Genomic DNA, 72,089 nt, shown 5'->3' with positions numbered 1-72,089 from the left:
CTGAATATTTTTATCTTTCACATTAAATTTCTTGCCATAATACACCTTTGTCTTAGACTGAGATTCGACAACAGTTTTCCTAAACTCAGAAATGTTCTTAACAATACTTTTTTGTGAATCCATCCATGGAGGAAATGTTTTCGAAAAACCAATTCTCTCACGTAACAACTCAAAAGGTGTTTTCCTGGTCATAGAGTGAGGTGTATTATGATAGCTGTAAATTTTACACACTCAAATACTCATTTACATTTAAATTAGAGAGATAGCAGTTTGAACTCCCTCTTTGATTATCCCAATAGCCCTTTCCACCAAACCATTAGAATGTGGAGAATACAGAGCTAATTTCTTATGATTGATGTAATTTTCTTTAAGACAAGTACACCCTTTTGTTGACACCAATTGTGTGCCATTGACCGACACCAAAATATTGGGTTACACCTTCTAAAGAAAACACATCTTTCAAGAATTCAATTGTCAAATCAGTTGTGATTTCTGCTACAGCCTTAAAATGAATCCACCTGGAAAAGTAATCAATTAGGACTATGAAATAACTCTGATCAAAAGGAAGACCATTGAATGGTCCTAAAACATCAATCACTACCTTATCTCAAGGTTGCTCCGGCATCTCCACGTGAATCAATGGGATTTTATTCAAATGACAATGCTTGTCTGACAAAAGTCACTCCTGAAAAACCTGTATGTAGTTATCCACCATTTTGCCCATTCCTTTCCATTGTTTTCTTAACAATACTTTTTTGTGAATCCATCCATGGAGGAAATGTTTTCGAAAAACCAATTCTCTCACGTAACAACTCAAAAGGTGTTGTCCTGGTCATAGAGTGAGGTGTATTATGATAGCTGTAAATTTTACACACTCAAATACTCATTTACATTTAAACTAGAGAGATAGCAGTTTGAACGCCCTCTTTGATTATCCCAATACCCCTTTCCACCAAACCATTAGAATGTGGAGAATACAGAGCTAATTTCTTATGATTGATGTAATTTTCATTAAGACAAGTACACCCTTTTGTTGACACCAATTGTGTGCCATTGTCCGACACCAAAATATTGGGTTACACCTTCTCAAGAAAACACATCTTTCAAGAATTCAATTGTCAAATCAGTTGTGATTTCTGCTACAGCCTTAAAATGAATTCACCTGGAAAAGTAATCAATTAGGACTATGAAATAACTCTGATCAAAAGGAAGACAATTGAATGGTCCTAAAACATCAATCACTACCTTATCTCAAGGTTGCTTCGGCATCTCCACGTGAATCAATGGGATTTTATTCAAATGACAATGCTCGTCTGACAAAAGTCACTCCTGAAAAACCTGTATGTAGTTATCCACCATTTTGCCCATTTCTTTCCACCAATAGTGATTGCGTACAATCTTCTTTGTAGAGGTTATACCAAGATGACCTTCATGAGCCATTATGATAAGCCTTCTTTTCAGTGTTTCAGGTGGCACAAACAAATGCTCTCTCAGAACAATACCAGACTCAACACTTAATTCAGGCAACACATGGCAAAAACTTTTGATGTTACCCAAGATGTTTCTGGACATTGTAGCATCCCCACTATTGCTCTGTCTAATAATATCTTAATATTGCGCATCGGTCATGCACTCATTGTGCCACTCCTCTGGAGAATTAGCTGAGTTGCAACACTCAACAGCATCAATTGCAGCAACAACACATCCAACATCAATTCATCACCTCTGTCACCACACTGTACAGGAAAATGCGATAAAGAATCAGCCCGCGCATTCAAACTCCCCGGTACCTAGAAAATTTCAAAGTCAAATTCTTGCAATGACATTATCAATCTGACCAGTCTGCATGAAGATGAGTTGCCAACTGCTTTGTCACCCATAAGATACACCAACTGCTTATGATCTGTAAATATCTTAAACCTCTGACCCCACATACGTCTTAAATTTGTTTATAGCCCAAACACAGGCCAGATTTCTCTGTCTGTTAGACCTGCCATCTTTTGGCGTGTTTCCCCCGTCTTTTTGCTTTCTGACCTCCTGTTTTTGATGGTTTGCTGGACTTCGTATTTGCTGGTCTGGTGTCTCGGCACACCTTTTCACTGCCATTCAGTACTACGGTACTAGCACTCCTACTCTAAATTGTGTTATGATTGGTTTTCCTTAATTGGCATATTTGATTTTCTGGTAAGTGCCTCGTAAAGTGCACTGCATGTGCCCAGGGCCTGTAAATCAAATACTACTAATGGACCTGCAGCATTGGTTTTGCCACCCATACATGCAGCCTATCAAATATGTCTCAGACCTTCCACTGCAGTGTCTGTGAGTGCAGTTTTAAACTGCCATGTCGACCTGGCAAGTGCACCCACTTGCCAGGCCTAACCCTTCCCTTTTATTACATGTAAGTCACCCCTAAAGAAGGCCCAAGGTAGACCCGTGGGCAGGGTGCAGTTCATTTCAAAAGTAGGACATGTAGTGGTGTATTTTTAAATGTCCTAATAGTGAAATACTGTGCATTTCGTTTGTCACCATTGAAAGGCTGTATGTCCCAGAGGTGATCATTGGAACTGCGTTGCAACATTTTACAAGAGGAACTTTCAATTGATACAAGATGGAAACATCGAATTTAGGTTCCCTGAGCTCAGAATTTAAAAACACAGTTTTTTAGTGAGAATGTTTTTAAAATCTTTGTGTTTAAAAACGCCACTTTTAGAAAGTGGGCATTTTCTTGCTTAACCATCCAGTGTGCCTCTGCCTGCTTGTGGATTCACTGTCTGGTTTTAGACAGACAGGGTATGTTTGTGCATTCACTCCAGACACTCACACAAAGGGAGCTAAGATGTGCCCTGCATATGCTGATGAGCCGTCCTGGGCTAGAGTGGTGGGAGGAGCTGTCACTAGCGCCTGGATTTACTGTGACTGCTCTGCACAATGCTGTCTCCACCACCTGTAGTGTGGCTGGACCAAGGAGGGTACGAAATCCCTCTGTGCAGACAGCAGAGGGATTTCTATTTAATCCCTTTGACCTTTTCCCCAGCACCAGAGGCCCCCTCCCTAGTTTCTGTGCCATGAAGATCAGCACGCACGTCGCGCTGTCTTCATTGCACAGAAACCGAAACTAGTAGGCTGTCTGCCCCCCATTAGCCCCAATCTGCCCCCCCGGGGGGCAAAAAGCCCACAAGTCGCCAGGGATTTTTTGGGGCAAATTTGAACTAGGGTGGGGGCTGCCCAAAACAGGCATGCCCATGCCCCCACACCCTCCCCCACAAAAATTGCAGCCTTCCTGCCACCCCTGGGGAGCAGATGGGGCAGTAGCCCCCAATCTGCCCCTCCCGGGGGGGCAAAAACGCCACTAGACGCCAGGGTTTTTTTTGGGAAAATTTTTCATTAGGGTGGGGGCTTTGGCATGCCCGTTTTTGGCAACCCCCACCCTAATTAAAATTTGCTCAAAAAAATCCCTGGCATCTAGTAGGCTTTCTGCCCCCCGGGGGGCAGAAGGGGCATTAGCCCCCAATCTGCACCCCCAGAGGGGAAAAAAGCCCCCTAGTCGCCAGGGATTTTCTTTAGGAAAATTTGAATTAGGGTGGGGACTGCCCAAAACGGCCTGCCCATGCCCCCACCCCCTCCTCTGCAAAAATTACAGCCTTCCTACCCCCCGGGGGCAAAAAGCCCAGTGGACGCCAGGAATTTTTTGGGCAAATTTTAATTAGGGTGGGGGCATTGGCTTGCCCGCTTTGGGCAGCCCCCACCCTAATTAAAATTTGCCCCAAAAACTCCCTGGTGTCTAGTGGACTTTCAGCCCACCCATGGGGGGCAGATGGGGGTATTAGCCCCCATCTGCCCCGCCTGGGGGGCAAAAAGCCCTCTAGACGCCAGGGTTTTTTTGGGGGCAAATTGGAATTAGAGTGGGGCAGCCCAAAACAGGCATGCCCATTTCCCCACCCCCTCCCCCGCAAAAATTGCAACCTTCCTGCCCCCCCCTGGGTAGCAGATGGGGCAGCAACCCCCAATCTGCCCCCCCGGAGGGAAAAAAAAACCACTAGTCGCCAGGGATTTTCTTTAGGAAAATTTGAATTAGGGTGGGGTCTGCCCAAAACAGGCCTGCCCATGCCCCCACACCTCCCCTGCAAAAATTACAGCCTTCCTACCCCCAGGGGCAAAAAGCCCAGTAGACGCCAGGGATTTTTTGGGCAAATTTTAATTAGGGTGGGGGCATTGGCTTGCCCGTTTTGGGCAGCCCCCACCTTAATTAAAATTTGCCCAAAAACTCCCTGGTGTCTAGTGGACTTTCAACCCTCCGGCGGGGCAGATGGGGGCTAATGCCCTCTAGACGCCAGGGTTTTTTGGGGGCAAATTTGAATTAGAGTGGGGCAGCCCAAAACAGGCATGCCCATTTCCCCACCCCTTCCCCCGCAAAAATTGCAACCTTCCTGCCCCCCTGGGGAGCAGATGGGGCAGCAGCCCCCAATCTGCCCCCCTCGGGGGGGCAAAAAGCCGACTAGACGCCAGGGATTGATGTCTAGTAGTCTTTCTGCCCCCCCCCCCCGGGGGGCAGATGGGGGCATTAGCCTACTTGTCAGAAATGTGTGGGTTTGGTAGATTTCCCTAGATGGCCGCCGAGCACAGGGCCAAAAACCCAGGTGATTACCCTGGCAAAACCAGGTTGTTTTGTGATAGGCAATTTTGATTTCACCTCACTAAGTTTTGTGCCCTTGCCTGTCGCGGGTACTTGGGCCTCCCACACGAGTGAGGCACCGTTTTTATCGGGAGACCCGGGGGAACATTGGGTGGTAGGAAATTTGTGTCAGCCCTGTGATGCCACAACTTTCCAACACAAAAATGTGTGAAAAAAGTGGATTTTTCATCTAAAATTGAGGTTTGCAGGGGATTCTGGGTAAGGAAACGTTGGGGGATCCACGTAAGCCATACCTCCCTGGAATGTATATGTACTTATATAGTGCGCAAATCACCACTAGGGGTATCTCAGCGCTGTACTCATACTGCTGTAGGAACCCTTCCTGGCTATCCGTGTGAAGTGTCCACTCCTGGGCACCCCAATGGTGAAGCCAGACATCCCCGCGCTGTTGGGGCCATTGTGGAGATTAAGCAAGCTATTGCCCAGAGTTGCAGCGTGGGACCCATGATTAGAATAGGCACTGAGGCGAGAATATCGGGAATTTATAGCCCGAGACCCTGCCGCGGCAGGAATCGAACCCTGGTCCCGGACCAGTGCTCTGCATCGAGGTCTAACCATTGAGCCACACTCCTCCCCTGGGTGTTTAGTTTTCAGAAATGTGTGGGTTTGCTAGGTTTCCCTAGGTACCAGCAGAGCTAGGGTTCAACAACTACAGCTAGGCACTTTGCCAAAAAAGGGTCATTTTTCACTGCGAAATTGAGGTGTGTCCACATTGCGTTTTGCGCCGTTTCCTGTCATGGGCACTAGGCCGACCCACACAAGTGAGGTACCATTTTTCTTGGAAGACTTTGGGGAACGTGGGGTGGGTGGAAATTTGTGGATCCACGCAGATTCCAGAACTTTCCACCACAGAAATGTGGGCAAAATGTGTTTTTTGGGACAATTTTTAGGTTTGCAATGGATTCTGAGTAACAGAACCTGGTGGGAGGCAGTCAAGTCACCCCATCCTGAATTCCCCTGGGTGTGTAGTTTTCAAAAATGTATAGGTTTGCTAGGTTTCCCTAGGTGCCGGCAGAGCTATGGTTAAAAAAATACAGCTAGGCACTTTGCCAAAAAAGGGTCATTTTTCACTGCGAAATTGAGGTGTGTCGACGTTGCGTTTTGCGCCGTTTCCTGTCGCGGGCACTAGACCAACCCACACAAGTGAGGTACAATTTTTCTCGGAAGACTTTGGGGAATGCGGGGTGTGTGGAAATTTGTGGATCCACGTGGATTCCAGAACTTTCCACCACAGAAATGTGGGAAAATTTAGTTTTTTTTGACAATTTTTTAGGTTTGCAAGTATTTCTGGGTAACAGAACCTGGTGGGAGGCAGTCAAGTCACCCCATCCTGGATTCCCCTGGGTGTCTAGTTTTAAAAAATATATAGGATTGCTAGGTTTCCCTAGGTGCCGGCAGAGCTATGGTTAAAAAACTACAGCTAGGCACTTTGCCAAAAAAGGGTCATTTTTCACTGCGAAATTGAGATGTGTCCACGTTGCCTTTTGCGCCATTTCCTGTCGCGGGCACTAGGCCGACCCAAACAAGTGAGGTACCATTTTTCTCGGAAGACTTTGGGGAACTCAGGGTGGGTGGAAATTTGTGGATCCACGCATATTCCAGAACTTTCCACCACAGAAATGTGGGGAAATGTGTTTTTTGGACAATTCTTTAGGTTTGCAAGGGATTCTGGGTAACAGAACCTGGTGGGAGGCAGTCAAGTCACCCCATCCTGGATTCCCCTGGGTATCTAGGTTTAAAAAATGTATAGGTTTGCTAGCTTTCCCTAGGTGCCGGCAGAGCTAGGGTTCAAAAACTACAGCTAGGCACTTTGTAAAAAAAGGGTAATTTTTCATTGTGAAAATGTGGTGTGCTCACGTTGGGTTTTGAGCCATTTCCTGTCGTGGGCACTATGCCTACCCACACAAGTGAGGTAACATTTTTATTGGGAGACTTAGGGTAATTCAGATTTGTAAAGCAACTGTTATTCCGTATTGACTTTCGATGCATTTCTGCCTTCCAAATGAAAGACATTGAGTAAAAAAGAAGTCATTTTGAAAAATGACCAATAATTCTCAAGCTAGTATGAGTATTGCCAATTTCGAAAATGTGCAAATATCTACTGTTTCTAAACTCTATAATTTGTTCCCATTTCAGAATTACATAGGTGACTTCATACCGATTTTTCCTTGTATACATTTTCCCACAATAATTACTTTATACTCGGTACATAATAAAAAGCCATTGCAAATTGCTGCTCAGTTTTTGACTCTGGGTTCGTCGGGTTCCCGGTGAACCTACAAGTCCTATATATCCCCACAACCAGATAGGTCCAGCGGATGTAACGGTATATTGATTTCAAAGAGCTGTCATAATTAGAAGAAGTTACAAGTGAAAACGTTGACACAAAAGGCTGTTTTTTTTCAATTAATTTTCAATTTTTCCTATATTTAACTGTTAGTTTCTATAAAGAAACCTTGAAGGATCTACACAAATGACCCCTTGCTGAATTCAGAATTTTGTCTACTTTTCTAAAATGTATAGCTTTCCAGGATCCATTATTGCTTTCATACCCATTTCTACCATTATCTGGAAGGAGGTTGAAAGCACAAAAAATAGCAGAAATAGGCTATGTCCCAGAAAAATACCAAAACTGTGTAAAGAATATTGGTTTTCTGACAAAGGTCTGTCATTCCCTAAAAGCTGGGAAAATTGTGATTTCAGCCCCACAAACCCTTTTTTGATACCATTTGCAGGGAAAAACCCAGATGCTTTCATTTGCAGCCCTTTTTTCCCATTCCCCCCCCCCAAAAAAAACTTTAGCTGTATTTTGGCTAATTTCTGGGACCCCTCCAGGGGAATCCACAAACCCTGGGTACCTTTAGAATCCCCATGATGTTGGAAGAAAAGGACGCAAATTTGGTGTGGATACCTTATGAGGTCAAAATGTTACAGGGGCCTAAGCGCGCACTACCCTAAATAGCCAAAAAATGGCTTAGCACAGGGGGGAAAAGGCCTAGCAGCGAAGGGGTTAACTGAATGTCATTTGAAAAACCCTTCACACATCCAACCTCCTCTTTAAAGACAGTATTGTAGTTTTTTAGTAACAAATCAATATTCTCTACACAAGTGAAGTTAATTTTCATCAGTTTAGTGCTAATGAAATTGGTCTGTGTAAATCCTCCTCCAGCCAATCCGGTTCCAATTGCACAGGAAGAGGAGATCTGGGTTTAAATATGATCCCCAATCTAGCTTTGTCCATCCGGCCAAAGACAACCTTTCCACCCACAGCCACATATACTTTAGTGACAATCTTCCTTCTCATAAATGACACGACATTCAAAAACCATCCTAACATTTTAATCTCGAATTGCCCAAACGCCTTGGGTGAAATGTCACACTCACTGAGCTGTACATCATTCCAATTTTCCATGAAAGTAAGCTGATCCAAAATAGTAATGGGAGAGCTAGAATCTGCCATTACTTGTACCTTTCTAGTACCAATAAATGAACAATGGTCCCCTCACTGAGTTTTTAACATCAGAGGTGATTGTGAGAATAACATTCTTAAACTTATCCTGACATCCACTCAAACTGTCCTCCTCAGTAATTTTTATCATAGAGACACATATTCTTTTTCTTAGTTTCAACAATTCCCCCACCTTCTTTCAATCTACAAGATATGCAAGATGGCATATTTTGTCACATTTTAAACATTTACGTTTTACAACTGGACAATCGTGTGCATTCGCAAAATGTGTATGTGAGCCGTAATGATAGCAGTGACGCATTTTAGAACTATCTCGAATGTCACTTTCCTCTTTCTTCTCTTTCCTCACATCGAGATGCACAGCTCCCACATTTCATCTTTATTACTACCAGAATATAACATTTTCAAAGAAATCATAGATCTCTCTACTCCTTTAGCAAATCCAATCAGCTGAAACGATCAGGAATTGCATGTACAAAAAGTCTTTCTTTAATTTTTTTTTGATAAAACAGCCTAACACTAGTTGATCCCGAAAATAAGTATCCATGCTGCTGCCAAAGTCACAAGAGGCTGCTAAAATCCTAAGATTTGTAATGAACTCATCAATTGATTTGTCACTAGCTTGCTTTCGTGAAAGAAACTGAACCTTTCAACAATTACATTAGGCGGCTCACCAAATTGGGCATCTTATATTGCCACAGGCTCTCGAAAACCATCTCATGAAACATCCTCAGGTGGTTCCATTTCCAGTATGTTATCGAAAATCTACTGAGCGGCGGCCCCTAAACAACTTAATAAAATTGCCTTCTTCCTCTCTGGATGAAACTTGCTGGCATCAATGGCTAATAGATAGTTTTTGACATTTCTACACCACATATGCCGCTCAAAAGCAGGTTTGCCAGAACATTATAAAAATGGCTGAGGTTGTGCGACAAACTGTTGTTAAGCTATATTACTTTGAGAACAGGAGTTACCACCGCTATTGAAATTCTAGATCTTAAATGAATACCTCTTTAGGCAGTGCCTTAAAACACTATGCACACGTTAATACCGTAGTCCACTTTGCACCCTTTGTTGTGCCAGTCAGTCATATCTGTCCAGGCATAAATTGAATCAAGATGTGCCTGCCACAGTTCATACACATGTAACAAGAATAAAATAACAAGTAGTATGCTTGTCACCGTAGATGCAGGCCTTTCACACAAGTAAAGTTATGATGAAGACAAGAGGACGCTCCCACTGACTTTCATTATTTTAAGCCCACAGCCTTAAGGTGTGCCTATCACTGTGTAGGCACCCTTTCGCTGGCACTGACTTTCGTAATTTGAAGCACCCAGCTGTCGTGTTTAGCGGTGGCCCCCCCAATGACGACAGACACTGCACTTTCTTCAATAGCACTTTATTCCTGCCGTCTCACTCGCCGTCCTTACACTAACTGCTGTCTCCTTTCCCCACACCTCCTCTTCCCCTCGCTCCTCCCCTGCTCCGCCCCTTCCACTACTAGACCGCACAACGGTACATCTCCCCCTTTGTTAACAAAACAACTCACGAACTATTTACATCTCCTCAATTAGCCGTCGTGGCTGGCGAATTGTTTGTCGTGGTCTGAGAGACCTGCCTTCTGCTACCGCGGTGGGGTTGTCTCCACTTCCCTCCTCCAGGTCAGTGGACGTTTCACGTCGCTTCTCAGTCTGTTCAGTTCTTGGTGACGCTGGCCGCGACTCAAGCGCTTCCTGTAGAGCAGAGCTGCATCTTTGAAAGTGAGACACATTTCGAGTGATGCGCCTATTGTCTGATTCTGCCGTCAGCATAGTTCCTTTCTGTCGAGTGACTGTCAGGGGCTCCACTCTAAACCTACTATCCGTTTTCTTGCATTGTTCCTGCTTAACCACCACACAGTCTCCTTCTCGGAAAGAGAGCAACTGAGCTCGTCTCCGGCCGTCAGCATATGTTTTCATGCTTTCTTTGCGGGCCCTATCGGTAACCACCATTTCTCGATGGATGCGACTTGGGGATACCGGTCGTAGGGCTCCTTCCCAGGTGGGTATCCGTGTCCGAACGGGGCGCCCAGCATGAGTGTTGCTGGACATTTGCCTGTGGTGGCATGAGGCGTCGTTCGGTATGAGCGGAGCACGTCATTGAGGGCCGTTTGTAGATCTCTTCTGTCAAGCACTGCTTGCTGGAATGTTTTCTTGAGAGTGGCCATGAACCTCTCGACAGTGCCGTTGGCTTGTGGCCATAATGGTGTTATTCGCCGGTGTCGAACATCCATTAGTTTCATGAAGTCGCTGAACTCCTGCCCATTGAACGGAGGACCATTGTCCGTTTTCAACACCTTGGGTACTCCCCAGGCTGCGAACACTTCGTCTAGGACTGTGAGCGTGGCCGCTGCCCCGGTGGAAGGGACAAATCGGGCAATGGGGAATCTCGAATATTCGTCAACTATCACCAGCACATACTTGCCCGACTGCATGGGACCGTAGAAATCCATGGCTAGTTCCTGCCACACTCCCGATGGTAGTGGTGTCATTTGAAGCGGGGCCGGGGGATCACCACGCCCTACTACTTGGCACTGCGGACAGTCGTTAAGGGTAAGTTCTACCATTTTGTCGAGAAACGGGAACCAGACACGCTCGCGAAGGGCCCTCTTGGTCGCAACCATGCCTCGATGACTCTCATGAGCCAGATTAATGACTCCCTGACGCAGTTGTTGTGGGATGACGATTCGGTGGTCTCTCAGGAGCAGGCCCTCCGCAGTGATGGATAGTTCCTCGCTCACGTTCCTGAACGCCTGCAGCTCTTGACGCCTTATCGGATCACTCTCTTCAGGTGTATCGTCATGTCGCCACCGATGTGTTTGTACCCTACGGATCACCCTTTGTAGCAGCTCATCCTGCGAGGTGGCTTGTTGGATGACTTCTAAAGGAACAGCCGGCGGCCGCGCCTGGTCCACTACGAAGTGAATATACTCTTCATCTACAGATGGTGCGGGACGTTGGTGGGATTCGGGGTGTCGTGACATATAGTCGGCTGGATTGGCTGACTTCCCCGGCTTGTGGACAATGGTGAATGTGTATTCTTGCAGACGTAGTCCCCAGCGTTCGATGCGAGGTGGCATTTTGGAGCGCGGATTCCCAAAGATGGTGACGAGCGCTTGGTGGTCCGTCACCATGGTGAAGTGCTTTCCATATATGAACACGTGAAAGTGCTCACAGGCCCACACTACCGCGAGACTCTCCTTTTCGGGTTGGGAGTAGGCCTTCTCTGTGTCGGAAAGGCTTCGGCTGGCATGAGCCACTATGTGACGCTGGTCAGTGTCCTTATCGTATTGAGCTAGGATGGCACCTAGACCGACGGGGCTGACGTCCACTGTGATTTCGGTCTTGCGGTCCGGGCTAAAGTATGCCAAACTGTCAGCTTTTCCTACGGCTTGTTTAATGTCCTGAAATGCTCGCTCACACTCTGGAGTCCACTTAAATGTCTGTCCTTGCTTGGTCAACCTTCGGAGGGGGTGACTGAGAGTGGCGTAGTCCTCAATGTACCGTGAGCAGTAGCTCGCCATGCCCAGGAAGGACCGCACATCGCTGACATCTCGTGGGCTCTTGGTGTCGTTTAATGTGCTCACTTTGTCTGGGTCAGGCTTCATCCCCGCCCCGGAAAAGATGTGCCCAAAGAACTTCAGTTTTGCTTGATGGAACTCGCATTTCTCTTTGTTGAGTGTTAAATTTGCTTCCAAAAGGGCATGGCAGACTCGGTCTAAGGCTGTGTCATGAGTTTGGATGTTTGCCCCATACACTAGGATGTCGTCACTGTAGTTCAGTGTGTTGGGGATATGATGAATAGTTTGCCGGATGGCTTCTTGGAATATCTCGGCAGCTGATGATATGCCGAAGTTTAACCTTTTGTATCTAAATAGCCCCAGGTGCGTTGCAAACGTTGTGATATACCGAGAGCCTTCGTGGAGTTCCAGTTGATGGTACCATTTGTTAAGGTCGAGTTTGGAAAACACTCGCGCACCATTGAGTGCGGCTATCATGTCACTCAAGTGTGGCCCTGGGTGGCGTTCTCTCTCGATGGCTGTGTTGGGCATGCGCATGTCCACACATAGCCGGACTTTTCCCGGAGTTCCTTTCTTTGGGACAATCACCACTGGTGACACCCACGGCGTGGGGCCTTCTGTAGGCTCAATGATGTCGGCTTTCAGTAGATCTTGCAGTTCGTCTTCCACGGCCTGCTGAAGGTGGAAAGGAACCTTCCGAGGATGTTGGGCCACAAGTCGGACTTGTTCATCGATGTGGAGGCGGATCTGGCCCCTGTTCATTTTCCCGAGTCCTGAGAATAGTTTCGGGAATTTGTGGATAATGTCGCTGTCGTTGGTGACGCGGTAAAGGATTTCTACCAGTCTTAGTCGTTCGGCCGTCGGCAGGCTGAGGAGACAGTCCGCCTCCGGCCCTTCTATGACATGTATCACAGCTGGGACAGATGTTGTTTGGGGTCTCAGTATTGTTGGAAACTTCCCAAGGCACGGAAGTGGCTTCCTGGACATCCAGGTGTAGACACGGACGTGTGCAGGGCTCAGTCGGGGGCGAGGGTTCATTTTCCTGTACTCTGTCACTGGGATGTAATTTAGCGACGCTCCACTGTCCATCACAAACTTCGTGTTGTGTTCACCGACGCTGATATCCAGTCGGGGGTATTTTTTTAGTTGGACTGGGTCGGCGATCATGTTCGCGTACTCCACTGAGTACTCTCGTTCATCCGAGGTTGACCCAGAGTCTCGAGACGGAGATCTCCTCGACCACCTTGATGACCGCGGCTCCCTGCTGGAATGGGAGGATCTTGACGATGACTTCTGGCGATCGTGCACTGCTCGCACATGGTGCCAGCGGGTGTCGCTTCGTGACGACTCATGTGCATTCTTGTCTTTCTCACGACGATACTTCCCGCACATGGCTTCAAAGTGATGGCTTCGGCCACACTTGCGGCACTGTTGTCCCATAGCTGGACACACTCCGCTGTGTGGAAAATCATACCCACATCTGTAGCATCGTCGCGCAGTCGCCTTCTTCGCGTGATCATACCGCCTGCTCCTCCTCCCTGAGCCTGGCCGTCGATGTCCAGGGTGGCGGCGGTGCGATGATGGCCGGGCCTGTCGCTCACGTTCTTTCGACCCTCGGCGGGGGCGACTGGTGCGCACTTGACATACTAGTTCCTTGCGCTCCGTGCACCCTGCTTCCATGGTCTTGGCCTGTTCCTCGGCCTGGTCATGCACCCTCGTCAGTTCCTCAATTTCGTCTAGTGTGTGACTCTTCTTCAATAGTTTTCTTCGGAGGGTCTCCGACTGACAGCCGTCAATGACGCGCAATCGGATGGCGTCGTCTGTCGAGAACGATTCAAAGTTGCAGTGGCGCGCCAATCGTCGTAGTCGCGTTATGTAGGCACCCATTATCTCATCCTTCTCCTGACGTGCCCGTTGGAACACATACCTCTCGTAGTCCACATTCTTCTTGTGTACGAATTTTTTATCCAGGGCTTCCCGTACCTTGGCGTACGTTCCTGCATCCGCAGCAGGGATTTCCTTGATCATTTTGCTGACGTCCTTCCCCACGAGGTTGCGGAGCGCAATTAGTTGATCCTCATCCCGAGCACCTTGGAGCCTTTGATGTAGTCTTCAAAATCCTCGATCCATTCTTCCCAGCGAGGGCCCATGCTGCTTCCGACTACAAGCGCCAGGGGCTCCGGAGGGCGCAGGTGCGATAGTCCCATGACAATGGGTTTCGCCTCTTGACGTGTTGGTGATCCTTGGTTCGACATTGTGGGTCACGTGCGTCAGCTCACTTCTGTCAGCTCCCTTGCCCTCACCTGTGCTTGTTGCTGGATTGTCTTGACTTTGCTCGTGCTTGTTCGTTTCCTACTTGCTTTTGCCTGTGCTTGTTGCGACCTTGTCTTGAACTTGCTCGTGCTTGTTTGTTCTCTTGTCTTGGCTTTGCTCATGCTTGTTTATTTCTCGCTTGCTTTTGCCTGTGCTTGTTGCGATCTTGTCTTGAACTTGCTCGTGCTTGTTTGTTCCCTTATCTTGGCTTTGCTCGTGCTTGTTTATTTCTCGCTTGCTTTTGCCTGTGCTTGTTGCGGGATTGTCTTGACTTTGCTCGTGCTTGTTTGTTCCCTTATCTTGGCTTTGCTCGTGCTTGTTTATTTCTCGCTTGCTTTTGCCTGTGCTTGTTGCTGGATTGTCTTGACTTTGCTCGTGCCTGTTTGTTCCCCCTTGGTGACTCTTAGACGCCTGACTTCAAGATGGCCGCCATCTCACTTTGATAGGGGTGTCCCTCTGAGGCTGCCTGGTTTCAATCAATCAATCAATCAAAGGCATTTATAGCGCGCACTACTCACCCGGAGGGTCTCAAGGCGCTTGGGGGGGGGGGGTCCGCTACTGCTCGAACAGCCAGGTCTTGAGCTTCTTCCTGAAGGAGAGGTGGTCTTGGGTCAGGCGTAGGTCGGGAGGGAGGGAGTTCCAGGTCTTGGCTGCCAGGTGGGAGAAGGACCTTCCTCCTGTTGTCGCTCTTCGGATGCGGGGGACGGCGGCGAGGGCGTGACTGGTCGATCGGAGATGGCATTTGGGAGCGTAGAAGTTGAGGCGGCTGTTGAGGTAACTCGGGCCTTGGTTGTGTAGGGCTTTGTGTGCGTGGGTGAGGAGCCGGAAGGTAATTCTCTTGTTGACCGGGAGCCAGTGCAGGTCTCTCAGGTGTCTGGAGATGTGGCTGTGTCTGGGGATGTCGAGGATGAGTCTCGCTGAGGCGTTCTGGATCCGCTGGAGTCTCTTCTGGAGCTTGGCGGTGGTTCCGGCGTAGAGGGCGTTGCCGTAGTCCAGACGGCTGGTGACGAGGGCCTGGGTGACCGTCTTCCTGGTCTCGGTGGGGATCCACCGGAAGATCTTACGTAGCATGCGCAGGATGTTGAAACAAGACGAGGAGACGGCGTTGACCTGTCTGGTCATGGAGAGGGAGGAGTCCAGGATGAAGCCCAGGTTGCGTGCGTGGTCTGTCGGTTTGGGTGCGGTGCCCAGGGCGGGGGGCCACCAGGAGTCGTCCCAGGCGGAGGGTGAGGAGCCCAGGATGAGGACTTCCGTCTTGTCTGAGTTCAGTTTCAAGCGGCTGGTCATCATCCATTCGGCTACGTCTTTCATCCCTTGGTGTAGGTTGGCTCTGGCGGTGGCGGGGTCGTTGGTGAGGGAAAGGATCAGCTGTGTGTCGTCGGCGTAGGAGATGATGTTGAGGTTGTGTTGGCGTGCGATGGCCGCAAGGGGGCTCATGTAGACATTGAAGAGGGTGGGGCTGAGCGAGGAGCCTTGGGGAACGCCGCAGATGACTTCTGTTGCTGCAGATCTGAACGGGGGTAGGTGAACTCTCTGTGTCCTTCCAACGAGGAAGGAGATGATCCAATCCAGTGCCTTCTCCTGGATTCCGACGTTGTTGAGACGCTGCACTAGGGTGCGGTGGCAGACAGTGTCGAATGCCGCGAAGAGGTCTAGGAGGATGAGGGCCGCTGTTTCTCCGTTGCGCAGCAGGGCTCGGATGTCATCGGTGGCAGCGATGAGGGTGGTTTCGGTGCTGTGGTTGGCCCGGAAGCCAGACTGTGAGGGGTCGAGGGATCGGTTCGTCTCGAGGAAGGCGGCCAGCTGCTTGTTGACTGTCTTCTCGATGACTTTGGCTGGAAACGGGAGGAGCGAGATGGGGCGGTAGTTCTTGAGTTCGGTGGGGTCCGCTGTTGGTTTCTTTAGTAGAGTGCTGAGATCGGCGTGCTTCCAGCTCTCCGGGAAGGTGGCGGTGTCGAAGGAGGTGTTGATGATGTCCCGCAGGTGGGGTGCGATGACAGCGTCGGCCTTGTTGAAGACGTGGTGAGGGCAGGGGTCGGTTGGGGATCCGGAGTGGATGGAGTTCATCGTGCGGATGGTGTCTTCGGTGTTGATCGGTGTCCAGGCGCTGAGGGTGGTGGTGGGGGGCGTTGGTGCGGTCGTGGGGGGCATTGTTTGTGTGCTGAAGCTGTTGTGTATGTCAGCGATCTTGTTGTGGAAGTACGAGGCGAGGGAGTTGCAGAGGTCTGGCGATGGGGTGATGTCGTTGTTTCCGGCGTTGGGGTTGGAGAGCTCTTTCACGATGTTGAAGAGTTCCTTGCTGTTGTGTGCGTTGTTGTCCAGGCGGTCCTTGAATGCTGTTTTCTTGGTGGCGTGGATCAGTTGATGGTGCTTTCGGGTGGCGAGCTTGAGGGTAGTCATGTTGTCCGGTGTTGGGTCTCTTCTCCAGGCTTTCTCGAGGGCTCGGCAGTTCTTCTTGGAGCATTTGAGTTCGTCTGTGAACCAAGGGGCCTTCTTGCTGCCGGGTCTGCTGGGCGGGGTCCTCAGAGGGGCGAGTTCGTCCGCGCAGTTGCTGATCCACTTCGTGAGGTTGTCGGCGGCCTGGCTGGGGTTCGCTGAGCTGGCGGGAGGGTGCTGGCTCAGGGATGCGGCGAGTTGGTCGGCTGTGATCTTGTTCCAGCTTCTTCGTGCAACCTGTGGCTGGTGGTGGTGGATCGTGGTCCTTCTGAAGCTGAAGTGGATGCAGCTGTGGTCCGTCCAGTGGAGTCCGGTGGCGTGGCTGAAGACGATGTCCTTGCTGGATGAGAAGACGGCGTCGAGTGTGTGTCCGGCGAGGTGGGTGGGGGTGGTCACCAGCTGCTTGAGTCCGAGGTTGGCGAGGTTGTCAAGCAGGGTGGTGGTGTTGCGGTCGTTGTCGTTCTCCAGGTGGAAGTTGAGGTCCCCGAGGAGGATGTAGTCAGCGGAGGGGAGGGCGTGCGGGCTGATGAAGTCGGCGATGTCTTCGCTGAATGGTGTGCGGGGTCCCGGGGGTCGGTAGATCAGGGTGCCTCTGAGGGTGGTCTTGGTGTCGGTGTGGATCTGGAAGTGCAGGTGTTCGGCGGTTGTCAGGGTGTCGTCGGTGTTGGTCGTGATGCGGATGGTGTTCCTGTGGATGATGGCGATGCCTCCTCCGGTCTGGTTGCCGCGGTCCCTCCGGGTGATCTTGTAGCCCTCTGGGATGGCGATGGCGATGTCGGGCGCTGAGGAGGCGTTCATCCATGTTTCCGTGAGGAAGGCGACGTCAGAAGCTGTGGTATCGAGGAGGTTCCAGAGTTGGACGGCGTGTCTGTGGACGGAGCGGGTGTTGAGCAGGATGCACTTCAGGTGGTTGCTGCTGGTGTTCGGCTTGGTGAGTGTTGGTGCAGTGCAGGTCCGGATGCAGGTGAACTTGCAGGAGTGGCAGCTGAAGGGTCCGTGGGTGCGTCTCGGGGTGGCTCGGTAGCATCCTGGGATTCGGCCGGTGTTGAGTGCGTTGAGGGTGGCGGCGGCGTAAGTCCGGCGGGTGGGCTGGGGTCTGCGGGGGCCAGGGGTCCTGGCGCGGGGCGCGGTCCAGGCGCGGATGGGCGCAGACGGGCTTACCTTTGGCGCACCTTCGGCGCTCAATCGGTGCTCCCGCTGCGCGCGTCCGCTGCGCGGTCGCTCAGGGGGCGTCATAAGAAGGGAGCCGGGAGGGAGGGTCCGCTGGGAGGCGGGGAGCGTGGGGGCCAATCGGCAGGCGGGGGGGCAGGGTCGCGGCAGGGAACGGCGGGAAAACCTATGCGGGCTTGGTGGGCGGCCCTGCGGCGGCAGGGGCGCCGGGGATCCGAGGTCGGGCAGGCAGCAGGTAAGGAGGCAGGCAGAGCAGGCGGGCAGCGTGGGGGCGACCAGGCCGTGGAGGGCGCAGTGGTCGCTCCTGATCCGAGGTCTGGGTCCCCTTAAGAAGGGAGCCGGGAGGGAGGGTCCGCTGGGAGGCAGGGAGCGCGGGGGCCAATCGGCAGGCGGGGGGGCGGGGTCGCGGCAGGGAACAGCGGGAATACCTATGCGGGCTTGGTGGGCGGCCCTGCGGCGGCTGGGGCGTTGGGGATCCGAGGTCGGGCAGGCAGCAGGTAAGGAGGCAGGCAGAGCAGGCGGGCAGCGTGGGGGTGACCAGGCCGTGGAGGGCGCAGTGGTCAAGATGGCCGCCGGATCAACACACACGCAGGGCCTCACACGAGGCTCAACTGCTACTCTCTGCCTGTTGCACTGTTATTGGAGCCTCACTCACCAGCTCCGTGGGATCGCAGCCGGTGCCAGGCAGGTGAGTTTCACTGCTGCTGCTGCTCAGGCGCGTCTTCCACCTTACGCGGGGGGGGGCTCTCATACGGCGGGGTCACTCTTGTTGAGCACTCGACTCTCGTGGGGGGGAGAGAACTCGAGCAGGGTTGGAGTTTCTCCCTACTCCTTACGTCCTCCTTTCTTCGGCCCACTGGCCCCGGTTCAAACTCCGGTTGCACCGCGCACGTGTTAGCGCTCCGGCCGTCTTCCTCAGCCACCCGCACTCGGGCGGGCTCGATCGCACGTTGGGGTTCGGGAGAGCCTGCTGCTCATCCCACCCTCGTCGCCAGCTGTCGTGTTTAGCGGTGGCCCCCCCAATGACGACAGACACTGCACTTTCTTCAATAGCACTTTATTCCTGCCGTCTCACTCGCCATCCTTACACTAACTGCCGTCTCCTTTCCCCGCACCTCCTCTTCCCCTTGCTCCTCCCCTGCTCCGCCCCTTCCACTACTAGACTGCACAACGGTATACCAGCCTTAATATGTGTCTATCACTGGACACCTGCCTCCTTCAAACAGTTGTTTCAGATTGAAGCTATGTATGCACTCTCTCACGGAGTCACATAAACGCCGAATTTACTATGCACAACAATGAAACATTCCCAAATCAATCAAAATGGCCACCACACATTGTTTTTGGCATTTAGTAGATCTTGTTTGCCGGGTCTGGTGGCTTAAAGGACTAATGCATTCACTGTGGGGGGGCTGTGCTAGACCTTATGGTCACAGGTTCTAATCCCAGTGGACCCACTCAGTCTTGCATCCTTCTGAGGTCTATAAAATGAGTGCAATTGAATTGGGTAACAGTAAACATCTGTTATTTAGCACCAAAATACCCTTTTAATATATTGCTTTCCAGGCGGAGTGTAGGTAGCTCCACCAGGCGCGCAACACCCATTGGAATCACAGGGCTTCAGCCCCCCCCCCGTCGTGTGTGGCAGCCCGGGATGAGACACCTTCCCGGGCAAAAAAGCAGCCGCACCCGAGCACTTCACAGGTCTTTAAAAGACCATTTGCATGTTAATGAGGCCTCGCTGTTGTTTCACCCCTTCTAAGAGCCCCTGCAGCTCCACTCTGCTGATTGCTTAAAGTTCAGCCCCCCCCGAAATTTTTGCTCAGCCCCCCCCCCGAAATTTGGCTCTAGTTGCGCCTCTGAGCTCCACTCTTGTTTCTAAATATATTAGCTCCTTCGCTGCCTTCTGCACGGTCTGCTGGGGGGGGGGGGGGGGGGGGGGGGGTCCACCCACTGCGGCACTCTTTTTGGGGGCAGCCGAGGTGAGCACATCGTGTGTGTTGACTACCTCCACCCCCTCCCCCCACCAGGTGGCAAACTTAGGGGCCGCCCAGATGGCAGTAGGTCTGGCTACACCACTGACGCTCTGTGACATGAGGCTGAGACAAGAAATACAAACTGGCCAGCTTCCTACGAGCTCCAGACAGCATTTAACTTTCTGTAAACTCTCGGCGGATAGCCTTACCAGCGATTAACTGATCTCCACCAGCTGCTGATTTCATGAGGGTTTTTTTTTTTTTGCATCTTTTGTATTACGCGAACTCGACCCGAAGGTATTGGAGCGCTGTACATGAGCACCGTATTTACATTACGTATTCAGGCACGGGGAGATTAAGTGATTTACCCAGAATCACAGGATGTGGACGAGACCTCGAGGCTCGAACCCTGGTTTCCTGCAGCAAAGTCGGCAGCGTAGCCGCAGGACCAGGGTTGAAGGCAGTCACCAGAGTGCAGTAAATGGCCAGGGCTCACACCCTTACCGTCACGTTGCCCAACTTGTTGCCAATATTTATGTTGGGTTCATAACCAAGACGTGACACAGTACATGCAGAATAGCCCAGTGAAACCACGGACTGGACATTGATTCCTCTCATGTGTCCGCTTGCCAACCATCTCGCATTGAATGCCTAGCCCCATTCTAAACATGCCTTCTAAAGGAGACAGAACCAAGATCCAGGTAGATACAACACATGCATTGAGGGTGTGCTCCTGCTACAGCCCGTCAGTCAAGGGGCCTCCATCTCCAAGTTAACAAAGCTGAATTATTTCTGTATCCACTGAGGTTTCTTCACTACTGGGATGACTTTGCTCCTTTGTTCCAGTCCGAAGTCACTTTTTTTGGTTCTCAGAAAACTCCAGCGGGGCAAGGTAAGAGATGGTAACTAATGAACACTATTTTCGGTAACCTAGGGGCATATTATCAAGCCAGGCGATAAAATTATCGCCGCTTTAGCGGCAGAAAACTGCCGCTAAAATGGCGATAATGGGCTTAATAATATGCTCTATGGAATTCCAATTGAAACCCATGTTAGATGTGAAGGACGTCTAACATGGGCTTCAATTGGAATTCCTTAGAGCATATTATCAAGCCCATTATCGCCGTTTTAGCGGCAGTTTTCTGCTGCTAAAGCGGCGATAATTTTATCGCCTGGTTAGTTAATATGCCCCCTAATTCTTTTCGGCAGCCCGCTGCAGATTTGCATTTCATCCAAAAAGCTCACAGTGGAATTAACCAACAGTTTATAGATTATGAGGCGGGGCCTTTCGCTGGAGCTTTGTACTAGTCCTCTAGAGGCCAGAAAACCTCACGGTTACAGATTCTTGAAGGTGATGCAAAAGCTACTCCTGGTCTGTGCTCATGCACCTCGGCTTCTCGGGAAGGTTCCTCGGTTCTGGGTCTCTCTCCACCAGCCAAGGGTTCCACGGGATCTAATGCAGTCCACTCAAAACTGCGCTGCTTCTTCCTCCACATAGCATGGATGCCTTGATCAGTCTTTTGTACCCTGGGTGGACAGCCAACGAAGACATGCAGTGCACTTCCAGTCCCTGAGTACAGTGGAAAGTGTATATTAATCCCTTTCACAGCTGGTCAGACATAATCTCCCTATTCCGGAGTCTTCGCTGGCCCAGTTGTGTTCTGATGAACTCGTGGCTGGTTTCCATTCTATCCAAAACACCAGCCAGTGGCTGTTGACAACACCTGATTCACTCCCTGCATAATTTCGAGGCCCAGCCATTCTACTTTTGCAGCTGTTCCTGTTTGTCTGCATACAAACTATTGCAGAAACATTAGTTCAACACAGCGGGACATTGACGTCTGTCCTCAGAGCTCTCCAGCTCCTCTCTAGGTCTGCTTTATGGAAATCAGGATCCATCCCTCAGATAGATCTAGAAACAGGTTCCCCCAGATGTGCACAGTTGTTAAGGGTTAATGCATGAAGAGGGCTAGGCACATTCTGGTCTGTTGTGATTCTGTGTATCTGTGCATTCCCAGCTGATAAATTCCAAGAGAAGTGGCAGTGTTTACACTCTCAGGCTTTCTGCTTCCAGATCTCATCAAGTCTTATCACTGGCAGGAGGGACGCCTATTTGAACTTAGTTATTGATAAAGCTTCCAGGAGCAAAAAGTATAATTTTACAAGTGACCCTTCCACTATACTTATGAAACATTATGAGAAACTCATGCAGACGGCTGAAATTGCTACTTCCACTTTAAGCTGAAAAGGGGAAAATCGCATCAAATGCACCAATTTGCACAGTATTTTGCATGCCTGGAATGTTTATGCGCCTACTATAAGGACATTTTTTATCAGCGCTAATTCCAAACGTTTCTTGAGCTTTCTCAATGATTTCTCTCAAACGTTTGAGGACAACCCGATTTTCATTCCTTTCATGAAACCCAGGGCGATTTTGGTCACTTCATCTCGCGGGAAATGATTAACTTTAGAGCCCAGCTCAATACACTTCATTCAGACTGTGGGGTTAATTACCTTGTGATGCCGGATTTTTGTTGGGTCACAATCTATCAACACTGGGGATAATGCCTGCTCATTGAGATTTTCAGCGAAGTGGGAACACAAATCTTTCTTCAAAAACCTGCAACCCTAACTTCATCTTGCATAATAGGACCTTGATGTCTGACTTATCTGACAAGACTAATGAGATTTTTAAGAAGTGGCAAGAGGTCGTTGGTTCGCTCACTGCTGTGGACTGCAGCTTTTTCCATTTTGTGTAATACTTGAACAGAGAGAAGCCTCTTCGGGAGAACTCTGATGAATGTGATGTAATGTTTCTGAATTGTGCTTATAAAGACACGTGCCTGGGCTGCCTGGTTTGACACCGAGCCTGAGTCCTTGTTGTCAGTATGAGTACAAAGCCTGGTGAGTGCTTCTTTTGGCAGCGGCTTGCAGTTGAATAGGTGGCTGATTCCTAGGTGGAGATGAGTGGGTTGCTAGGGAATGGCTGTTGAGGGGAGGCTCAGTTGGGATTAGATGGGTGAAGAGCTTGTGGTGGTGATGGGCAGCACATCTGAGAAATGGCATCCACTGAAGAGGCAAAGTGAAAGAAACAAGTCTGTACTATGGCGGGCCAACACCTTCCTTTGTAAAGAGGACATGTAGGTTTATTGCAGAAGAGCTAAGGACAGTGTGCCATCATATTATCTGTATGCAATAGACACATATTGCTTACCTGGACCATGTCACCCTTAAACAATTAAGTATTAATTAGCTGGTTGATACAACTCAGGATGACTCGACCCACAGTGTAATGACTGCCCTTAGGCTCGATAATACGTCAGTTTACCGTCACCCCCCCTGCCTACCCCCACGGTTCATGATTTATCAATACACTGGGAGCTTTAGGTCTCACGGGTAACCTCTTCTGCTTAGATTGGTCCCTGTATATGGTCCTATCACAGATGAGCCTGCTGCTGTCTACATGTATTTCGGAAGAGCTAAACTCAGTTTCCTACTTACCAGTACATAATCGCATCATCTTTGAAGCAGCATGTCTAGATTTCGAATTCATGAAGGCATCCCTGTCTGTACTTACAATCTTCGATCAAGTAGTCTATCCATCCAACTTGTCCCTAGATCAAAACTCCAATGGAAGGGAGACCAGAGATGTGCAGTCCAAGGCCAAACGATTGGAAACTCTTTTGCGTAAGCACTTCTGATGAAAAAATGCTCTGCTATAATTTAGGGGAGAAAAAAAACATTTTTGGAAATGTACTCGCTACATTTCTCAGTAGCATACTGCTTCCTGGATTTCTTTTTAGTAGTACCTGTTATAGGATAACACATTCTTTATTGATCGTGGTGCCTGGCAACACATGAGTTTGTGGTGCTTGCTCCATGAATATGAAATAAAACGTAAATAAATAAATGCATTTCCAAGATCTTATATGGAGAGAAGTGGTGGGTTGTGGACATCCTGTGTAAGGCAAGGGCCTTTTCAGTCTGTCTACACCCTGTACTTGATCCATCTTTGACGCAGGCTTTGCCTGCATGACATGGGCTCTGAGTCACAATGGTAAACTTGCACTTTTGTGTAAGGTTACGATTCATTGCAATTCACAAAATAATTTTACCAATGATATATCTTTAAGATTGCGGAGTCTCCGCTTCCGTGGCAAGACTCGGCACATACAAAGATTAGAGGTAGGCGGAATTTGCGTAGTCGCGCTACGCAAAGCTCCTCGAAACGGTAAAAAATCTCCACGAGCACGCAGAGTTCCGCGAACACGCGGAATTGCTTGTTCCGCCTGTACACGATGCTTTTTTCCTGTTCACGAACGCTGTTTGCGTGCTCAGGGGGAAATAGCTTACGAACACGCATTTGAACGTGCAAACAAGAAAAAAATTCCGCGAAGCCGCGGATCACGGTATTTTTGGCAATTCCGCGTTCTCCGCGGAACGTGAAATTACCAAAATTCCGCAAATTCCGCGAGCGGAACGGAATTTACCACCCAGGCCTAACAAAGATGCAGTCCTAAAGATATTGCTCGTAACATACCTTTGTAGTTTGCAAAAAATCTTAATCTTACACAAAAGTGTAAGTTTAACTTTATGAATCAGGATTTAAATACTGACCAGTCTCAGCTTATTGCTGCATTCTCGCAACAGCATTGTTGGTGGTGTTACTTCCTCCCGCCTTGGTCCCTATAGTGGCCGAAGGGTCCTGACATATTGAGGCAAAGATCGAGGCTACTCCATCATGCAAAGGGCCGCTGACCTTCGTGTGTCATGTCTCCCGGTACCTGCATCTCACTCAGGACACAGCACGCCTGCGTCACAGGCACAGGCAGCGTGCCACAAGGTGACGAGATAAAAAAACAGATGTCGGGACGTGTACGATGCATTTATTGATAGAAGACATGATGACAAACAGTCACACAGGGCTCTCCGTTCACCTGAAAGGCAGAACAGAAATCTCCATCTCTGTGTATTCCGAGAGCATCCCCCGTTTAAAGATGGTAAACGCAGAGATCACACAGGCCTTCAGAGTACGCAGCCACTGGACGCTGGGCAAATCCAGAAATACTTTTCGCAAGGAACCGGACAACCGCACAGACTATCCCGCACAGTAGATAAACTATGAAATATGGTTCAAAATTGTAAGACTGTCTAGGAATAAACACGATTGCTCAGTCCTCACTCATTCCTCTTCTGTTTGTTTGCAGCCAGCTGACAGCATCTGCAGCACTTGATGTGAAGTTCACGGGGCACCAGCAGGACCGACAAACACTGCGACTGACAAACAGCATTGTGTGACTCCTTTCAGAAATAATTGCTTCTCGTGGGTGGGAATCTCTGCACGTTTGGCGCCTGAAACCCCATTCAGCACGGAGGTATTCTTCTGTAAACAGCACACTTAGGATATATTTACACAACAAATGCCTTCTGTCGTTTTAAAAAACTACAGACACCTCATAATATTAGCAACACTGGAGTCTGATGCAGAATGAAAAGCCTCTGTGGATGAAGATGACTGGAGTGCGCTTAAAAAGTATGTTTTAAACGTCACTTCAAGGGGCTTTAAGAAGAATAGCTAATATAATATTTCCTTTATCAGAACCTAAACAACTCAAGAGTTCTCCTGGCGCGCCTGCATGTTCAGTTGATTTCAGCGTTACTTAGGGTGAATTGAATGACATGACAAAAGACCTACCAGCCAGAAGCAAGAGCGTGAAATTAAGTGTATCGTAGATGACGCCAAGGGATGGCATTATTATTCTGTGCATAGCCCACATATGATAATGTGGCTCGGGCTGATACATTTTGATCAGCAGCTTCTGACTGGAACATATTTTACCTTTTGCGGCTAACATACAGGCACTGCCTCTTGCTTCGCACAATATTCAAATATTTCAACATGGTTAACACTTTGCCCGCTCGTGCATTGCAGCCCCCATCGGAGCTATTATTTCCATTGCAGTCAAGTGAGCGTAGCCAGCCCCAGAGTTTGATGAGATCAAGTCCACACCCCCTCTGTTCGACATGGCCTGCTTCCGCTATAGGTAATCCGGGTGAAAGATAAAAGAAAACTCAGTTGGCATACCGCCATAACACTTGCAGGATGACATTGCGGATAATTGCACGGGTGGGGGTACGACTCGAACGTACACGGGTGTACATACAGGGGGGTACGACACGTACACGGGTGTACATACACGGGGGGTACGACACGTACACAGGTGTACATACACGGGTGGGGGTACGATACGACACGTACACGGGTGTACATACACGGGGGGTACGACACGTACACGGGTGTACATACACGGGGGTTCGACACGTACGTATGGGGGCTGGGGGGGTCGGCGCGTACGTACGGGGGCTGGGGGGGCGGCGCGTACGTACGGGGGCTGGGGGGGGTCGGCGCGTAAATACGGGGGCTGGGGGGGTTCGACACGTACGTACAGGGGCTGGGGGGGTCGGCGCGTACATACGAGGGCTGGGGGAGGGGGTACGGCGCGTACCGGGCCACCTACTCTGGTCGTTTCGCGCCGTACTTCGCTTTTCCGGCACTTTTTGGGTGCCGTGAAAATATCGCCGTCCGGACTGCTGTCGGTTCGAATCGTACTTCCTGGGTCGTGAAACGCTGCCTGAAAGCGTCCCGACGTCACGTCGCAGCATTCCCGGATCACATTCGTACGTATATTTTCGTCGGTCGGTGTTTTTTACGATTCGTACGGAAATGGTGTTTCCGTGCGAATCGTGATTCCATGTTTGTGAAGTTTTCCGACCGGGTACGAGTCGGACGGTGAAAACGCTCCGACCGACGGTTCGTACCCGGTTTTTACCGGATCGTAATCGGCACCACAATGTGTAAGACTGCAACTTCTCAATCTCATACACCAAATCTTCAACCTCACTTGCTGGCTCACCATGCTGAGACATAATTCATGCATACTTCAAGGGTTATCACTAAATAGGGAAAATCAAAAAGCGATATGCAGTCGCCTAATGGTCTGCCCTTAGTAATAGTGTACATCAATCACTAATTGTCAAAGTACAAACACAACTCCTATTCCACTGCTGCCACCAGTGTTAGAAATGGGGGTCTCTAATTGACAGTGGTACACACCCTGTCCAAGTAGGGACCCTTCCTTCTAGTCAGAGTAAGGGGATTACACACCCAAGATAACCCCTGCTTACTCTCTACGTAGCTTGGCACGAGCAGTCAGGCCTATCTTGAAGGCAATGTGTAAAGTATTTGTACATAACACTCACAATAACACAGGGAAAACACTAAAAATGCATACCACACCAATTAAAAAAAATAAACCAATCAAGACCACAGCGGTAAAAACCCAACATACAGATCTTAAAATATGACTTTTTAAAGTTTTAAGCAATTCTGTCCATAGAACTTTATGAATGCAGGTGATTTTACACAAAGTACCTTAGATGCGCCAAAATCCACACAATAAAAAGTCGCAGAGGAGGGAAGCGTTAGAAAACACAGTGATGCATCGATTCCTAAGTCCTTGGGGAGGCGATGCCTCAGTTTTGCTGCACACAGGAGAAGTGTTGAGTTGAATCTGGACTTTAGGGGAAGTGATGAGTTGAAATCCAAATGGCTCTGATCTGCGGGTAGTGCAGTGGAAAAACTGGCCCACAGGTGAGATACGTAGTAATCTTAATGCGTTGGAGGTCAATGTGGTGGTGGCAAACATGCACTGCGTTGATCTCTTCAGTCACAATCTCACGATGCATTGATTCTTTCCGCCGCACAGCAGGGCCTGCGTCCGAATGAGTGCGTGGGTCTGGGACTTCAGAGACACAGTTCCCTGAACTCGGGCTGCAGCAGTTTCTTCAGTCGCAGACAGGCACTGTGTCAATTTCTTCGGCCGCACTGCGGCGGTGTGTGGAAACTTTCCTGCATTGATTTTGATAACTTTTGCAGCTTTGTGTAGCAGAAACAACTTCCAGGGGCCCAGAAGTAGTATTGGCACCACTTAGTAGCTCAGAACTCTCAGCAGTGGAGTTCAGGGATGGTGCAGGTGAAGTCTTTGATGGCCCTGGGAACGCCGGTTCTTGACCTCGCCAAATTAACTACAAGAACCTACACAGGTCGCCAGGATCTTTTTACTTGCAGAATAGCGTGGAGGGAAGAAACACAATTATCAGGTCGTATTTACCGCAATTGGACATCTCAGGAAAGAAGACTCATAATCTGGGAGGTTGACCTTTTATTATCAGCAAAAACATCTGAATATATAGGCACCTCAATACCAAACACAAAAGATATATGGGGATTAATACAAATGCTAGTCTGCGAAGAATTCGCATACGACTGAAAATGAACAGGATTACAGCTTCCAAGAGCATCAGATGGCAATCGTGATATCAAAATTTAAAGTCATCAATCAAATCATTTCTGTCCCTACTCTACTCTAAGGTGACATATCTACTTAACATTCCCTTCCAGGTGAGGATCGCATAAAAGGTGTCAGCAGTGAAGCTTCCTAAGAAGTTTCACCATATGAGAGCTCGATCTATATTGCTCCTTTCCGTCCCTCGCCTAAGTCTCGTCTGCTCCACCCACGGGGCTCTGTCCCTAATACAAAACCCCAAAAAACGGTACACGCCCTTCAGCACACCCCTTCAGGCAGCCTCTTTCTTCAGTAAATTTCCATTTGGGTCCTTTCTTCTTCCATCCACGAATTCGACCTTGGGTCCCAGGCCTTCTCTGTACCAGGAGTTGCAACTTTACATTCCAATCCACTCCCTTCATGTCTACTCCTTCTGTCTCCATTCCATTTGAACAAAGGCTCTTTCTAACTAACGAGCTACATGGCCTTGTACCTGCAGCCAAATGCTGAATAAGAAAAAAACCCTAACATCATGAGGTTTCACAATGCACTGTATTTTAAGCTCTGCTAGAATCCTGCCGCCTTAATAAAACATGGCTAAAATAAACGAGGCCTTCACTTTACACTCTTGGTTAGGCCTCAAACTAAACACTCTATCATTAGTAACTCTAATTATTCGTTCTATACTTAAGAGGTTTACGTTCTTCATCCCTCTAACATGGCTTTACGTCACTTAATGCACAACATTTTATACTAAGCATTACATATACACATCTATATATCAAAATAACTAAAGGCCCTTCTCCTCTCTCGAGGCCTGTTTACATTTCTACTTTTCTATTTCATTGAATACATTTCCATTATACTTGGGTAACATGTTCATATATATGTGGGTGCTGACTAACCAAGAATATGGTGCACCCCTACAATTTTCGCATCAGCACCGCTCTATCAGTCCCCCCCTTTGATGACAACTTGTCATCACACAAATCCATCTACATAGAAGTAGTAACCACTCCATTCTGTCGGAAACCTTCCATTCTTTTCAACTCTTGGTACTGATTATCTTGCATATGTGCCATTCGTCTTTCATGTCCCCTGAGAATCCTCTCAGATCGGTTTCCTCGGTGCCACTTGTATGCTCTCACAAGTCCCCACAGACAAACCACACAAACCACCACAATCAAAATTGGCTTCAGCACATATCCAAGAATTCCCTTTCCCAAATCTGCAAACCAGCTTCCTACGTGCCCAAATCCTTTTCCAATCCTTTCCCACACATTCTCTTCTGCTAATATTGCAGTTTCTTCATGAAGTGTGGTAATGTTGACTATATATTTCCTCAACTCTTTGCTGTTGTCTGGAATATATGTGCAACATTCCTGAACCTTCAATGTCTTACAGACTCCGCCCTCTTTGGCTAACAATACGTCCAAAGCAAGACGGTTTTGTAAAACCATTGTCCTGATCGATAACATCTCTCCATCCACGAGCAACAATGACTTCGCTGTGTTCATTGACAACTCATCCACTACAGTTGCTAATTTTCGTATTTTCACGTCATTTAAAATCACACCCAAACCAGGTATGATTGCTCCAAAGATATCACCAATCACAGCTCCTGCACTAGCATCCCTACGTGCTCTGGAGTGTTGTCCTGTCTCTAGCAGGGTCAAATCCTCGGCATGGTATATCTTCGGGAAAATAACAGCCAAATAACAAGCCCCGTACCACTGCTCAGGCAATCTCAAGTATGCATTCCTCCCACACACATAATACACCGTTGGGATTACCTGTATCTGACCCTGCAAAAAGTTCCTAGCTGAATCTTCTATAGTAAAGGTGTGGGAACATGTGCTATGTCCCACCCAAATCTTATCTTTGTCCGACTGTGGACGAGCAACACACAGATTTTTCCTCTCTGGACTTGGTCCAAAGCTATGGGTCCATAACTTCCCCTTGACTTATGCTGCCTCTCTTCTTCTGTCCAATCAGTTGACTTCTTTCCCCCATCTTTATCTTGGGCTAATTTTCTATATCTGTCCTCGACTTGACCAATACATTTCTTTTCAGTGTCTGACACCGAACATGTCAAATTATTTCTATGTGCATAGGCAGTATCCAAACTTTGAGTCGGGATAAAATAAGACCGAAGTCTTTCGTGAGACTTATAATAATCATACTTACTCAAATGCTTGAACGCTGGTACATCGGGAAGTACTGTATCATAATTTGAGAAGTAGTATTCAAACTGCTTCCTTTCATAAAACAGGCTAAGCAATAGACTGCAAGAGATCCCATAAGTCAACGGAAGGTGATGGTATCTAATACCCTCATCTACAGAAGCAGGTAACTGCATGCATACATAGCAATCATTCGCATCCATCACATCCACGTACTCATACAACAGTTTCGCATATGCATTGAGCTTGAAATCACCTCTCGACAAATCCATGTGTAGCCTACGACTTTCTTCTATCATCATCGCTCTTTTATCTCCTGAGATATCTTTCTCTGTACTGATGGTAACAGGTGTAGGTGTCCCTAACATCTTTCCCTCCTCTCTGTGAGCCACTACATATGAAGTTATGACCACTGCAAAAATAACAGCTATGACTACTCCTAAGAGTGTACCTATCACTTTCTTCGCCCTACGGTGTGAACTTCTAGGTTCTGCCATCTTTCCCCCACACTCCGAATCTAGTTCTATAGCAATGGGCGAGAGTCTCCTTCTCATTCAGTCTAATATCTAAGTGTTCAGTTCTCTACCTTCTTTTTCGGATTCGCAAAGGCTCCCTTCCCTTATCTCCCTCCTAACCAAAGTCAACTTCAATCTAAAATGACTGTGGGTCCCAACACCTCCAGGACCCCTTGCAATATTTCAAGCTTAAGTGCTTTCAGTTCTTGGGGAGAAGGTACAACTGCAAAGTTCGGGAAAGCCAATGTATCCAAAATCAGAAGACGAATGTTACTCAGGAGTGGAGGGTCTGGAATGAAGAGAGTCAATACCCCCTCGATTTCCAATCCTGGAACCTTCAGCAACACTTCTGCCCTCAAATTCGGTGGACCACTGACAAGCGTGATCGATCTCAGCCTCCCTGTAGTCATCGGTCCTAGCATTCGTTGCTACGTACGTCCACTCAGGCGAAGCGTACCTGTGACACGGTACTCTGGCCCTCCTCGACCTCCTCGGGGCTTCAGGATCTTGTTCTTCCTCGCTCTGCTCCAACTCCTGCACCTCCGACACTGGGGCAAGATCTCTTCTCGGTGTCCCTCTGGAATTTTCCCGTCTCTGTCTTACGGGCCAAACTCTTTCTGCTTCTGAGACACCTCTGCTCTCCCTTCCGATACCCTGTGCACTATCTCTTGCTCCAGGAAGATTTGGCTCTTCCCCGCCGAATGCACCTTCTTCTGATTCTGATTCAGAATCTCTCTCTCCTTCGCTTAAGGCTTGTTCCAGTGCACAACCAGCTGCGTCAGCCACCCTTACAGCTTGACTTGCCCTCTCAGATGGCCCTGCCACCTCAGCTGGGTTTTCACTTACAAGAGGGGCTGTATCTTCCAAGGGTGCTGGAACTCTACGGGTATGGGAGGCATGCACCCAGTTCGGTAGTCCCCCACACTTCACTGCAGTGTTCGTGACTAAGATGATTTGGTAGGGACCTCTCCAGCGAACATCCAAGCAACTCTTCCTCACGTGTTTCCGCACTAATACCCAGTCGCCTGGGCACAGGTCGTGGCACAGATCACTTGCAGATGGAACAGCTACCGCCTGCACCTGCTGGGACACAGAATGAACCACATCAGCCAGGCCTTTACAGTAGTCCAGAATAACATCATCAGTGATATTTATTAATGCAGAGGCTGGTATTGCTGGCACACGCATCGCTCTCCCCATCAATATCTCATGGGGCGATAATCCAGTCCTCCTATCTGGCACACTTCGGAGACTCATTAGCACCAGGGGTAGCGCGTCTGGCCACTTCAGGGGAGTGGAGGAGCACACCTTTGCCATTCGGGCTTTCAACGTCCCATTAACTTGTTCGACTATCCCAGAAGCCTCTGGTCTATAACTGCAATGCAACCTTTGATCTATGTTCAAGGCAGCACATAGCAACTTCATCAATTCACTGTGGAAATGCGTTCCTCTGTCCGATTCCAAAGAGGTCGGGACCCCGAACCTCGGGATGAGCTCTCTCAACAGCAACTTAGCTACAGTTAGAGTGTCACACCTGCGTGTCGGGTAAGCCTCCACCCACCTGGAAAAGACACACACCACGACTAATATGTACCTCAACCCATTACACTTTGGCATCTCAATGAAATCTAACTGCATCCTGTTGAAAGGGCCACCTGATCTCCCTATATGACTCATCGTCACAGCTGTCCTTTTCCCTACATTCATTTGTTGACAGGTGACACATCTCTGACATACAGCTTCTGCTGCTGCCCGAAACTTCGTATTGTACCATGTCAGTCGAAACACTCGCACCATCGCGTCCCTGCCAGGATGCACAGCACCATGTATCAATCGCGCCATTGGATTTAACAAACATTCCGGTAACACCGCTCTTCCATCATTTGAAACCCAAACATCCACATCTCCCTTTTCACACCCAGCTCGTACCCAACTATCTCGTTCTTCTTCAGACACCTCATCTTGCAACTGTTTCAACTCCTCCCATGTATCGGCCATCGCCAACATCATGCTGAGATCAGTGGTCTCCTCATTTCCCCTCATGTGTCGCTCTGTAAAATTGCACCCCTGCTCTGCACAAAATCGGGCCACTTCGTCGGCATAGCTATTTCGAAGAGATACGAAATCATTTCCTCTCGTATGAGCAGCACACTTCACTACTGCAATCTCATCGGGGCCTTGCAACGCCTCCAACAGTTGTCTCACATGTTCTCCATTTCTAATGGGTGACCCAGATGATGTCATGAACCCCCTCTGGGACCATAACTGTCCGAAGTCGTGAACGACACCAAACTCGTACTGGCTGTCCGTATAAATCGTTACACGGATCTGGGCTGCGGCCACACAGGCGCGAGTTAAAGCAATGAGCTCGGCCACCTGTGCGGAGTATACTCCTTCTAAACAAGCGGCTTCGACCACCCCAGTGATGGTACACACAGCAAAGGCTGCTTTCAACTGACCCATTTAGTCTCTTAAACATGAACCGTCTACAAAGAATATTTCATCAGATTCGGAAAGTGGTTCATCTACAATATCAGGTCTGGGTTTGGTGCACAATTCAGTCACATCGAGGCAGTCATGATCCTCACAATCTTCATCATCAAAAATTGGGATTGGCAACAGTGTAGCAGGATTTAAAACAGAACACCTCTTCAATGTTACATTTTCAGCAGCTAGTATGACTTGTTCATAACGTGTCAATCTATTATTCGTGAGGTGTTGTGTCTTAGTCCTGGTCATCAATAGTTCAACCGAATGTGGCACATGCACAGTAACCGGGTGACCCATTACAATGCTCTCACATCTCTCGATACTGACACCTGTTGCAGCAACGGATCTGAGACATCCGGGCAACGCAGAGGCTACTGGATCTAGTGTAGCCGAAAAATAAGCAACTGGTCTACGTACATTCCCATGGACCTGAGTTAACACTGCCAATGCGCAACCTTCTTTTTCACAGCAAAACAAAGCGAATGCCTTCTTGTAATCAGGCATTCCCAATGCTGGTGCACAGCACAAGGCTTCTCTTAACTTCAGAAATGCCCTTAAGCAGTCTTCATCTCATGGTACCGGATCACTCACATCTTTGTGCGTCAACCTCTGTAAGGGCTTTGCCTCAAAGGAGAAGTTTGGGATCCATTGGCGACAGTAGCCAACCATTCCCAAAAACATTCGAACTGCCCTCTGAGTCGTAGGGACGGGCATTCTCAAGATCGCCTCTATGCGATCTGGGGATATTTTCCTCTTGCCCTTCTCGATCCTGTTACCCAAATACTGTACTTCACTCAAACAGTACTGCAATTTATTTGGAGACACTTTATGCCCATTCTCTCCCAGGAAATTCAACAGTGCCACCGTATCAATCCTGCAGGCGTCCTCAGTTTTTGACGCCACTAACAAATCATCTATGTTCTGGACGAGAACGGACTCCTGGGGAAGCACTAGACCTTCAAGGTTCTTTTTCAAAATCTGGTTGAAAATAGATGGGCTCTCTGTGTACCCCTGTGGGATACGACACCATGTTAACACACGATTTTCCAGCCTGAACGCGAAAAGAAATTGGCTCTCCTCATGCAGAGGTATTGAGAAAAAAGCTTGACACAAGTCGATCACGGTGAACCATTCCGCATCACATGGGATTTGGAACAGGATCACGGATGGATTCGGTACCACAGGACAACATGGGATTACGATTTCATTAATCCTTCGCAAATCTTGCACAATCCTGAATTTCCCACTCGGCTTCTGTAATCCCATTATGGGCGAATTACACGGACTACCTCTGATTTCTCTCAGAATCCCCTGCCTCAGCATGGACTCAATTACAGGTTTGATCCCCTCAATAGTTTCCGGTGACAATTTGTACTGGGGAGTTCTTGGGTATTCCACATTCGTTTTGACTCTTATTTTTACTGGATCTACACCCTTTACTAATCCGATCTCTTCCCCACTAAGGTCCCATACTTCGACTGACACAGACTCCCTTAGATCTAAGGGGAGTTCTTCCACTGTAAGTGCAGGATACATTTCCACGCACCACAGCTGATTCGCAACCTTAAAGGTCGCATCATCATCTCTTGTCTGGACTTCCACTCCATTCGGGGTGCAATAGATGGTACAATTAAGTTTACACAATAGGTCTCTTCCTAACAAACAGACTGGGCTAGAATCGCACACCACAAACTGGTGTCTATCACTGAAGTTCCCGATTCTGATCGGGATTGGTTCCGTCAGTGGGCTAGTCAATTGCCTGTTCGCTACTCCAACAACTTGGATTGTTTGACCAGAGAGAGGTAGATACGGGATCACTGCAGACCTTACAGTCGACCTTGTAGCCCCCGTATCAACCAAAAAGGTCGTAGGGTGGCCATCAATCTCTGCTTCTACAAATGGTCCCCTTTGGTCTACTTCTAGAACTGCTCTAAGCGTGCAGTCATCATCTCCTCACCAGTACGATCTTGTGGCTGGATCGGAATCGCCTTCCCCATTCACTTCGAATAGAGGCATCTGTACATACGTTCGAGCTCCCTGCTGCATATTCTGTATTCTAGGCGGTCGGGGAACTTGTACCTGCGGAACGTTCGCCCCCCCTTTTGTCATTCTAGGTGTCGTCACTACAAGGAGTGTGTCTGCTACTGGAACATGGGTCAACTCTTCTTCCTGCTGTATCTGATTTAATGGATTAAACGGACACTCGCGTCTCCAGTGTCCAATCTGATGGCAAAGGTGACAAGCTGTGGTCTTTTTCAATACTGTCACATCTATTCCGGTCTTAGGATCTACTCCTCTCGGCCTCCCCATTCCCTGAGCATTCTGTGCTCCTCCTTGGTAATTTCCCTGTCTCCTTCCCAACGTTCCTCCAGTAGACTGTCCCTGTACTGCGGTCTGCATCTGTACCAATAACAGATTGTCTTTCAATTTCTTATGCTTAGATTCGATTTCATCACTGCAATACCTAGCATATCGGAGGATCTCATCCACAGGCTTATTCTGCCAACAAATCAAATGTTGCTGTATCATCAGGCTCACCTCTGGCCTCAATCCCAACACAAACTTAGACACAAACTGCCCCATATCCTTGGTATCCAATGCCTCTATACCACTGTACTGTTTAAAAGCCTGCAAAAGCCTCTCATAGAATTCATGCACTGTCTCCTTGGGCTCCTGTACTGTCCTATCTATCTTCACCCAATCGGTATCTTGAGGCGAGACCTTCGATTTCAACCAAGTGATTACCTGCTCAAACTTTTTCATTACTATCGGCGACGGGCCATGTGTAAGCAAATCTCTGTCGGGCTCTGAGGCCGGCCATTCAATCGCAACCTTACATGCCGACCACAAATCTCCTGGGATCACAATGTCAAACAAAGTATTCAAATCAATCCACAATACTTTCGAGATTTTGACAAAACGGTCAACCTGCTTGTACCACTCCACAGGCTTTTCCCTTAGTCTGGGAAAATCATTTGTGAACGCAGCCAAGTCCCCTCTACTCCAGGGTACATGCACGTATCCTCCATTCTGTACTTCCCTTAAAGGGAAACTCCCTATCGCTATCGCGCCTCCTCCTGGAGGTGCCGTCTCTCCCACTACTCCTCTAGAACTTTTCTTTTTGGACCATCTTTCTTCCCACTTATCGAGCATAATCCATGCTCGCATCGCTATAATCAAATCCTTGACATGGGTTCTTAATCCCATGAGTCTCTTATCTTCCAGTTCCTGATCACTATACTGTAACCGGTGGTCACCTTGCAACGTTTTAGTTTTGGACAGATCCACCCCATATCTTTTTGCCATCTCCGCCAATTTCTCATGAGCTGTGCGTGCCTTGCGAGTCACATCTTTCGCTAAAAAGAGTAACTCATCTTGTTCGTAAGTCTGTATTCTTTCTAGGGGTAGATTTCCACCTATTATCTCATCCAATTCGGCCTTTAGCCTTACAACATCCAACATTTTCCCTCTCAATGCTCCCCTCAGGACTTCTCGACAAGCTGTACCATCCCTGTCATTGTATTCACATTCTCTTTCTTGTGACCTACTCTCTCCTGATCTGCCCATAGGAATCGAGCGATTTACAACCGCCCCTCGATCCCTTTCTGCATCTAAAACACCCTGACTTTGAGTTCTCACTGGTGGAGTCCACATTCTCAAGTCGGATCTTGACTCCACTAACGACTTTGGTCTAATAGGTCTCGATTCTCCCTGTCCTCCTGAAGAGTCCGCTGTAGCTGGCATCGGCGTACTCCATTCTATAGGCTGCGGAGCCCTCTCCATTCTCCTCACCAAGCCACTTCCCTCCATCTCATTTCTTGTCCTGCCCTCTGACCGTTCTGAACTCCCTGCTGTTTCTGGCTCAAGCTCATACATCGACTCAATAGGTCCGATGATAACTGGTATTTTCAACGCATCTGGTAACCTCACTCCTTTCTCCACTTCCGAGCTGCTGACAGACTTATACCTAATATTCTCGGTTCCCATAGAAATCTTTCCTTCTACTTTTACTTCTGATCGAGGTACCGTTCCCCTACACTCTTCTTCTTTCGTCCCGTTGCCTTCTGAGGCATCTGGATTGTACGGAGGGGGTCTCTCGGATAACAACCTTTCTACCAGGCTATCGTCAGTGTCACTGTCTTCCTCTCCATCTACTGTCTTTTCCTTTGGTTTTCCTGTCGTCTCTAACAAGGGATACAATTTATGTCCCTCTATGGCCTGCTTTCTCCATCTTTTCTCCGCGGCATCCCATCTAGCATCCTGTAATGCCTGAACCGACCTCTTCACCCTTTCTTGATTTCTACCTCTCTCTTTATCATGCGCTGCTCTTATCTACGCATGTAGTGCTTCAAATTGTGTGGGCCTCGGCATAGGTCGTAAAGCTGCCATCACAGTCTTTAGCTGATGCAACACTGCTAGTCTAAATGAACCATACCGTGGGAACGCTAACTCTCCTTCTCCCTGAGTCACCTTGTGCCAATTTTCAATCCAAACTATAGTATGCAACCCTACATTTCTTGCCATGTAGTGTGCTGGCGAATCCTCCGGAGGGGCCTCCCCACCCTCCCGAGTAACCACAGGTACATCCCCCCGGCATAATTCCCTAAAAACTTTAAAACATTTCATCATGACCAAATACTAAACGCACACAATCCTCTATTTACTTCCTGGTTTCCGTCCTCCAATGACAGCGCGAACTACACCAACCAGCTTATCGCAGCGCGACACCTTCTGACGTCACAGTTCCTCCGCTGGCAGCAGTTCCCCTCCTTCACACCGCTCGTCTCACCCTTGCATTCGTCCCATTCACACGCTGAAATAACCGTTTGATCCCAAACAAATTACTCCTCTGGCTGTCCGTCCACAGCCTCTGACTGTCCGTCCACAGTCTCTCGAAATTGTCGACCTCGGTTGGTTACTGTCCGTCCCTTTCGGGCAGACAGATCACCTCTGATAGGTTTCAATTACTCAATTCCACATACTACAACCCACGACCGGCGTCAGGTTGCCACACACTCATACACTCGTTCCCCCTATCTCGGTCCTATTGATCGATGGTACCTCACGATCGGTGGTCAACAAAATCTACCAGGGGTGTCTTCTACACCCTCTTGCTCAGGCTTCTCATCGCCTAAGACTTTCCCGGGCTGCGCGCGCTCACAGCCTGATCTCACAGTCACACAACACTCACACCAACTCCGCAAAACATCTCATACAATGCAGCACCGCAATCTACAACATCGTATCCTGTTCATACTCACTCTTCGAGCTTCTGCTTGCTGTCGCACTGCTACTCACCATCTACTTCCGTCTGCCAGGTCTTCTGCCGCTCGCCCTCCGATGATTCAACGTCACTTATCATGGATGGGCCTCAAGGAGCACTTATCCTATTCTTGATCTTCCCTCGCTATCATAAAGAAACCATCCTCTGCTACCAACTGGGAACGCCGGTTCTTGACCTCGCCAAATTAACTACAAGAACCTACACAGGTCGCCAGGATCTTTTTACTTGCAGAATAGCGTGGAGGGAAGAAACACAATTATCAGGTCGTATTTACCGCAATTGGACATCTCAGGAAAGAAGACTCATAATCTGGCAGGTTGACCTTTTATTATCAGCAAAAACATCTGAATATATAGGCACCTCAATACCAAACACAAAAGATATATGGGGATTAATACAAATGCTAGTCTGCGAAGAATTTGCATACGACTGAAAATGAACAGGATTACAGCTTCCAAGAGCATCAAATACCCTATGGCAATCGTGATATCAAAATTTAAAGTCATCAATCAAATCATTTCTGTCCCTACTCTACTCTAAGGTGACATACCTACTTAACATTCCCTTCCAGGTGAGGATCGCATAAAAGGTGTCAGCAGTGAAGCTTCCTAAGAAGTTTCACCATATGAGAGCTCGATCTATATTGCTCCTTTCCGTCCCTCGCCTAAGTCTCGTCTGCTCCACCCACGGGGCTCTGTCCCTAATACAAAACCCCAAAAAACGGTACACGCCCTTCAGCACACCCCTTCAGGCAGCCTCTTTCTTCAGTAAATTTCCATTTGGGTCCTTTCTTCTTCCATCCACGAATTCGACCTTGGGTCCCGGGCCTTCTCTGTACCAGGAGTTGCAACTTTACATTCCAATCCACTCCCTTCATGTCTACTCCTTCTGTCTCCATTCCATTTGAACAAAGGCTCTTTCTAACTAACGAGCTACATGGCCTTGTACCTGCAGCCAAATGCTGACTAAGAAAAAACCCCTAACATCATGAGGTTTCACAATGCACTGTATTTTAAGCTCTGCTAGAATCCTGCCGCCTTAATAAAACATGGATAAAATAAACGAGGCCTTCACTTTACACTCTTGGTTAGGCCTCAAACTAAACACTCTATCATTAGTAACTCTAATTATTCATTCTATACTTAAGAGGTTTACGTTCTTCATCCCTCTAACATGGCTTTACGTCACTTAATGCACAACATTTTATACTAAGCATTACATATACACATCTATATATCAAAATAACTAAAGGCCCTTCTCCTCTCTCGAGGCCTGTTTACATTTCTACTTTTCTATTTCATTGAATACATTTCCATTATACTTGGGTAACATGTTCATATATATGTGGGTGCTGACTAACCAAGAATATGGTGCACCCCTACAATTTTCGCATCAGCACCGCTCTATCAGTCCTGAGACTTCTTAACAGGAGGCAAGCACACAAAAGCCATTGGAGAAACTTCATAAGCCGGATACACAGCAAAGTCTAGTCCTTTTCCTCTCCAAGCAGAAGCCGCAACTGCAGGCCAACTCAGCAAAGCAACACACAGGAAAGGGACAGTACTCTTCCTCACTGCTCTTCAGCTCTTGCCCTTGGCAGAGGCTCCTCTTGACCCAGAAGTGTTCTTCAAATCTGGGTTTTTTAAAGTCCAAAACCTTTACCCCTTTTGGCCTATGTAGTAGGCATTCCTCAAAAAAATGTTTTAAAAAGTACGCTTTAAAGCTATTTGTTGTGTTTTGTTCATTTACAAGAACCAGCAGCTTCCCAGCAACAAAATCAGCTCCCTCAGCAGTGAACCTGGACCCCACCCTGCCACCCCAGTAAAAAACACCCTGTAGCCAGTCCGGCCCTGACATGGACCAAAATCAATGTGCTATTGTAGCGTGCTGATCCTCATTAATATATAGGTCACATCTTACTTATCAGACTTATTAGCCTACATTTACATACAGCTTTACATTAATCCATTAATTTACAGCAATTTCCATGTCTAGATTAGAGCCTAACTCAGCCTCAAATTACAGGCCTACATCAATGCCTAGGCATGTATCAACATATAGAAAAATTTGTAGGCATCGGCATAACTTAATGTACATACCTACATCAATCTATAGGACTATATCAATATACAGACTGAGATCAATGTATAAACCTGCAATAACACACAAGCCTCAAACAGTGCGTTGTGCAGGGTGAGAGAGGTTTGCAGCAGCCATTGGGTGTGCAACAGAAAACAAAGTGGTCTGCAGCTGCTCCTGGCTTGTCCTTATCTCCCCCTATAGGGAAAGAGTTTCCATTCTCGAAAGAGGCTGAGGTATGACCCTATCTCTGAAGATTAATAAAAGAGAGACTATTTAAAAACACCAGCAGTCTCTCTTTGTCACAAAGCTCGGCGGCACCAGTTTAGGGCTCTGCTTGTGTGCAGAGGGGGACCGGTGAGGATGTGGTGGGGCTTAACAGTGGACATACTGGGTTTAACAGTATAATTAAGTTCCCAGCCTGAAGCCCAGTATTCTATTTCTGCTGAATGTGTATAAGGAAAACATGAGAACTATTAGCAAACATTGCAAGTAAGTAGGCGACTACCTAGAATGTGTCAAGCATCCCTGCTCCATGTTAGGTTTTATTGGTAGCAGCATCTTTATGCCTTCTTGAAGACAGTACTAAATCAATCCTTCAGGAATGAATAATCCTTATTAAAGTCCCTAATAATGGGAGCAATGGCCTCGATCAGAGGTATAATTGCCCTGGCAGGGACTGAATTTAAGGAGGCGTCCTGCTGTTTAGCAATGGTGTCTGCCCGCACATGAATTGCCCTGGCCGGGGTAGAATTCATGGAGCAGTGGTTCTGTTCAATATTTGGAAGCAGTGCCCTTTGTGTATGCTGTGACTGCCCTTCTTGGAGCTTAACCCAGGAAGGAGTGGGGCTTAAATGAGTGCTGTGAATATATTGCCTTGATGCTGCAGAGTAGGATGAGTCGGATAAACAGGATGTCTTATTTGGACAGCCATCGACTTTTAATCACAAATTTGGTAGTAAAAATAGTTCAGACTGTGAGGAGATGCCAGTGGGTGTGATGAATGGAATGCACCTGCTGGGATAAATGGTGGCGGAGAGCATTGGAAAAGCATCTTAAAGTGCTGTTAACGCAATACTTTCCTTCTTCCAGTGATTTTATTTTCTCCAGTCATTCTAATGTGTTCAAGGTTATTCTCTGTGACCTTGTGGAGCATACGACAGCCGATACTGCTGATCAACTGTCGCTAATACGACCCCTTCCATGTGTGGGCATGTGGTGTGCGGGGATAGCTGCCGTGTGCTGTAAATTATTCTAGACTCTTATTGGATCCTAGAAAATAACTGCAAACCCCCAAACCATACGCGCTGTGGAGCTGTTACCGCCTCACGAATATTCATGAGGAAAAGCAAGTGGTGGCGGTCATTGGTTAATTAGTAATAGAATAAAGTGCCCACAGTTTTGCTCTGAAGCCCATATCAAAAGGTCGGGGTGCCGAATACCGAGGCTGTGTATTCATGATCCCATCTGGTGCCTCCTCTCATCCACCATCTGCCTCTTTATTTCACTCTTGAAAGTTCTTTTTCATTTGCGCTTTCTCCATTTGTCACTGTTTTGCCGTCTTTCTCCTCCTTCTCCCCTTTTGTGTTTCTCTCTCTCTTGCTCTGAGTCAAAGTCTGTTGAGGGAAGCTGTGTGTCTTCTGGTAGGTAACCCACATGACCACGTACATAATAAACAACGGGCTACTCCAGGCTGGCTTCATGTCTGTGCAATCCCCATCACCATTCAGGTGCTGTGGCGCCGCTGTGACCTATTGAACTCGAGGCTGGAGCCTTTTACGAGACGCGGAGACTTGGATTAAATATTGCCATTTGTATAAGCAACACAGCCAAAGCGTACTCATGCCTTAGATAGGCTCAACACCTATATTGTAACATTTGAAAGGCAAAGCAATGGTATCCATGACATACGTTTATATCCTTGGGACAATAACTGTCTATTAAAGTTTATAGAAAATCTGACACAGAAACACTCTAAAGCCCACCCTTGAAACACCCTGTCTAGGAATTTGGCAGCTTTCCCTTCCCAGCAGCCACAGTATGCAGCGCCCGCCAGGCATTACTCTCAGCTTCACCTTTCAGTGCAAACCTTTGTGTTGGCATAGCGGCCGCTTAAAGTGATGCTGTTAAGTGGGAACTTGGAGCTCACCCAGCATTTATCGTACAAGTTGAAACTCACTGTACGCTCTTTAATTGATGGAGTGCGAGTAGACACCAAAACATTCGTCTGTCTGCGCAGAAGAATGAACAATTCGTTTGATCACTTAGTAAAGTATTTCATTTACAGGGGTGGATAGTATACAAGATAATAAAACGGGTTGAAGAGCATTTAAAAATATGCTCTGCGTGGAAATTAGGCATATTTGATGTGTGCCTCCTCTTCCATTCCACGGCATGTTTAAGCGTGCAAGTGCCCATGATAAGAAAAGGCAGCCCCTTCAGTCAGCCTCCGAAATATTTTCTAAACACTCGGTCCCACTCAAGATAGTTCATTGCCCCGTTTCTAACCAGCAGCCACAGCCCTTTTTTTTTTCCTTTTTTTTTTCATTGAGCAGAGCTTAATATACATGAATTCAAAGAATCCAGAAATACATAATCCATTTAATAGCTTCCATTTTCAAAAACACAAGAAAAAGAAGTATTCAGCAGCAGCAGCAAATTATCATCATCCAATATTAATTTTGTGCAAATCATTTAAGATAAAGCACAGTAAACAATACAGTTGCAAATTTAAATAAGTTTTGATAAAAATGCAACAGTATAACGTGCCAGATATTTCAAAAATACAATACGGATCGACTAGAACATTGATATAAATAATAAATACTGTAGTCCCTATCTGAAAAAAAAGGTACAACAGTATAAAGTGCAAATGCTACTAAAGTGCAATACACTGTAACTAAAACATTAATATAGAAAGTAAGTACTACAATCCCTCTTTAAACCTTTTTAAAGTGCAATAGCCAGTAAACCTAGATATGTTTCTGGAAATATCAATAAAGTGCAGTGCTATAAAGTGCAAATGCTTTTACACTACCATATAATGCAGCTACAGCATAAAAATGAAAAATGAATACTATGATCCTGCCTTCGACTTTTCTAAGTCAGTAAAAAACTTCCAGTTTTTTTCAAATTTCCTGAATGCCCCTACTCGTCTGGCATATGCTTTTTTAAATTCTCGGGTCCTTTTCATTTTGTTAAACCATTTCAAGTGCGAGGGGATTTCACTAGATTTCCAATTCTGGAGGATTACTGAACGAGCCACAGTACAGGAAATAAATAGAAAAGTTTTCTCTGCCGCCGATAAGATTGTTCTATCTCGACAGACTCCGAACAGCGTGGCCTCAGCCTCAAATGGAACATGTTTGCCGATTGATGACTCCATATCAGCAAAGATTTCCTCCCAAAAGGGTCTCAGCCGAGGGCACCCGAAAAAAATATGGTGCCACCCGCCTTCCCCGTCCGCCTGGCAGCGAAAACACTTATTCTCGGATCCCGGAAATCTTTTTTCAAGAGCAGTCAGAGTTAAATAGGAGAGCCATCGCGAAAGGAAGGCCATCCTTTTAAAATTTGCCGCACGCAAAGATTTATTTCCTAGCTGACATATAGCCTCCCAGTCATTCAGGGAAAGGGTATACCCGGTCTCACGATCTATTTTAGCTAAATGGCTCGCCAACACGGGCATTTGACCATGTTTAGATATTAACCGGTACCAGTTCCCCACCCCGCTTACTCTGGCCCCATATAGGGCTACCATCAATTGATCAGGGATATTCAGGACACCATTCATCATTTTTTTTAAAAAGTGAGCAATCTGTAGATATTAAAAAAACGGGGTTTTCGATGACTTTCTGCCCGGGCCATTACCTCTTGCCATGATATCACCCGATTTTGAATTATAAAATGTCTTAGCTCAAGTAGTCAACAACTCTCCTAATTCTTGGTATGTCTAGATCGAAGTTGAAGACCACAAGTGGAAATTTCACTCAATTTTAAATACAGGAGACCCCAAGAACCCGTTTTTAAAAAAAATGACTGGAGTCTAAAAGCTAGATCCTTCAAAATCTTATACCTGTTTTTTTTGGGAAGTTTTGAGGTTTTTAAGAATGCTGGAGTTTGCGAGTCACTTTCTTAAAAAAAAGCTATCTTTAATACATTTAGATCCCATGAGTCCCGAAATTAAATCTATAAAGACTGCTTCGTAATATGTTCTTAAATGAGGCAAGGCCCTTGTGCAGCAGATAATTGAACCACTGTCATTTTGACCGTCGGTAATTTCTTTCCCCAGACAAATTCTATAAATAGACTTTCTAATTCTTTAAAAAAGGACATATTGATCCTAATTGGGACATTAGTAAAAACAAAAATAAGTAACGGAAGTATAGACATTTTAATTAAGGACACTCTTCCTACTATCGATAGGGGAAGTAAAAGCCATTGATCAAAAAGTTTCTTAATTTTTTCTTTCATCTTTAAATAATTCAATCTAAATAACTGATGATATTGACTGGATACATATATCCCAAGGTATCTAATTGGATCTGATTTAATTGCTTGTCTCCTCAGGCAAGGTGGAAAAGAATTTAAATCTGCGTTGAGAGAGTGAACTTCCGTTTTATTAACGTTGATTTTATAACCACCAATTAACTCAAACCTTGTAAATTCACTTAAAACCAGTTCAAGATTGTCATTATCTGGAGTCAGATATAGAATTATGCTGTCTGCAAAGAGTTTCAGCTTAGCCATGCCGGGAATTGGGGGTTTAATCGCCAAATTATTCCGTTTTTTATTTGCAAGTGGCTCAATAAAAAAAGCAAGGGCGAAATCGGGCAGCCCTGTCTAATCCCACGATTAATTTTTATGATCCCAGCCGTGGCTCCCTGATATATGTTACGGAGCATATTGACCACCTGAACCGGAAAACCAAATTGCTCAAGAGTGAAAAACAAGGTTTTCCAGTTCACAAGGTCAAATGCTTTCTCTGCATCGACCATAACGATACAGGCCGGGGTTAAATTCGTATTAAAAAAGTCCAGGGCCTGAATTAAAAACTGGGTATTCGCCGCCATTAATCTACCGGCTATAAACCAGGTCTGATCGCTACCGATAGTCTCCTGAGCTGCGAATGAAAAACGCTCGGCCCATACTTTCATAAGTATCTTATAATCTGAATTCAGAAGACTAATGGGCCTATATGAATTAACATCTGTCGGGTTTTTATCTTTTTTGACAAAGGATACAACAATTGATTCCTTAAAGCTAGTTGGAACTAGGCCGCCTCCTGTTATATAATTAAATAGTTTTTTCAAAGGAGTGATCAACTTCCCTAAGAAAACCTTATAGAATTCAATAGGGAATCCATCCTGTCTTTGGCCCCAGCTGTTGCTTTGATGGCTGCCGAAATCTCATCTGATTCCACATCTGATCCAATTAAACCACTCCTACCTTCTGATAATTTAGGAATATCGATATTTAAAAAGTACTCCTGGATCTTCTCCTCCTCTACCAAATATTCAGTAGAGTAGAGTCAACGGAAGTGTTCCATGAATGTCTGGGGAATATTCTCCACAATTGATTCCCTCTGACTAGCCCAGCGCTCGAAATCGGCAAAATCGGCAAACCACGACAGTAGTAAGCGTGGGTCTCAGCGCACTGGAACTATCGAGGTGTGCTGCCCAACTTTCACCCCGTGTTGTGCTCAGAATCGGCGGACCGCGGCATTCACGAGCACGGGCAGGAGAACGCCGGCACTGCCGAGGTGAGTCGCCATTACGGTAGGGGGGGAGCCACAGCCCTTTTCGTCGTCTGTCAGATTCACTCTCCATCACTCTGTGAATACTCCTGAGTTGGGTGCTGTAGAAGCACACTCTGGACGTTTCACGAAGTTCCTGTTGGCAAAGGATAGCCTTTGCGAGAATATGTGCATAAAAGGACGCCTCATGCCAAAGTGATAACAGTTATGGATTACAAACAAACTCAGTTGATGCAGGTGCTAAATGTATGTAGAAGGCTCTACACATTAAGGCCTCATTACGATGTCGGGCGGAAAGCCTCCTTCCGACAGTCGGAATCTCCTCGACCGTGTCGGAGCCCTTCCGACCGACTCGGTCAGTTTACATTCCGACCAGCAGAATACAATGTTTGCGATCGGAACGTAAACCGTGCGGTCCTTCCGAATCTGTTCCAAGCGACTCGTGGGGTATTTGTGTCAGTCGGAATCGCATCGTATACCCCTATGGACAGCGTTTCTAGGTTACGATGTCAATTTCCCACAGCCTTTGTGCGTCGGCCGGTTCGACACGGAAAGGCTGTCAGAAAGTGACTTTGGCGAACCTAAGGGACCCCGCTGTAAAACCTTGCACTTTGAAGCAGGCACTGTTTGGTGCCTACAAAAGGGTGCAGGGTTTTCCACACACACTCCATTTCCCCATAGGAGCCTGTGTTACGGCCGGGTATTGGGCGTAACATGAGCTCACATAGGGAACAGTAGGACTCCAACCGAACAGTGTTGGGTCGCATCGTAATTCGGTGGTCCGACCCAATTCCAAGTCGGTGTCGAGCGGAGGCTTTCTGTCCAACATCGTAATGAGCCCCTCAATCTCCTCACATGAAATCTTCACACTGGACTGAAGACTTAAGTACTGTCCAGGCATTCTGTTGAAGCTCATGTGTCTGAAGGCATTATCTACCTCTCTGTTTGTGGGCCTGTTCAACAAAGCGAGGGACAGTCTCAACTCTAAAGTGAGTCTTCTTTTTTTTTACTATCAGGTGCTTGAAATGTTTTCCAATCCCCAGTATGATTGGTACTAGACCTAAACAAAAATGTCAACTGAATCAGAATCATGAAGTCCACTAAAATATTTATCAGGACCGGAGGCAAGGGTTATGCAATTCTTTCTCGCTGTATTTTATTCCAGCAGTTTTAACAAATAGAGAACAAAACTACATTTCCCAGAAACATCAGTAAATGAAGAAACAAAAAAAACACTAATGTATAGTGTCCACATGAAGAGGCAATGTGACTTCTTGTCCTGCTTTTCCTCTCTGCTCCAGCAACAGATAGTGTCCCTCTAATATCTGTTCCTCATTATTGTCTCTCAGTAGGTATTGGTGAGTATTGTGATGTTTTTTCTCTTAACAGCATGCTTCTAATTGTGCGGCATGGGCAAATCGCACTACATTCTAGCTGTCGACTGCGGGATCGGGATTCCAATTACCTGGCAGGCTCGTTTCAGCGCAGGGACAGTGTAAAATATCAACATTTTCATGTTGTTTACTTATAAATGTGTTGTGTATTAAGATTTTCAAAATCTCTCTGCATCAAGTCACCCACTAGTTACAAATCAAGCTATCTATCACATCAGATCTTATCACTGATTACGGGTGTGTTGTCTCTAACACATTTCTTCTACTCTTCTCTAAAGTTTTTATCTCATCATAAAATTAGCATTTTGCATTTTTCAGTTCAAGATCAGCTCTTGTTCTCTTCACTCCACAATTCTTACTCATTTGATATTTTCAAAATGTGATTGATGATATCATCAGCAATATCCACAAAAAGATCATCACTACAGGCCTCAAAATAGAAATCACTAATTCATGTCCTTAGCTTCCCAACCAGTTGGTAGCACTTGATAATCCCTCACTAATAGTTTCCCAGACCCCCTCTGCTTTTACATCGTTCAGATCTTTTTTTGAATCAGATTTAAAAAAAAAAAAAACCTTCTAGGTCTTTAAACCTCTCAGGTATATAGACACAGCAATGTTGAACTTTTAATAATTGACAAACGACACCCTCCTTTGCAAGAAGGATATCAATGGTAAGTCAATTTTGAATCACCATCGATCATATCAATATCATCTTCTCATTCACAAACAAAAATCCTCCAGTTGTACTTGTGCCAAGTTTATGGACAATAGTAGACAGCTTTCAAATTTTCGGAGAATTTAAGGCTGCTCCTACTGAAGGTATCAGAAATCCAATTATATCACCTGCTATTTCACTCACACTTGCACTTCTCTTTGTTCTCTCATGGTAATTTATTAGTTCTTCTTTTACCTTCTTAACATGATAAATTTTTGGAAAACCTATTCCCATATTACATCTTCCGTACCAATTTTTCGGTAACTTATAATAACCACTCTTCCCACAAACATAATATATTCCAAGGAAAATAGGATCTACACCGTCTAAATATCTTCCCCACTTTTCATGCATTTCGAATGCATGCTCACATTTACTAACTTCTACAAAAACAGCATTAACATTTGGGGCCGTATTATAAATATGGCGCATTTTCCTGGATTGCGCTGGGTGCACCTTTTAAAAGGTGCACCCAGCACAATCAAAGAAATTGCACTGTATTAGGGTGAATGCACTGGCCCAAGGGCAGCCATGAACTTGTGCTGCCCTGGGGACAGCGCATTCATGTGAAAAATGAAGTAGCTGCTTTGAAGCCGCTCTGTATTTGACACAGTGCCTGCACTTTTAAAAGGGATTAGTGATCCCCTTGCAGGCGGGTGGAGTGAGTGACTGCACCTGCTTGCAAGGTGACATCCTTGGGGGTCCATGGTACACCCTTTTAATCTCCAGAGGGCTGCAATCAGAGGGCGCACTGACAGTGCGCCACCTTTAAAGTGTGCCTCCTGAGAGCTTCTTTGCCTCTGCACCTGCAATATGGCGCAGGCGCAGAGGCAAAAGAATTCCCTCATTTACATGGGGACACGCCCCCATGCAAATGAGGGAACACCCCTCTTGAGGAAGCGCTGGCGCTGTATGTGCTCCAGCGCTTTTAGTATTACAGAAGGAGAGCACAAGCATCTGCGCCCCTTCTATAATACCAAAGTACCACGGGGTTGCGCAACACAGGAATAAATGCATGTTGCGCCCCCGGAGCACTTCTATGATAAAGCCCTTGATTTCTTTCTGTATATGCAAAGTTTACTTTTGCTTTGCAAACCTAAAGCTAATAAAGCCATTCCCTCTAAAATGTTGTTTTGTTCCTGTGGCAAATTAATTCAGGCAAAACCCTTATCTTATTTTTCTCCTAATTCTCGTCTATTTTCTACTAAATCTATAAAATTATTTTTTGTCCTTATTCGTTTAAATGGCAAGTTATTTCTAAGTGCATAAGCCATATCAAAGTTTATTTCGGTCTATATATGTGACCTATAGTCTCAATGGTTGAGACTTCAGGATGCAGATTTAAATGTCTAAACACAGTAATTTCAGAAAAGGTTAGATCTTGATTTGAGAAACAATACAACAATTGATCAGTACCATAAAATAAACCAGCTAGCATACTACAAGTGATTCCATATGTTAATGGTAAGTTGTGGTATGTCACACCCTCAGCAACTGATGAAGGTATTTGCATACAAAAGTAGCAATCACAACAACCATAGCATTAGTGAAATCATTTAATAAAATAGCATACGCTTTTGAGCAAAAGTCTATATTCAAAGAACCATTATGTAAAAAAAGATGTAATTCATGTCAATTGAACCAGAAACATTTCTCTTTGTAGCTCTGACAGAAATAGTAAGCTTTAAATTTTTCACAGAAAGATAATGTGGCAAATTAAGGAAAATAAGCATTGCAACTAACATCAACACATTTATAGAAAGAACTGCAATATGAACACATTTGCCTTTGAAATGAGTCCAGAATTAGACTGCATGCTTACTCAAGATTCAGACCCTTTAAGTAAAGAAAAATAATAGCAGCGATCGTTTGAGCACTTTCTGCGTGAGTCTCTGCTCCTAAGAAAATTATGAGACTAAAAATCTTCACATATATGGAGAAACTCTCTTATCAGCTTCATTGATAAATTAATCCAAAAAGAACAGTTTCAGTCCCTTAGCTAGTACATCCAAATTGAAATTCAAGTCAATAACACAGTTTGCTTCAGGGAGGTTCAAGTAAACACATAATGTTAGCACAAAACTTGTAAGATTACTGTGCCCACTGACTAGCAGCCAGGTAAGTCTATTCAGGAGATGCGTACCTCTGACTTAGTACCTTTGCTCTCTTTGATCTCCTTACAGTTGTTGGCTCATCATATGTGTCACTTTGGTCTGAAGGCTCAGTACTTTTAAGAATCACTGGGAGTACTCGTCCGGCGGTCAGGCTGCCTCTTAGAATGTCACCTCTTTTGGGGCAGCAGTCTCCAGGTGCAATTCTCTTTCTCAGTGCATTCTGCCCTTCGTTGGGGTCTATACCACTGGTAGTAAACACTCTCGATTGTGAACCTTCGGTACTTATAGTTGACCCTCTTGAATACCCCTCAGACCAAACAAGTGCTGTCCCAGTAGCTTGCCGGTCCCCAGCAGCTTAGCTAACCTGATCCCTCTGTCTCACTGTTACCACCAACACATCAGGAACAGGCTCTGTTGTATAATTTAGGGGACGTGTGACTCTGCGACTATGCGCTCCTTGTACCCAATTCAGCAGACCCCCACACTTAACTGTGGTGTTGGTGACAATGATTACTTGGAAAGGCCCCTTCCACTGAGGTTCCAGGCACGTCCTTTGCATGTGCTTCTTCACCATTACCCAGTTGCAGAGACTGAGGTCATGGCATTGTTCCTTTTCGTACTCAAGGGCAGCTTCTCAAACCTGTAAAGTCCCAGACCTCAGGTAGAACTGTCTCTCTCAAATCTTCAGGCAGGCGAGGAAAATTCACGACATCTGTTTTCTGTTGTGTAAGTTTAAAAAGCAAACCTTCATCATTCATATGTGTGTATAAAAATTGAACAATTTAGTTTACAAGGTCAATCACAACCTAGCAAATCCACTAGACTTGTATCACACACCACAAGCCTATGACAATCCTCAAAGGACTCAATTTTAACAGTCACTGGCTCTGAAATTGGGGTCGACATCTTTCTGTTAGTCACTCCTACAACTTGAATACTTTCTGCCGAGAGGGGTAGGTTTGGAACCTCTGCTGTCCTTGCAGTAGAGCATGTAGCGCCAGTGTCGACAAGGAATGATATAGTATTCACATCCACTTCTTTGCTCACATAGGGACCACTTTGCTCTACCACTAAGGCTGTACCAAGCATGCAGTCCTCCCCACCCATGTACACTCATGCAAATGAGTCGGAATCACTATCATCCAGTTCAATCAAATACTGTTGGGCTGCATTCTGGTTCTTGTAAGAATTTTGATTTGCTTGGTATCATTGTACCTGAACATTCTTGTTGTGTCATTGGAGCTTGTGGCATTTGCTGTGTTACATTAGAACTGTACATTCTCTGTCCTTGCATCTGTTGAGCCTGTCCCATGTTATTACCTTGAGACTGTACATAATCTACATTCTGCATATGATTTCCCTTGTTATTCAAAACAGACTTACAATTGTGTCGCCCATTTCCTAGCTTACTGCATGTGTGACATGGATTTGTCTTTTGACACCTCAATACCTGCTTTAGGATCCAGCGGACCCCCACAACCTCTTCCTTATGACAGGAAAGTCTGCTGTTGTAATCCATTAACATCCAGCATCATTGGAACCTGATTAAAACTTCTCTGTGCCTGTCTTGTGTTTACAAAACCCATCAGATTCTGCCCTTTTTGCATCCCCAATATCTGTTTAAGCATTAATTTCTCCTCGAATTTCCTGTGCCTCAAATAAATATCAACTGCGCAATATTTCATCTGCACATTTACTCTGCCAACAGAGTATTTGGTGTCTGATCCTTTCAGAAATCTCAGGTCTCAAACCCATTACAAATTTATAAATACATTGTCCTACATCTCTTTCTGCAATAGTGTCTGATACACCATTCTGTTTGACAATGTATACTAATTTCTCAGACAAGGCATGTACTGACTCTATCAGCTCTTGGGTTCTGTCTTTAGGAGAGACCACCTGACAATATTTCCCCATTACCTCTGGAGATGGTACACCTGTTCTAGTATCTCTTTGAAGTTCTCCCTCTTGCCAATACACAACAATCTTACATTGAGCCCACAACTCTGCTGGAACCACAATTTTAAATAGTGTATTCAACCAATCCACAAAACCTTTGAAATTTTCACGTATCATTCCACTTGCCTCTACCATTCGACTGGCTTTTCTCACAATCTAGGGAAAACGTTCAAAAAATGACAAAAATATCTTGTCTATCCCATGGTAAGTGAACATATCCTCCTCCAGGTACTGCTCTCATAGGGAGTAATTGTGTATCCCCTACTCTATCACCAGAAAGATCATGTGGTGACTGCTCTCGAACTTGCTGCACCTGCTTCTTCTTTGGCCATCTACCTTCTCTTTCTTCTCTGTCTTCCCATTTTCTAATTAATGACATCAATTCTTTTATCTGCAATTTCTTTCCTGGGGTTCTCATGCTTTCAATGCCCTTTTCAGAAAAGTCCATCCTGTAACTGTTCTGTAAAATCTTTGATTCTCAAATGCCTATTCTGTATTTTTGAGCCAATTAAAACAACCTTTCAAATGCTGCCTTTGCTCGTCTTGCAGTACTTTTACAGAGGACATTAGTTAATCTTCTTGATAAGTCTCTAGTCTTGAAGAGCTGAGGAACCCTTCAATCATTTCTTCTAATTCAACTTTTAATAGACTCACATGAGAGGTTCAATCATCTGAATTGAATTTAAAGCTGAACTTGAACCTGCAACTGAATCTACATTGTCAACAGGAATAGTAACCAAAGGCTGAAACGGAACTGTATTTATAGGGGAAACCGGTACTAAAACTGCAACCACTGCGGAATTCTGGTCTTTCAGGATACTGCATTATTTAATCCATTCTTCCAATTCCTTAGAAGTGAACCCTGATTGTTCTCCTGTATTATTTCAATTTAGATTTCCATTCGTAATATCTGCACTCATGCTAAGTTGTACATTTAGCATGGAATTAACTAACTGGAATACCCTTTGGCAGTCACATCAGGAGCATAAAAATTCACTCGAGGAATACCATTTGGTTTAGGATAGTGAAAAGTTGGAAACCTCTGCTCCAATCTCAGCATCGGATCAACCTGTCTCTGATTAGGGACAAAATCCGCAGCAGCAGCATTATTCAGATTGAAAACCATGTGCTTATAAATCATTGATTTTACCCTCATTTCAGGAAAACCTCCATGTACTGTATTTAATCCAGTAGGTACAATCAAATTGTGAATCCTTTTCACCTGTGACGAGGAACAGGAGCAGTTAAGGCATCTGGAGTATTTAAATCAATGAGATTTATAGGAGCTGACATTTCTGTTCTCCCACCTACATGAGGAATAGTTATTGGTTCTTTTGGTGTATCAGGCATCAAGGGAGCATTTGGTCCCCCATGTGTATTTATTTGCATCAGGTATCCATTTGTCAACTTATTGCAGGATGGTGGACGATTTAACAATAAATCATTTATGAGTTCGTCATCTATGTCACTCTCTTCTCCCTCATTTCCTACTTCTCTTTTGTCTGTCTCTAAATGCTTCTTTTTCTCTTTTCTCTTGCTTTTAGAATCTTACTCAACCTCTAACATGGGATACAATCTTGTCCCGTGCATTACACCTGCTCTCCACAATTTCCTATTTTTTTTGTCCTCATTTTGCCAACTCTCATATCAAGTCTCTCTTCCTATCTCTCTATATTCGATGTGGAGGCCAACTGAGAGGAGGAAAGGTACTCTTTAAGAGACATGCTGTTCCTGATCCCATCTCCACTTCTATCTGTACGCCCCAGTTTAGGAATTCTGGAGACACCAGAGCCGCCAGCACTATTTGGCTTAATCATTGGACCCACTTGTCCTTTCTCTCCATTCCAACAGTAGAGTCCAGATGTTATCTCTACTTCCTGCATCGCAGGCCATGTCAGATGCGCTTGTTAATATGACACTCTTTAAACACTCAGCAAAGGTCGGTGGATTTTCAGTTTTCCACTTTATACATATTTCACGTCTTGCCAATATTACCACATGGAAGATGACCATGGAACCCACCTCCTTTTCCATCCTTTCTTCTTGTGTATGCCCAAAAAATATTAAATGCGGGATTTCTTCATCTGTTTCCCCTGGACCTCTCCTAGAAAATTACATATGTCCAACCAATATTGCGTGATTTTTGGGCATTCCAGGAACATATGCAAATCGTCTGCTTCTTCATGCTTACATCTTGGGCAACAATACTGATTACCTGTGGCCTTCGACAACTTCCACGGGGACCAATAAACTCTGTGAAGGGTAAATAGTTGATTACGTTTTAATGAAGCAGGTTTTACAACTACTTTAAGCATATCAAAAGAGTCTGCCCACAGAGTCTTAGCTTCCTCCTCCCTGAATTCTTTGCCCCATGGATTTCTAATATCAGTGCCAAAGGTATCCTCTGCTTCTACAAAGGACCAGTACCAAAAGATGATTTCCTTCTTCCAATCATCTGTTCTTGCGAGCTGATCTAATTTCGGATCTTCCTCCTCCGTCCATTCTTGAGTTGCCCACCAGGAGCCTAATTGATAGTATTTAAACCTTGTCAGTTTCCCCCTGGTCAAATTGCTGACTATTTCCCAACTCATTAATCTATTGTCCTTCATAAGATCTGCCCAATAAAATATGCCCCCTGCTTTTAATGGTTGGCTCAATTGATCTTTAAAGCATTTTGGGGTGCCTGGAGAGTCCCATATCGGTGCCCGTGCAGAACAGTATGTAAATCATAGTTTCTTCCGGACATACATCCATGTCCGGAGTAGCCAAGGTGATAAAAGCGGTTGCGCATTCAGATCAGAGGGGGTTTATTCCCAGGAGGCAATTGAACCAGCTAACCTTCCAGATGATAGGAGCAGTTGATATGGCGGAAGTGAGAGGAATCCCCCTGACGGTAGTGGCAGTAGATGCTGCTAAAGCATTTGATCAAGTTAATTGGCAGTATATTTGGGAGGTTTTAATTTGTTTTAATTTCCCAATGAACATGGTGGAGGCAGTGAAAAATCTGTATCAAAATCCCAGAGCTAGAGTGATGATTAACGGAGAGCTAACAAACTGGTTCAGCATAACTAGAGGAACTAGGCAGGAATGCCCCCTGTCTCCGCTTTTATTTAACCTATATATAGAGCCATTTGCTAATTTAATCAGGGTGGATAATGTAATTATTCCTTTCAATTTTAATAGGTTTGAAGTAAAACTGGGGTTATACGCTGATGATTTGATCATATACACTGTCAATCCCCAGGAGGCGATACCTATTTTAATGAGAAGGGCTGAAGAGTTTGGCGCAATCTCTGGATACAAGGTAAACGTAGATAAAACAGAGATTATGCAATGGAATCAGAGAATAAATATGCCAGGAGTTAGAACCTAAATGCGATATTTAGGTGTGATAATCACACAGAAGTTAAAGGATATCTCGAGGGTGAATTGGAAGAAAGTGAGCCAGGAGATATCGAGTTTATTGTTGAAACGGGCGAATTTACCATTAAACATATATGGCAGGGTAAATCTTTTAAAAATGGTTATACTCCCAAAAGCTACTTTCCTTTTCAATTCTATTCCTTTCACTTTTAGGAAAGAGGGTATAGCTAAGATACAGGGAAAAATTGGGAGTTTTATATGGGTGTCAAAAGGCCCCAGGATGGCATGGAGAAAGTTGAGTTGCCATTAAAATAATTTCCGCATGTCAGCTAAAAAGCCCAATAGATCATCTGTGGGCTCACTGTTCTCAGCAATGCTTGGGGATGTTAGTCAAGGCCAGCACTATTTTCTATTTAAGTATGGAGACCCACACTTTTTCAGGATTTAAGCACTGCATTAAGGGCTCTCCACAATTTCTCTTGTGCATCCGATCTAGCTTATGCGTAATGATCCATAGTTCTCCTATACCTCCCTTGGTATTTCTCCTCGTCCTTTTGATGATGCTCCCAGGTATTTAATGCCTCAATTAAAGTGGGTCTAACAGGATCTTTTATTTCATATAGTCTCCTTCTTAGATTTTCCAAAATTCTAAAATTAAATGTCCCATTACGATTGAACTGTAATTCCTCGTCTTTCTCAGCAAGTGTGTGCCAGAACTCAAGCCACAGACATGGATGTAATCCTTTATCCATCATGACAATATTTCCTAGTATACTCTCGGACGGTACCACTACCTTCAATTTGGCAAATGCAGTCTCATCTTTCTTTAGCAATTTTTACAAAGCTTTTAAACATTTAATCTTTATCAAATCTTGTTTTAACACTAGATTTCCATATATTCAAGAAATGTTATTCTCCCACAAGCCACCTGCTCTGTATTTCCAACCAATAACAGTTTGAGGGGCATATTCTCAAGGATCTATCGCCGAGTTATCGGCACTTTATCACAGCCAAAGTCGCACCTGAAGACCAACAGATGCCATGGAGCCATAGATCATGCAGTTCGGAGCCCCAACAGGGCCACAACACCCACCGCCACCACCCCCAGGACCGCCCCCCCCAGGCGCACCCTGCCCACCCCCCAGAACACCACAGAGGCAGCGCGGACAAAGACAGCGGACCCTCAGGAAATGCACCAGCCTCACAGACCTAACACCAGACAATGTCATTGCCCACTACATGCTCAAAAGGACAACCATCCTACACATCCTGTCCATCATTGCCCACAGGCTGGTGGTACCAACACAGCGGACAACCAACATCCCACCTCAGACAAAACTGCTGGCTGTGCTGCACCTGTTGGCCTCTGGTACCTCCCAACCAACAGCCGCCAGAATCGGATGAGTCTCACAGCCAGCCCCATCCATGTTCCTCATACCTGTCCTGGATGCCACCATCAGCTTGGTACCCCAGTACCCATACGTCCCCCACAATGCACACGAACAGCTGTAGACCAAGCAAAGACTATACACCATAGCTGGATTCCCGCACATGTTGGGGGCCATTGACTGCAAGCATGTCCTACTTGTGCCCCCTGCCGACACTGCACACAATTACCGCAACAGAAAGCACACACATTCCAACAATGTGCAGGCAATAGTGGACCACCGGGGACTCTTCAGCCATGTCGTCGCCAACTAGTCAGGCAATGTGCATGATTCTTCATCTTCTGACAGTCCATCATCAACCAGCGCTTCCAGGATGGCACCCATGGGAATGCACTGTTCGTTGGGAAGTACCAAATGAACACACTACACACCTCACTCCACAATCATGCAACTCACAACTCTGGCAATGCACTTGTTACAAAATCACATACAACATGCCAAAACACATGCCCACCCACCAGACATGACAGCACAACCTGGGCTAGCCATGTACATGAGCCTTCAATGGCATGGCACCTCAGCCACACAATAGCGAAATGTTGGGAGAGGTGGGAACAAGGCATGTGCGAAAGGATCAAGTGACCCATGAATGAGAATGTACACAATGCCAAGTGTGGTGGAGATGTGCTGGACAGGCTGCAGTATGCATGCCACAAACATATCCATGTCTATATGCCCTGCTGGTGTTTGGAGTGTAGTGGACAGTGGTCGCAACCATGTCACCCCAGCCAGTGGGGAAGATCGCGGAAATGTAGCTTGTGACGTCCCCCCTGTAAGCATGTGTGGAGTGGGCTGGCCCGGAGTACGACAGGCCAGCGTAGGGGTGTGAATAAAAAGCACATAGCTCTGGGCGTGGTTCTCTTCTGGAATGCCCAACATGTCTGCCAGGGTGGCGCCTCCCACCCTGCCACGAAGCTGATGCCGTGAGTTAGTGTTGCCTGCAATCCTGTGCACCTGTTGCAGCCCGGGCCGCTTGCCTGCACCTGCGCAGACATGCCTCACTGCTCACCTGCCGACACCGGCATGTGTCAAAGAGGGCCCACCACGTGCCGGAGCAAGCTTCAAGCCCTAGGCCCGCGACCGTGGCATTCTCCTCAGACCATCACGGCCTCGGTGACACAGGTGACACAGGCCCGCTGTACTCCTTTCTCATTGACGTACTATACCGCTGCCTCCGGCCTACACTACGGTCAAGTAGGTCACACATTTAGAACTGAGTCTTGATTACACAATGGCCGAATACACATATCAATGCAGAGTTTAAATCTCTATACTCCCTTCGATGTGGTGACACCAAGTCTGTGCATAGCATCCCAACCACAAGTGTCTGTGGGCCCTTGATGACTTCGCCTTCGGCCTACACTGCGCTCCAGCAGGACTCACACCAATCGTCGCCGGCTGAACACCCGCTCAGCTCTGGTGATTCTACCTCCGTCAACCACAGGTCATCCCCACATGCCATTTCAACGTCGTGTGTTAGAGTTCCAGGAGGAGCTTGCTGGACAGCGGTTGGCCAGCGCTGACCGCTGCCTCTGGCCTACACAGTGGTGAAGTAGGTCACACATGTAGAACTGAGTCTTGATTTGTGTATGGCAGAGTTCATATCATTGCACGCAAGGAGAGGTGTAAGTGGAAGATGCGTTTGGGTCTGGAGGAAAAAAGGATCATCGTTACGGAGGTGATCGAACACTGCCAATAACTGCTCTGGTGTCACTAACTCTGTGCATCGCGAGCCAATGACACGTGACTGTGGGCCCCTGCTGACAGCTACCTCGGGTGAGTAGGTCACACATTAGAAACTCATTCTTGATTTATTTATTGCAGATTTTATATCATTGTCCAGGCCTCATCGCAGACTGCATCCCAATTCAGCTCCGGTGCCACTAAGTCTGTTCCCCAACATTCATGGACACTTTCTGGTTGAACTGAGTCTATGGACTGGGGGTTGTCTTCATCATCATGTCGGTGATACTGACTTTGAGGAAAAAACGAGGCTGTAGCATTCCACTCCACCATGTGCTGCTTCCGGTCGACTTCTGCCCTCTGCATCATGCCCTGGAGGATGCCTTCCACTGGCCCTCGCAACCCTCCGCTACATCCACTTTCGACATCGATGAGGACCCGCTCAGCTCATGTGACCCTATCTCACTGCACTGCAATTCACCGTCCTGTGGCGGTGTGCCTGTGCCGGCTGCAGTGCATCCGGGGGCACTGACTCTGTGCAGCTCAAGTCATGGACCCTTTCTAAATGAATGTTGGATGGCCTCTGTGTCGATGGCCTGGGGCTCATCAACGCCATGTGTCTGTGGCACTGCGCTTTCTGCTGTCTCTGGCCTCAACTGTGGTCCACCTGGGCTCACACATCAAATCGATGATGTGTGAGCCCAGGTGGAAGTCACATCACCGCAGGATGCACATGCCACCACTGCCAGGACCAACTCCAAACAACGGGTGCCAGAGTCGGAGGTGTCTTACTGACAGACTATCAGAGTTGCTCACACCTGTTGTGGGTGCCATCATCTGCTTGATACCCTGCTCAGCTCTTCAGGCACCACAACTCATGGACCATTCTGGTTGCATATTGGGTGAACACTGTACTTTCTCTGGCTACCACCATGATGCTTCACAGTTGTTTATGTTTTGCTGGTATTTTCTGTTTCGGCTTTAATTGTGATCACTGTTCAAGTTGTAGCCAGCACCAACGACTCCATGAGGGCTGGCTTACACTCACCCCACACACATCCAGCACAGGCGTCACTGTATATGTGACCCTGGCAATAAAGGTGTCATGCGAATGTGGCCGTAGCCAGTTGAACTAACTATCGGAGTGTGTCCGTGTGCTAAGGATGTATGCATTAGGGCCTCGGGCCCTACAACATTACCTTGTGCCATGTACAGCAGACTCAGCCATGTCACCACAGGCAGCGGGTGAGACCTTGCACATGTAGCTTTGTTGTCCCCCACTAATACGTAAGAGGAATGAACTGGGCCAGCATAGCCAGTCCAGCTTGGGGGTGTGGATGATTATCCCGTGGCTCTGGGTGTGGTTCAGTACTGGAAATGTTCAAAGGCATGTGTCTCTGTCGCAGTGTGGCCTCCATTGGGGAGTGTAGGTGGACCCTGATGGGACTTCAACAACCACGTATGTGATCTAGTTCGGCTTCCATGAGGTCGAACTCCACCCGCACCTGTTTGGCCACCCCTTTCTGGCAGCCTGACACCTGGCCTTGGAATGCGATTTGTGCTTCGGTGGGCTACTGGGAGGCAGCCGTGGCGTTGTGTGCATCCAGCTGTGTGGTCTGTGCAGGGGGTGGGGTATCCTCGATGCAGCTGGGCTGCCCTGCTCCTGGAGGTTGATTGCCTAAGATGTCCACAAACTGTTGTAGGGCATCTGTGTCGGAAGTGTGGAGGTCCTCTTCAGCATCAGTGTAGAGTTGTCTGGTCTGCTCTGCTGGAGGTGTTGTTTGTCCCTCTGCAATGTGAAGGGGAGATGCTTGTTGACATTGTGTTGGCATGTGTGTTGATGCATTGTTCAAGTTTATATAAAGACTGCATGACAATGTACATTGTGACTGTTTGGGTGGAGCGGACTATTTGATGCGGGACAGTGGACATTTGGACTACATGACGTAGGTGAGGTTGTATACGTACATTTTCATCTCACAGTTTCCTGCTATGTCAGATGTGATTGGCCATTTTCTACGCACAAGCAGATCCAGTTGTGTCCTCTGTTCTGCAGTGTAAGTGTTGCACTGTGTACCACATTGTCGTACATGTGGATGTGCTGTCATTGCTATGTGTGTGTTCTGCATTGTGGGAGAGTCGCCCCTGCAGCTGTGATTTTGCTGCCCCTTATCCCTTGGAGACAGTGTGCCTTTGACTTTTGTGCTTTTAAGGTGCTATGATGTTGGCAAGTCGGTTCATGTGTGCTCTTGGACGGGTTTTGTACCCTTATGCATTGTTTGTCTGCAGATGTATTGTTGACGTCAGTGGTTGTTTGAGCACATGGATGTGTCAGAGTGCGACCTGCTCCTTTACAGATGTGATCCACACTCAGCCACCTTAGTATTGTGGAATGCACAATGTAATGGTGATTGTTCTTCAGCCATGCTGCTCGTCATGTAGTGTCACTTGCATTGTCAGTACGCATCTTTGCTGTGTTTTGCATGGGTGCATGTGTGTGTTGTGGAATTGGTGATGTGTGGGGTGGGACCCCTTTGGGCACATGGTGGACGGGGGCCTACTTGATGTTTGTATGTGTGCTGCAGTGTGCCACAGGGATCAGGGACATGACCCAGGGTCATTGTGGGTGTGTGGTGGGCTACATGTCGTTGTGCATGTGTGCCATTGTGCCCGTCCCCCCCCGTCCCCCCAGTCCCTGTTCGTTACTCACCCTGTTGATTTTGTGTCAGGTCATGTCGAGCAGTGTCCGGACTCCTGACTTCTCGCACTGTCTCCACACTGATGACTGTGGCCACCATTTGCTCCAGCACCTTGGGTGGCACAGGACTCCCACCTCCATTCGCCGTTGCTGCCTTCCTGTTGGCAGTGGGTTTCTGCGTGGTTTGGCTTGTCACATCATACCAGCGCATCTTGGCCTCCTTGACACTCCGACTGCATTCACGATGGAATGCCATTTTTCCGTCTGTGTTGCAAATGACACGGTGGAGGTGACGGACAGTTGTTGTTGGTGTTCTGTCACCTCTGTGACGACGATCCGGTTTTCATGCGGACTGAACTGCGTCTTCCTCTTTCTCTTGGCCTTCCCCGAGCCCGTGGTTCCTTGCTGGTGGTCGGTGGGGCTTGTGGGGTTCGCGTTGACCTGGGCACTCGGTCCTGGTGCATCCATGTTGCTATGCAGTAAAAAAAATTTTGGGTGTGTTTTTCTTGTTCTGCTTTTATAGTGCATTTTTCTGCATGACACGTGGGAATTGCAAGCCTGTCACTGGTTATCGCTAATTTTTGTATCGCGATTGGCCTCATCGCAACTTTTTTCGCGTTCGTGTTTCGCATTTTTGTGGCATCAAGTTGATTTTAACGCGGTCATTTGATGCGTTATCGTGGGACTATCACATGGTGCCGTCGGGTTGAGAATACTATGTTAACACGGCGTTGTTTTCCCGCGATGGACTGCGATATGCAAAGTTGTGTTAAGCTAATTTTGCGATGATTATCAAACATTCTTGAGAATATCCCCCTGAGTCTTTTGACGTGTCAACCAGTCTCAGCTAGACATTACCAACTGACCACATCACTGCGCAACACTCTGTGACGTAAATCTCCCTCTTTGCAGCAGCTCAACTTCCTTCACAATTTCTCCAGCATGTTTCCTCAAAATTACAATATAATGCAGGTAGCAAAGAAACTGTCTGCTCCACTAAAGGATATCCATACTCACAAAATAACTACATTTATTAACCCCTTTCACCATGAAGAAACCTCGACCAGCGGGATTCCACCCTTAATTGTTATAATTAGTCCCTTTGCACTTGAGACCAATCACACTGATCCTTTACCACTAACACAAGAAACCCCTTACCAAAGTGTGGTCGATGACACCTCGTGAGCCACACCATAAACCAGCAGACAACTCTCTCAGTGTTTTCTACACTGAGACAACCCGTAGGTAAATATCCCGAGATCTTAGGCCATGGCATACCAGTATACAACTCCATCCGTATTCTGTCAATCCTTCTTTTTTTTAACTTTTTATTAGCATATATTAATGACATATTACAAGGAGTTGATGCTTCACAATAGCTCTTGAACAAATGGTACAATTCAGTAAAAGACAGTTCCCATAATACCCTCCCTTCCCTCCCACTTCGTGGAGTCTTAGTTTGATTTGTCTTGTCGGCCCATGATCTAACGCTGATGGGAAGGTGCAAATATTGCCACGGTATGTATTCCATTTTTTCCACACCTTGTCCCACTTCTTAGGGCATCCTCTATTTGTGTAGACTGCACATTCTGCCAACATGCACCTGTCAACATCCCGTTCCCATTCAATTATCGTTGGCAGTTTGGAAACCTCCCATCTGTGCACGATATTGCGCTTCGCTATCATAAAGCCAGTGGTCGCCCTTGTTTGGTCCATTCAATTGAAGTCTGTAGCATCCCATACATTGAGCAGGCATATCTTGGGGGATAATTCTAAGGCTATCCCACACACCTCTCCGACTACCCTGTTGACCGCCCCCAAAATGACTGAATCAAGGGACACCCCCAGAGTATATGATAGAACCTGCCTGTCTCCCCGCATCTTCGCCCACAGTCTGTGGAGCCACTTCGGCCCATCTTAACCAATTCAGTGCATGTAATGTATGTATGGTGCAAAATCTTTATTTGGACCAGTCATAGTTGTGATGGTTTAGACACCTCACGAGGGGGGGACAGTGCATCACGCCAATCCTATTCCTCCAGGTCCCCCACATCGTTCTGCCAACGCGTATATAGTGGTTGCAATGGGTCTGGTAAATTGTTAATTATTTTCCGGTAGGAGAGTGAAATAGCTTTTCTATCCATGGGGTCTACTAGCAGTCTATCCTGAAGTGGGGCGGCTTCTGGGATCTCGGTCGTTTCTTTGGTTGCCTCCAGTTGGGCATGTCGTATTAGAGAGTAGCAGAATGTTTTCCCTATGGACAGTTTAAATTATTTTTGTAAGTCCGCAAATGTAACTATTTTACCCTTTTTGACTAAGTTGCCGACTTGCGATATACCAATAATATAAATTTGTTGAATCCGCTGTAGTTACTTAAATTGTCCAGTACTGCTGCATGCCAAAGGGGAGTCATTTGTGTAAGTTTATTACTCCAACCAAGTTTTGTGGTGGAAGTGTGCCATACGGCAACCATGAGAGCAGTGGGATCAGTAAGTTGTTGTTTACACTGTTTTGTGTACAGTACCTCTCGGTACCCCCCGACCCATCAACCATCAGTCCATCTGACATGCCGGGTCCTGCTGCTCTCCGTACACCCATGTATTAATAATTGAGAGGTGGGCAACCCAGTAATAGCTACGGATATCTGGAAGGGCAATGCCATCATAATACCACCCACGGACTAATTTGAGTCTTGCAATACGTGGCGGTTTCCCATCCCATAGTAGATTCCTAACCTCCCCATCGATTGATTTAAAATACATCTCGGGAACGTTATATGGAGTATTTTGAAATGCATACAGAAGCCGCGACAGAGCCATAATTTTAAATAATGCAGCTTGACCCAGCATTGACACAGGCAGTCAATCTTTCTTCTTGATGAACCAAAAATTGTGGACACTTTGGGATTACACTAAGAACAATTTCAGACATCCTAACATCTCACTACTCTAGGCAGAACCATAGCTCTGTTATCGGATTTGATCTAGCAGAAGCGGACTGACGATAACCTTTGCGTAGTTTCTCAGTCCACACTCATTTATTCCTCCAAAGGTACTGGGCCCTTTACGATTATATGATCAATTCAAATTCAATCACCACAGAGGCAATGATCCTCTGATGAATCTTTCTCCACCGATAGGAGGGATGGAACTAAACACACTGTTAGCTGTCCAATGAGGACCATTAATTGATAGCCAACTCACAGGTTAGGAAGCAAATTTAGATACACCACTCTCAAGACCATACTGTAAATATAAAGACTAGCAACTAGAAGACCCAACCTCCTGAAGAAGTTAAAAAAGGGAAAGAATTATACATACCAATAACTCTGCAGTCGCTACATAGGAATAAAAGAAGCAACACCTGATGTTCTGTCAGGGCTTGCAGATTCTTTCTACAATGCATTTAAACCAATAATAACAATCAACTGTTGAATCAGCAAGACTCAATAATCGGCTCAGACAGATATGGAATAAATTAATTATTGTATTAGAGATGCAAAATTTGGGACTTATACATTCACTAACATGCTCAGAAACTACATGTGTATGCAGCAGTTCAGCCCCTTGCATGGACTTTTAGAGAGCCATAGCAGTACTAAAACAGACAGACATACACTGGACATTTACTTAAATACCTCATGGCACTCCTACCGGTTGACTCATACACTCACTCAGTTATATAGGCAAGTAGTAACACAACCTTGTCATCCATCCAGACAAATAGTCCATTAAACATGGGTCAGGCCTACTTGTGCAGACACTTTCTGTGCAATCTCATTGCCAGCTTCACTTGGTATGTAAAAGCAGTTTGTCAAGTTTTAAATGCAAGTTTTAGTACACATATCTCACCTCTGAGATGTGCTGTAGTTGTGCCATTAAGCAAGGTGCATTGTGCTTAAAAGATTAAGAAATGTGCTTATGAGTTTTAGTAAGTTACTCATGCACTTGTAAACCCTTATGCCAAACCCATGATGCAACTGATTTACATGTTTCCAAAGCATAGAGCTTCTCTCTCACCCAGTCACAGAGCAACACAGAACGTATTCATTCACTCACATACTCAGAATCTACTTATGTATGCAGCTGTGTCAAAGACAGTTGAAGACACACTTACATTTCCCACAATTCCCTAACACAGGCACTGAGGTATTTGTTCAGCCACTTACATACACATTTAGAGAGCCTTAGAGGTACTAAAACAGACAGCCACATACTGGTACATTTACTTAACCATCTCATGGCACTGCTATAGGTGGACTTCTACACTCACTCAGATATGTAGGCAAGTAGTGACACAATCTCGTCATCCATCCAGACAAATAGTCCTTTTAAAATGGGCCAGGGCTACTAGTGCAGACCCTTTCTGTGCACTCTCACTGCCAGCTCCACTTGGCATGTATAAGCCATTTGTCAAGTCTTAAATCCACGTTTCGGTACAGATAACTCGCTTCTGAGATACGCTGTAGGTATGCCATAAAGCACAGTGATTTGTGCTTAAATGATTGAGAGAAGTCCTTTTGAGTTTTAGTGAGTTACTCATACACTTAAAGACCCCTATGCCAATCACTATATAGAGTATACCACCCATAATGAAACTGACATACATGTTTCCCAAGCATAGAGCCTCTCTCACCCAGTCACAGAGTGACACAGGGACTTATACATTTACTCACATACTCAGAAACTACTTATATATGTAGAAGTGTCAAAGGCAGTTACAGACACACTTAATAGCCATCTGATTCCCTAACACAGGCACTGAGGTATTTGCTCAGCCACTTACATCCACATTTAGAGACCCATAGAGGTACTAAAACAGACAGTCACATACCGGCACATTTACTTAAATATCTCATGGCACTGCTATAATAGACTCCCACACTAACTCAGATATGTAGGCAAGTAGTGACACAACCTTCTTATCCATCCAGACAATTAGTCTTTTAAACATGGGTCAGGCCTACTAGTGCAGAACCTGTCTTTGAACTCTCACTGCCAGCTTCACTTGGCATGTAAAAGCCACTTGTCAAGTCCTAAATCCACATTTTTGTACAGATAACTCACCTCTGAGATACGCTGTAGGTGTGCCATAAAGCACGGTACTTTGCACTTAAAGGGTCGAAAAATGTCCTTTTGAATTTTAGTAAGTTACTCATGTACTTGCAGACTCCTATGTCAAACACTATATAGAGTATACCAGCCATAATGCAACTGACATACATGTTTTTGAAGCATAGAACCTCTCTTTCAACCAGTCACACAGCGATACAGGAACTTAAACAGTCCCTCACATACTCAGAAACTACTTATGTTGGCCGCAGTTTGAAATGCAGTTGCAGACACACCTACACACCCCTCTAATCTCGAACACAGGCACGAGGTATTCGTTTAGCTACTTACATGCAGATTTAGAGAGGCAGGGACTTGATAAAGCAGACAGTGATAGCGGCACAGTTACTTAAACATCTGATGGCACTTGTTCAGCTGGACTTGCAGACTCACTCAGATTTGTAGCAAAGTGCTGACGCACCTCAGTCACCTATGCAGAAAAGTAGTCCTAAACGTGGATAGATACACAGGGACTCAATAATGGATATTGTAGTGTGCCCAGTGAGAGACTAATACATACAGTGATACAGAGAAAGACACTTAGACATAATCATGAAAACTAATAGAGTAATGTTAGCAATATTGCAATAAGAGAACTGTTTGTGTTGCTACTTACCTATGAAATGATACATAATGAAAAGCTAAATGTAGATACTTTTTTTTTTTCAGACATCAATTTCTAGTTAAATTTAGACAGGTGTACCCCTCTGCCCCCCCTTTTTCCCCCTTCTTACTCCCTTTCTGCATTCCCTCAATCCGCTGACCCAGCTGCCTTCTGGAGAGTTTATACATAAATGGTTACCTTGCGCATGTAAACCCCAACGCACATGGTATAATTAGGTTAGTTGATATCACATGGTTTGTGTTTAATGTGAATTGTCTGGTGTGACAGCATGGCGATACAATGCACCGACACGTTAGTTGTTTTTTTTTCTTTAAATTGCTGATTACAGAACGGACAATATTAAGTAGACATGTATATGAGACCAGACATGGTTTTCTTCATTAGAATGACACCAACATCCAGATAGACTGGTTCCCACCAAGCATCAAATGTGTAAATGTCATAGTGCTTTGTTATATAATAAAGTTGGCAGATTGTATTATGTACGAGCCTGTGAAAACACCAAAAAAAACAAAACAGAGACAAGGATACTATCTCCTCACAACTGAGAAACAAAAGGGGCAAACTGGAAAAAGTGGTGAAAGAAAAAAGGACTGCTGGTAAGAGAACAAAGACATTTCTTAAAATTGTATATGGACAACTGGAAAGACAGCAAAATTAAGTAAGCAAAAAACAAAGTTTAAGATAAACTAAGGAAGGAAAAAAGGTGCATGATATGAAGAGTAAAATAGTGTACAAAAACACAGAGTTTAACCAGAAAGCAGAGGCTGTGTAAGGAAATCAGTTAGAATGTTTTCTAGTAGAGTAATTCAGAATCTAATAAAAATTATGAACTATGAAGTATAAAAGAAGTAGAGTAGCAGTCAGACATAAAGAATGTGTTGAACGTGTAGTCAATAAGGCCTTTGCTCTCAAGAGGTAGCTATTAATTTTGATTCTAAAATGAATGAAGGCACTGGATAAAATGGTGTTGTGGATGAGGAGAGGAAGCCATAAGAAAAGAACTGTCAAAAGAACTAACTTTTGCAAAGTTTTCATCATTTAATGGGGACATACTTCTAGTATTGAACCTTTCTTTTATGAAGGAAGCTACTTCCAAGAGAACATATGAGTGCATGTAGTTGAAGAATTTGGGAGATGTTAAGAGATGAAGGATGGTAGTTCTATTCCAAAAAAGGGGATGGTTGCTTGAAATTAAGAGGAAGTGCTAGTTGAAGAGGTACAGGGTAGGCGTAGTCAGGCCCCTGTATATAAGTGGAACTGTAGCAGTATTTGTATTGTTCGGCAGCAATTTATTGATATATTGAGAAACATCCTACATATGATTCCTTTCAGTAGGCTGAAACAGCAAATAGGTATTTTGCATGGATTAGATCCATGCAAAGTAACAAAGTTTACTAATTCACAGGGTCACTGACTAGCTTGCCTATTAAAAAACTTGTGCTGAAGCACCGCCATCATTTCAAAATGTTAGGTGTATGCCACTCAAAAATGTCTACTTTAGTTAGGAGGATTTACTATGTCAAAACGCCTGCCCTATGTTTAGGAGAAATAATCATAACACATAATATAATTTGCAAAGCACACATTCACCGAAAAGGGTATCTTGGCACTGAATAACAAATGTTTATTTTTAAACTAATGGAGTTCTTTTGCATGATACAGTGGAGGAGGTAGAAAATGTTTGTGATGATGTCCAGTTTTGTTTCTTTGGTGCTAAAGTGGGGTATAGAGACAATGAAGACATGCTATCTGCAGGTGTATATGTTGTCGACAAACTCACTCCAAAAGTCAAACTCGTTCTGGTAATATCTCTTTGAAAAATGAGGACGACATCAGAGATAAGTGGTGAGAATTTGCAGCTTGTCTATTTGTAGAGTAATGGTTTGATTGCTCCACATGACAAATTATATGTAAGTACTGTTGTAATAAGTTAGAGGATAATAAAATGACAGCTAGAGCAGTACATAACAAGTCAGGACTAGTTTTAATTCCACATGAAATTCAAGATTTAAATGTTTATGAATCAATTCTTATACATTGTATACATATATTCCAAGCTATGGTCCATATGGAGTCAAAGACAGGGAAATTACTTCCAACTGAGCTCCAGAAAGGTCTCAAAGGGAGAGTTGCATACTTGCCATTAGATTTCAAACAGAATATTGAAACTATAGGGGTGCTGAGAGATTTTGAAGAACCACTTATTATTCTAGTCAATGGTGCCCCTACAAAGAATTAAAAAAAATATGACAATAGATGGTGGATCTTAGTAAAATAAAAAAGCAACTTTGTTTCTGGTACAAAATAACATTTAGTCTACAAATGCAGATGTTCTTCAAGATATTACACATATGGAAGATGACACATTACCATCAAGAGGTCGGACTGAAAAAGTGAATTGATCCATATCAGAAGAAATTTATGAACACAATAGTATATATCCTCGGCATTCTAAAGAGATTATTGGTGATGCTATTGATCTCTTTCAAACCTCTTTCAAATGAAAGAAGCATATGGAGCTCCCTTGGATGTGTGGAAGAAAAGTTTAGAAGCTCGCTGTTCCACTTTTGTTTTCCAATGGAGTGCGTTGTAGATATGATGACCAGCCTGTACAAATACCAGCAGCTGAGTACAGATCAACTAGACTACATACAGAGGACCCTAGATTTCACCAGTGTATTCCCAATATATTTCATCTATTATTTGAGAGCGACTTGTCAGGACTATCTTATGCAGTAAACCACTTTCTCAAGACAGGAGTGAATCTGAAAAATCTCTCAGCATGGGAATTTGTTGAGAAAGTTAAAGGAAAAGATGAAAACCTGGAATACAATTTGATTAATTTTATAGCGTGTCAACGTGGTACCAACAAGTATTGGTATCGTCATCGTCATCATGGTGAGCTGAAATGCATGTTGAGAAACGTAGGAGCATCATACTTGGCCATACAATTTGATCAGATTTATGGTGTCAATTAGATTGGCAGATGTGTGTAAATTTTTTGCTTGTGAAAGACATATATGTGTGGCTCTAGCAGTTCCCACTCTCTCTAGCGTATGCTGTAACTAGCCATCAATCACAACATCTAAATGTAGATGTAGCTTTTGTTAATATTGGAAGTTCTGTATTTAAATATGGAATGCCATGAGTAGCATTGTTCCAAATTAGAACATTGTCCAGTTTATTTTTGATTGATGTGGACGATAGGAAAGTTAGTGCTGATGAAAACTGTAAACGGATAATCTGTCTGAAGCTGAAGATTACAAAGTAGTCTACGGATGCTGAAGAAAAGAAAGGACAATCCAAAGGGTGTTAAGAAGAGAAAACTGGTAAATGATGGAGATATTGTAGGTTACTAGTAGGAAAACAGTTTAGGTGTGAACTGCTATCCAAATGTTGTTCTGAATGCACTGTTTCATTTACCACATCTAGCAAACGAAATTCAACAAAAATCAGATAAGAGAATGTGCTCTGCAATATACATTTGCTCCAACATTTACTGACTGACAGAAATGTAATACATTCGGCTTCAGGTATTTGAGATCCATTGGATATATGTAGCAGATCACTAATATCTACTCTCAACACTCAACTAGACTCACAAGAATTTATTATGGTCATACTTGGAGTTTTAGAACAAGAAGAAGTAAATATTGATGATTTTTTGGGACTGAGTTACAAATAGAACCATGACTGTGAAGATTGCTTTTTCACATCTACCACTGAAATCAATTCTGAACAGAACAACTTCCTCGAGGCATGCGGCACCCTTTTCTTGAAGGTATCTTGCATATCTGGATTTAATCGGATGCTTTTTTCACAAGGACTCCACAGTAATGGAATCCCTTGGCTGATAATTTACAGTTTTAAATACCGGTGAGGACTTCAAAAGGCTTGGTCCTCGGCAGCATATTATACCTCACCCCTTGAGACCATTTACCGACCAGAAATAGCCGCTTGGATCACCTCATTGCTACCATTAATCAGTGGCAACCTGGGATGCTTTCTTGGCACAAGGACTAGGTTGCTCCTTTCAGTCCTGAAGAAGACTCGCAAGCGGAGGTTTTAAGTTACCCTAGTCTAGTCGAAACATCAACGCTCCCTACCCACCCAGGGCCTGTACCGCGTTTCGTCCCTACCATCGGATGTTGCATTTATGCACCTACAAAATACTGTAAAATATGCTGTAAATAATTTGCTTTGGACAGGCCGCTTTGTACTGGTCAACTTAACCAGTTTATTGTTGAAACAATGAACAGTCTGTAAATTCTGAACCCAGTGACTTTCACTTCTCCTTATCCATCACGATCACACCCCTCCCCCTTCCTTGAGAAACCCTTCAATTACTTTGATGATAAAGGATTCAAGTTTTCAGTAAGGGTGGGTGACAATTTCCGTTCCGCTCGCGGAAATTGCGAAAATTCGACATTTTCGCGTTTCGCGCGGAACGCAAAAATGTCGAAACTTCCGCGATCCGCAGGGGAACGGAAATTGTCGCCCACCCTGTTATGCAGCACTGTTGAAGTTGGTGTCATTGTGTTATTTTGCTGATTTGTTGTGCATTATAAATGAATAGAGTTTGGAGTAAAGTTTCTGCCCCACGGCCCTGGGTCTCGGCTTCACTCGGTGGCCCTCGTTGTCCCCCTCACATGTTACCTCTGCCAGCCCCATTCCTCGTCACCTGTCCATGCCACCCTGTCCTAGGGGCG

At 45.9% G+C, this 72,089-nt stretch overlaps 1 protein-coding gene across 1 annotated transcript; it reads right to left on the bottom strand.

Moving 5' to 3' along the window:
* Positions 1 to 19,057: 19,057 nt before the first annotated feature.
* On the bottom strand, positions 19,058 to 36,611 carry LOC146862532 (uncharacterized). Its single transcript, XM_085643095.1, has 2 exons — positions 35,512 to 36,611; positions 19,058 to 19,121 (listed from the first exon to the last, which is right to left on the bottom strand). The coding sequence occupies exons 1-2, from the start codon at positions 36,609 to 36,611 to the stop codon at positions 19,058 to 19,060; spliced, it is 1,164 nt and encodes a 387-aa protein (XP_085499221.1).
* Positions 36,612 to 72,089: the final 35,478 nt, after the last annotated feature.

Source organism: Triturus cristatus, chromosome 2_2 (genome assembly GCF_964204655.1).
Source record: "Triturus cristatus chromosome 2_2, aTriCri1.1, whole genome shotgun sequence".
Lineage (NCBI taxonomy): Eukaryota > Metazoa > Chordata > Amphibia > Caudata > Salamandridae > Triturus > Triturus cristatus.
This window is presented reverse-complemented; position numbering and strand designations above follow the sequence as displayed.

Bases quoted from the DNA above. Each gene is read 5' to 3' on its own strand.
- LOC146862532 (XM_085643095.1), bottom strand. From the start codon at position 36,611: ATGTTGGATGTTGTAAGGCTAAAGGCCGAATTGGATGAGATAATAGGT. The intron at 19,122-35,511 runs GTTGGGAAGGAG...CTCATTTTATAG, and splicing joins GGACAGTCTACTGGAGGAAC to ACCTCAGAAGGATGCAAGAC.